Source organism: Bos grunniens, chromosome 16 (genome assembly GCF_055505025.1).
Source record: "Bos grunniens cultivar Pamir isolate PY7600 chromosome 16, Bosgru_T2T1.0, whole genome shotgun sequence".
In the NCBI taxonomy this organism is placed as follows: Eukaryota; Metazoa; Chordata; class Mammalia; order Artiodactyla; family Bovidae; genus Bos; species Bos grunniens.
In genome coordinates, this window is record NC_141180.1 from 71,553,854 (window position 1) to 71,625,942 (window position 72,089).

Consider the following 72,089-nt stretch of genomic DNA (forward strand, 5'->3'; position numbering starts at 1 on the left):
TTTTTGCAACTAATTGTATTGTTACATTGTTACCCAAGTTGATAAGACATTATATTTTCAAGGAAGAAGTACAAAATACTCACAAAATTTTGTAACTGAAAAATTGTGAATAATTTTTGGATTGTATTCAGTAAAGTCTTCAAATTATATTCTTAATTATTGACTAAAACTACAGTTAAGTTAGAATTGTGACCAAAATGACTGTCTCATGACTGAAAGTTCAGAAGGTGTTGTGTTTTGTGCAGAATATACCTGTAAATATACCTGTATGTGAGTATAAAGAAACAATATCTGGAAATAAGTTATAATAACATGAAAGCATTCTGGAAGGGATTTGTTTGCTTGTTTGGTCTAGAATTTAATGCCTTTTTTGTTAAAATTGTACTTTGAAAAGGTTCCAAGTCATATCTCATATCTCTGTTGATTCATGAATATGTCACTGATGTCTGGCATCAAACATGATGTTTACCACTTCTTTGGCATCTTGCAGGGACTTTTCCACTTCTCTGTGGGTATGGGTGTGAGCACCCTGCTTGGTCTGGAACTTGTTCTCATCAACTACAGAAATGTTTCATTTTTTTCTGTCTCATGGTTGGTTATAGTCACTCTTCCTTTGACACCTGCAATCCTAAAATCTTCATTATTGATCCTCTTGTCCTTGTGACTCAGCCTTAACTTCTGTCCTGAAAGAATATATTGGGGGAAAACAGAGAGCCCTTGGTTCACAGAGTTTTGCTTGCTTTCTCCTGACTCCTAATAAATACTGTAACAATGATCATAAATCAAAGTATCCATTTGTATCATGAAACCCACAAAGTAATAAAAGATATTAAATATATATAATATATTTATTTTTAAATGACTATCATTTTCAAATCTTGAATATAACTAAAGATTTTATAAATAATATTCCTTACAGTTTATCACATTTTCAGTATTTTATCATATGAGTTTATTGAAGCTTAGGTGATCCTGTTCCACAGATTAATTTTCAAAATGCAATTTTCTTTGGTTTGGTTTGAAAACTATTTCTGTGGTCTTTTCAAAGGATTATATAAATATATACACTTGTTACCAATGTTTCTCTAAAATAACTAAATGCATTTTTATAATTAACAACCTATTCTAAACAAAAAAACTGAAATTTTTATATGAATTTCTCTGAAAATTGATACTATTCTTCAGCTAGCAATATAGTTATTTTTAAATAGACATACATCCACACCTGTTAAAAGATTTTGAGAGGCAGATTGTAACCGTTAACCCTTATATATACTATTAAAGTGAATAGAAGAATCTGAATTTGATTCATGAAGAAAAAGATACTTTGCTGCTTTGTTTTCCAAAGGTATACTACAAATTTACACTACAAACAGTAATGCATATGAATGCCAGTTGTTCAGTACATACATTGTGTTTTGGTATTTTTGGTCTTTTTCATTTTAGCCATCCTGTTGAATATGTAATAGATCCTAATTTTGCTTTAATACATATTTTTTCCTGATGACTAATGATGATATGCATTAGTAAGTTTTTGGGTCAACTCTTTGTTTTGCCAACTTTTATTGGGTTATTTGTCTTATTCATACATTGGACTTCTTTATATTTGGTAATATGAGTCTTTTCTTGGAAATATATTTATTTCAAATAAATTTATTCATGCTTTGGCCTGTGTATTTACTCTTATAAAATGTGTTTGGTAAGGAGAAGTTCTTATTGATAATATAGTCCATTTTCTTATTTTTTCCTGTGTGGTTATTATTTTCCAAATCCTGGTTAAGAAATAGCTCCTACTCTAAGATTTTGAAAATATTTCCCTATACTCTATCTTCTATGAGACGATTCTATTTTTATTTGAACTTATACCTATAATCTGTCTAGAATACATTTATGTGTTTAGTGTGAGGTTTTTGTTGTTGTTTAGTTGCTAAGTCTGATTCTTTGTGACCCTATGGACTTGCTAGGTTCCTCTGTCCATGGAATTTTCCAGGTAAGAATACTGGAATGGATTGCCATTTCCTCCTTCAAGGGACCTTCACCAGGGACTGAACCCGCATCTCCTGTGTCTCCTGCTTGGCAGGTGGATCTTTACCACTGAGTCACCTGGGAAGCCTTTAGTATGAGGTGTAGGAGGTCACATTATTATTATTATTATTTTTCTGTGTACCAATTTATATAAAACCATAGAATTTCTTTTTTTTTTAATTTATTTATTTTAACTGGAGGCTAATTACTTTACAATATTGTATTGTTTTGCCATACATCAACATGAATCCCCCACGGGTGCACACATGTTCCCCATCCTGAACCCCCCTCCCATCTCCGTCCCCATATTGAAACGTGTATAATATCATATAAGAAACAAATTGCCAGTCCAGGTTCGATACAGGATACAGGATGCTTGGGGCTGGTGCACTGGGATGACCCATAGAATTTCTTAAAAATACTATTATTTCCTCTCACTTCACTGCAGTGGAACATTTGTTAACACATAACGTAACTGTAACGTTATTAATGCACGTTCGTCTGGCTTCTGCTTTATTCTATTTTACTGGCTTTTTTTTTTTCTTCTTCTTCTATTTTTACACTCATGCTTCACTATCTTATTTACCAATACTTTATAATAGGACTTCCTTGGTGGCTCAGATGGTAAAAGCATCTGCCTTCAATGCAGGAGACCCAGGTTTGATCCTCGGGTCGGGAAGATCCCCCCTGGAGAAGAAAATGGCAACCCACTCTGGTACTCTTGCCTGGAAAATACCACGGACGGATGGAAGACTGGTAGGTTACAGTCCATGGGGTTGCAAAGAGTCCACCATGACTGAGCAACTTCACTTTCACTTTCTTTCACTTTATAAGAGCCTTGATATTTGGTGGTAAATGATAACAATACCAGCAATTGCGATACAAAATGTTTTTGCTTTATACTTTTTTTCTTATGTTATTAAGTGGAAGAATTATTTTAGTATTAGTTAGTGTTGATGCTCAGTATTGTCTAACTTTATGACCCCACAGACTCCATCAGGCTCCTCTGTCCATGGAATTCTCCAGGTGAGAATACTGGAATGGGTAGCCTTTCCTTTCTCCAGAGGATCTTCCCTTCCCAGGGATAGAACTTGGGTCTCTTACTTTACAAGCAGATTCTTTACTGTCTCAGCCACCAGGGATTGATCTTCTTGCTAACATTTTACCATTAAATGGAAGCTGTCTATCTCACTAGTAAACTTTTTGCTGTAAAGTTAATTTTACCTTCACTGATTGCTTCGCTATCTGATATTGTTAGGTAGGAAGTTAGATGTGAGCAATGAGGGTTGGCCTAGCTGAAAAAAGATTCAATCTGGTCACTACAAATCCCACCCCAGACAAGCCCCATGTGGCCCAGGAGAGCTCAAAGATATGCTTCAAAATAACCACAGAGACTCTTCCAATTCCACCTATGTGCCCTAGGCATGCAGTGAATGCAGACTATCCACAGGGGCTTCTTCAACTCCTAGACATTTGCCCTTGATGCACAGCTGTGTCCTCAAGTGAACTTAGGCAGCTGGAGCCTATTAAGTTAATAAATATTCTATACATACATACATCTGATTATAACAGACTGAATTTTAGAAAAGACGTGTGCAATACAGCATATTGTTATGTAACTTACAACTGTCAATCAAAACTGCCAGTCCTTGCCCACCTAGAATATGCAAAAGTCCTATCTTGAAACCCTTCTTATCTCTTCATTCCATCACCAGGGCCTCTCTTGGCCTGGCCCACCTCTCCCTTGAGGTGATATTTTGGGTTCTTTCCTTAATAAACTTGTTTTAGTCATGAATAAGGCCTCAGATTCTTCTTTGTGTCCTTACTAAGAACCGAGGCCCACAAGGGAGGATCCTCTTTTACCCTCCCCAAATCTAATAACAATACCAGTAAGTAATAGATCTCAACCTGAGGATGAGTTATTTGAGTGCAAAATTTTATTGAAATTACAGCACCATGGGTCACAATATGAAACCAAGTCATATTCAGGAGTGGTGACCAATTATCCCAGATGTCTGCTTACATCTGACATGTTGTGATGCTGTCTTCAGAACATTTCCTATGGGATTTCTGCAATATCTAATATCTGTAAGAGAACTTGCTACTGCTGTACTGCTTGGTAGAAAAAGGCATCATTATATTTTTTCAGTCCCATCTTTGAGAAATTATTCCTAGGGGAGAAAGGTAAAAGAAGGCTCTGAGTTGTTGTTTTACTTATAGCTGTCATGGATACTAGATGTCTGGGATTCCAGCTCTTTAAATGTATGCTGAAAACCTGTTCAATATGCCATCATTAATAATATGCATACTATATTGGATTTAAAATTATCAGCGTTACTATAAGTCAAGGAGAAATCACGTTAAGGATAAATGGAGAATGTTTTTATATCACTTTTATAGGTAGATAAATTGACAATAAAATATATAATAATAATTCTAAGATGCTCATCTTTCTCATATTAGTCACCAAGTTCTATGAATTTTGCTTATAAATGTACATCTTCCATTCATAAAACTTGATTTACTCTAAATTTTCATCCTCACTTTCACCATGTTTTTGTACATATTGTAAGGAGAAGTTACTTGTACCACATAGCAAACAATTACATTTCAAACACATCATTTATCTTAGACTTGTGTATAAGATGCTTTTTGGTTTGCAATGTCTTTCTCACCACTTTTGCATGGAATTCTTGGTGACACTTCAAGAATCAGCTTGTGTTTCACTCTTCTTATTCTCACATTTATCCTCTACCTTGTCCTCCATGGCACAAAAATAATTTCAACATAAACCAAGTGTGCCTTTCCATGGAATTTTGGATTCTGTTGTCAGATTGTGGGATTGCACTTAGTGCTTATGTTCTATTATTGCTAATGGGGATAAATGTATCATGTGATTAAATTCGGTAATGATTATAATAGGCTTAGGAACAGAAGATCCTATGTCTATTGTGAGTCTATTTAATTTATTGTAATATGATTGTTGATTTTTCTTATCTTGCATTTCTGAGATATTATGAACTCATTAAAGAAGATTCTGACTTTTACATGACTTGTCAGGGACAGGTCAGTTCAGTTCTCTCAGTCATGTCTGACTCTTTGTGACCCTATGGGCTACAGGATGCCAGGTTTCCCTGTCAATCACCAACTCCCAGAGCTTGTTCAAACTCATGTCCATCAAGTTGGTAATGCCATCCAACCATCTCATCCTCTGTCATCCCCTTCTCCTGCCTTCAATCTTTCCCAGCAACAGGGTCTTTTCATCGCATTAGGTGGCCAAAGTATTGGAGCTTCAGCATCAGTCCTTTCAATGAATGGTTTAGTCACTAAGTTGTGTCTGACACTTATGACCCCATGGATTATAGTCTGTCAGGCTCCTCTGTCCATGGGATTCTCCAGGCATTGCCAATGAATATTCAGGAATAATTTCCATTAAGATCAACTGGTTTGATCTCCTTGTACTCCAAGGGACTCTCAGGAGTCTTCTACAATACCACTGTTCAAAAGCATCAATTCTTTGGCACTCAGTTTTCTTTATGTATCAACTCTCATATCCATACATGACTATTGGAAAAACCATAGCTTACGGACAGGTCAGTTTTCATGTAATCTAAACATAAAGCGATGCCTAGTGCTAAAATTGTGTTTATTAATTTTTATAATAAACAGACTCTACCTAATCAGGTGGTGGTATTGAAGGCTAATATAATATATGCTAACATTTTTGCAAACTACAATATTCTATAGAAATGTATATTTGCATACATATATAAAACACCAAAATTTACCTTGCAATTTTCCTCTCTAATCCCTAAAAAGAAGGGAAAAAAAGGGATATTTTTCTTTCTTCATGAAAATTGTATGAGTAATACTGTCAAATTTAAGGCAAATAATGAAAAAGTTCAGAATGAGCTCTCTGAAGAAAATATACAAAAGCCACCATATGTTTTCTTGTTTTTACCTTTCATTATTCATGAGTCCAGAGGCAGTTGTTACAGACAAAAACTCCATACGAAACAGGACAGCTTATTTATTTTCAATAAGGAAAATGGTTGATGCCTCACATTAACAGCTTTTAGTACTTTGAAAAAATGTTTTCTGAACTCTCTTCTCACCAATACACATTCTCACCCGTGATATTATAAGAAAACCATTTTACTAATACCATATTAAATATGGCTATATCATAATTATAAAAGTCACATATATATATTTATTAGGTATCTTAATAATACAGTCAAAATTTTCAAACAGATTTAAGGTATTTACATTTTACCACTTATACAGCATTATCGAGACTTTTACATATCAAGAAAATTATATAAGTAAAAAAATGTAATGACTATATTTGACTAATATATTTGAAGATATCCAAGGCAACACGACTGTCCAAAATACATAAAGTAGATTTTTGTGTTAAATTCTTAATATTTTATGAAACTACTGCTCGAAAAAGAGAAAGAAATTGTGAGCAGGTGATATTTTTACTATTTATTTTATATTATTCTCTGGTTTCTTACCTTTGGTTACCATTTCTACCAGATGTGCTATTTATCTTTTCTTTTAATTAGAAAAAAATAGACTTTAATGTGATCTATATTTTTACTTGACTTCATACCCCTTCATACCCAGAAAAAAAATTATTTTATATATTATTTAATCATCATGATAAGAAAATATTGTAGGATTAAAGAAAGTGATACTAAGTTAATGAAACATGTAGAAAGTAGTTATTTAATAAATATTAGATACATTGGGTATTATTTTAAAAAGAAAAACTTGGGGGTCACAAAATCACTTTTAAATTTCTGGTTATAACATATTTCATAGTTATATATTTCTAATAGTCAATAAAATACAGTTATATCACTATGCCTTCTGATGGTAGATGGAATACATTTTCAGTATTAAAATATTCTCAGGATCTGTGCATGATATAGTTCTAAAATACATAGACTTACTAATTTTATTCTCTTTTGGAATTAGTCATGACAGAATCATAAATTAGCACTTAGTCTTAAATAGTGGAAGACTGAGAAAAAATCTTCTTTAAGAAGTCATAGTCCTTAGTTTAGCAGGGTTCATTTTCTATGTAGGTTAAATGTAGATAACTTAGCCATTATTTTAATCATACTTTTTAAATTTATATATTTGGAAATTAGAATGCCAAATATAAAACATGTAGTGAGTGGAATGGTTGCCAATTCTGTTAGAATCCATAATTACTCAGAAATACACAGTTATTCCTTGGCCACAGGGGACGATGGAGCAGATATAAATGGAGAGAGGGATTTCATACATAAAACTTGAATAGAATGATGATAAATGTTATGCCTGAGTGTTTCTGAACCCTAAATAAAAATGTGACCCAAACTGAAGGAATAAAGTATTCCATAGGAAATAAGAATGGCTTTTCTCTTGATAATTGAGAAAAAATTTCAATATAAATTAATGGAAGGGAATGATTTATGTGGGGGGGCAGTTCTGGGAAGGAGCAGTCATAGAAGTTGAAGGATCTCTTACCATCTAAAGCTGTTTGCATAAACAGGAAACACAGATGCACTTAAAATCGCAATGTGTTTTCTAACTTCCACACACACACACACACACACACACACGCGCGCACATACATACACACATAGACCCATCTCCCCTTTTTTATTCTATGACCAAGATAAATGAACAACTTAGTAGAGATAAGAGAGGAAATCATCCTATGATTTAGAGGTGGGAGTATATAGGGAAATGAACAGGGCTTTAGATGCTTATCTGTTTCCCTGTAATAGTTTCTTTCTTAGACTAAGAACATACACATTCTTCAAAACAATAGTCTAGTTGTTGCACTGGAGATGCCATACTGGTTTCCAAAATGCTCAAAAAGCATGAAAATTAGAGTGAAAAATCACTCTGTCATGGCACAACACTGTTTCAGAGCCTGCAACCCTGTCTTTTTGCATGGGTCTCAACTTCTGTATACACCTTGCCCTTCAGATTTAGAACATCAACTGTCCATAGCCGTCCTACTACTGGAGTGAGGGCACATGAACCCATGGACTCACTGTAGTGCATCCAATTTATAAATTCACTTTATTTTATTTTTCAATATAAATTTATTTATTTTAATTGGAGGTTCATTACTTTAAAATATTGTATTGGTTTTGCCATACATCAACATGAATCCACTTTTTAAAATATCAAAAAAATTTCATGGTGTATACTAACTCTCCCTAGAACAGGATTTATATTCAATGCTATGCATTCCACTGAAATCATGTTCTAGTCATGAGTCTGCAGCTAGAGTCATGAGAGCTAGTGGTTTCTGAAGCGATCAGCATCCTTTTGCAAAGCTCTGCTTCAGGCCAAGGCATTATAGAGACGGAAGTAAGAGTCCTCTAGAGCTTCCCAGGTGGCTCAAAGGTAAAGAATCAGCCTGCAACGCAGGAGACATGGTTCAATCGCTGGTTTGGGAAGATCCCCCGAAGATGGAAATGGCAACCCTCCCCAGTATTCTTGCCTGGAAAATTCCATGGACCGAGCAACCTGGTGGGCTACAGTCCACCAGGTCACAAAGGAATTGGACACGACTGTGCAACTAAGCAACAAAGAGTCCTTTAATTTTCCCAAAAGAGGGAGAAGGAGTGGAAGAGAGGTGGGAGGTAATCAGGTTGATAGGAGTCTACAAATTTACAACTCTTAATTCTCAGGGCCTTCTTCTTTCCCAAAGAAAACTAGAAATTTCAAACTAAAGACCATTCTAAATTACATTATATTGTTGCTACTCCAATGATCAAATTGGAGAATTTGGGTTCAGGTAGATGTATTTTCTGCATTTCCAAGAAATAAGAGACTCACTGTGCCCATAAAAGTATTGTGGTTCTTCGGCCTGCACTGAATTTTTCATTTGCTTCACTATGAGATCTTCAAGTTAGTAAGGAGTGGACATCTGATCTAGAAATTCTGACTGTCTAGTTTCACCAAAATGTTTTGCAATAGCTCTTGTTCTTCAAACTCTGTAGCATCAATAGATACTTTATTCCAGAAGATTACAGGTGATACTTTAAGCTTTTTTTTTTGCAACTGGATTACATTTACTTCCACTCTCACAGTTCCCTGAAGAATAAAGCATTACCATCCTCTAATCTAAGCAAATCAGACAACCAATTCCAGATTCCCAGCTTTAAGGATCTCTTTCCTGGAACCACTTCTATAGCAAATACTTTCTGTTTTGTCTCTTTTTGTCCATGATTACTTTTTCAAGAAAACAAAATGTTATATAATTAATCACATTAATTCTCGTATAACTTAACGTTCATGTATTTGTGTAACTGTTCCTTTCATCACTCCTTTAAATATAGATTTAAATGCAGATATTTTTGTGGTAACTCTTCTGAGGAGGAACGTGTATAAGAAATATATATATATATATATACATACACACATATGTGTATATATAATTCCTATATATATATATATAATTCCTATATATATGTGTATATACACATATATATAGGAATTATCCTCTCATATTTGAAGATGATCTAGTTGATAAAATTTTAATTCCAGCATTCTTTTTTTGTGATTGTTTAAAATTAATTTTTATTGGAGTATAGTTGATTAAAAATGTTGAGTTAGTTTCTAATATATAATAAAATGAATCAGTATATATATATATATATCCCCTCCCTTTTGTATTTCCTTCCAATTCAGATCACCACAGAACATTAAATAGAGTTCCCTGTGCTGCACATTATGTTTTTATTAGTTATGTTTTAAAATACATGAAATATTATATTATATTTCAATATCAAATGTTGTTACTGAGCAGTCTGATGTCTACCCCAATTCTTGTCACAGTCTCAGATGCATGACACCCTTCGGAATATCAGCTTTGTTGTCTAAAATTGTGGATGGGGAAACAGTTGCAGGCAAGGCCCTAACTTGTACATATCTCTTCTAGTTTAAATTTAAATCTAGTTAAATTTTATATCAAATTGCCAACATCCATTGGATCATAGAAAAAACAAGAGAATTCCAGAAAAATATCTACTTCTGCTTCACTGACTACACTAAAACCTTTGACTATGTGAATCAAAACAAACTGTGGAAAATTTTTCAAGAGATGGGAATACCAGACCACCTTACTTGCATCCTGAGAAACCTATATGCAGGTCAGGAAGCAACATTAGAACTGGACATTGAACAACAGACTGGTTCCAAATTGGGAAAGGAGTATGTCAAGGCTGTATATTGTCACCCTGGTTATTTAACTTCTGTGAGGATTATATCATGCAAAATGCCAGGCTGGATGAAGAACAAGCTGGAATCAAGACTGCTGGGAGAAATATCAATAACCTCAGATATGCAAATGACACCACCCTTAGGCAGAAAGCAAAGAGGAACTAAAGAGCCTCTTTTTAAATTTTATTTTTATTTTTTTAATGTTCATTAAAGCCTTTATTGTAAAACCATCTGAAGATATTTAGTAACTGTGAACTCTTGACAGAGTAAATTTCAATTCCACTTGTTTAAAAAAAAGACTGCTCTGTTGTAGCCAACTAGCTTTTTAAAGTTTCACCTAAATAATTGATATAGCTTTTCAGTGATACAAAGGAATGCTTCTCTATCATAGCAAATAAGGTAAACATTATCTTCTACATTGATGACAAAGTTCTTTCATATTTCAGGTTGTAAATCTACTTCTAACAGATTCCCCTCACCTCACACCCCAGCACCAAGGAATCTATACTCAAGCCAAAAAATACTTTGCAAAAAGATTATTTTCAACATGTAGAATGATAGTATGCTCTGTCCAGGTAAAGTCATTTAATTTACTAGGTCTTTGTCTTGGCCACCACATTGAAATTTGCTTCTTTGAAAATTGAAGTTTTATAAGAGTCATATCAAGGTCTTGTTATGTTAGAAGACACTTAAAAAAAAAAAAAAAGATTAGAAACAGTAATGATCTCCATTCTTTAGTAGCTATTCAAAATACTGAATTCATTCCAGATGATTCATTTGGGAGAAATACTGACAAACTAAGATGTAGTCAGAATAAGGTGGTAATGATGATAGTAGTCTTTGAGATGCATCTTTATCAAAGGAATTGGAAAAGAAGAAAGGTATTTGGATGGCAGTCATGGAAGGACTTTCATGTTTTGAAGGACAGTCGTGTTTTGTTGTTGCTTCAGAGAGCTTACCTAGGTGGGATGAATTGAGACTAGCATATATAAACTATTAATATTGTGCATAAAATAGAATACTAATGAGAATCTACTGTGTAGCACAGGGAACTCAACTCAATGCTCTGTGGTAACCTAAATGCAAAAGAAATTTAAAAAAAAAATGGAGGGTATAAATGTATATGTATGGCTGATTCATCTTGTTGTACATTAGAGACTAACACAACATTGTAGAGCAAATTTGGCACTTAGTCATTCAGTCATGTCCTACTCTTTGTGACCCTTTGGACTGTAGCCTGCCAGGTTCCTCTGTCCATGGGATTTTCCAGGCAAGAATGCTGGAGTAGATTGCCATTACATTCTCCTGACTCAGGGATTGAAACTGAGTCCCCTGTCCCCTGCATCTACTGGATTGCAGCTGGATTCTTTACCTGCTGAGCAGCTATGTTGTTTTTCAGTCACTCAGTCATATCCAACTCTTTGCAACCCCATGGACTGCAGCACACCAGGCTTCCCTGCCCCTCACAATCTCCTGGAGTTTGCTCAAAATCATGTCCATTCATGAATCAGTGATGGCATCCAACCATCTCATCCTCTGTCAACCCTTCTCTTGTTTGTATATTTTTTCTTTTTAAATTATTTTTTATTGAAAGATAATTGCTTTACAGAATATTGCTGTTTTCTGTCAAACTTCAACATGAATTAGCCATAGGTTTACATATATTCACTCCCTTTTAAACCTTCCTCCCATCTCCCACCCCATCCCACACTTCTAGGTTGATACAAAGCCCATGTTTGAGTTTCCTGAGCCATACATCAAATTCCCGTCTATTTTAAATATGGTATTAACAGTTTCCATGTTACGCTTTCCATACATCTCACCCTCTCCTCCCCTCTCCCCATGTCCATAAGCCCATTCTCTATGCCTGCTTCTCCATTTCTGTCCTGTAAATAAGCTTCAGTACCATTTTTCTAAATTCCATATATAGGTGTCAGAATACAGTATTTATCTTTCTCTTTCTGACTCGCTTCACTCTGTATAATAGGTTTTATGTTCATCCATCTCATCAGAACTGACTCAAATGTGTTCCATTTTATGGCTGAGTAAAATCCCATTGTGTATATGTACCACACTTCTTTATCCATTCATCTGTTGATGGACATCTATGTTGCTTCCATGTCCTAGTTATCGTAAATAGTGCTGCAATGAACAATGAGATACATGTGTGTTTTTCACTTTTGATTTCCTTAGGGAATATGCCTAAGAGTGGGATTGCTGGGTCCTATGCTGGTTTTATTTCTAGGTATTTTTTATATCTATATAAATTTATTTATTTTAATTGGAAGCTAATAACTTTACAATATTGTATTGGTTTTGCCATACATCAACATGAATCCGCCAAGGGTATACATATGTTAGTTTACTTAAGGAATCTCCATACTGTCTTCCATAGTGGCTGTATCAATTTACATTCCCACCATCAGTGCAAGAAGGTTCCCTTTTCTCCATATCCTCTCCAGTATTTGTTGTTTGTAGACTTTTTGATGATGGCTATTCTGACTCATTTGCCTTGGAAACAAACAGAGATCATTCTGTCTTTTTTGAGATTGCATCCAAGTACTGCATTTCGGATTCTTTTGTTGACCACGATGGCCACTCCATTTCTTCTGAGGGATTCCTGTCCACGGTAGTAGATATAATGGTCATCTGAGTTAAATTCACCCATTCCAGTCCATTTCAGTTCGCTGATTCCTAGAATGTCAACATTCACTCTTGCCATCTCTTGTTTGACCACTTCCAATTTGCCTTGATTCATGGACTTGACAGTTCAGGTTCCTATGCAATATTGCTCTTTACAGCATCGGACCTTGCTTCTATCACCAGTCACATCCACAGCTGGGTATTGTTTTTGCTTTGGCTCCACCCCTTCATTCTTTCTGGAGTTATTTCTTCACTGATCTCCAGTAGCATATTGGGCACCAACTGACCTGGGGACTTTCTCTTTCAGTATCCTATCATTTTGCCTTTTCATACTGTTCATGGGGTTCTCAGGGCAAGAACACTGAAGTGCTTTGCCATTCCCTTCTCCAGTGGACCACATTCTGTCAAATCTCTCCACCATGACCCGCCCGTCTTGGGCTGCCCCATGGGCATGGCTTATTTTCATTGATTTAGACAAGGCTGTGGTCCTAGTGTGACTAGGTTGACTAGTTTTCTGTGAGTATGGTTTCAGTGTGTTTGCCCTCTGATGCCCTGTTGCAACATCTACTGTCTTACTTGGGTTTCTCTTACCTTGGGCGTGGGATATCTCCTCACGGCTGCTCCAGCAAAGCACAGCCATTGCTCCTTACCTTGGACGAGGGGTATCTCCTCACCGCTCCCCTTCCTGACCTTCAGTGTGGGATAGCTCCTCTAGGCCCTCCTGCGCCCGCGCAGCCAATAACCTCAGATATGCAGATGACACCACCCTTATGGCAGAAAGTGAAGAGGAACTCAAAAACCTCTTGATGAAAGTGAAAGAGGAGAGTGAAAAAGTTGGCTTAAAGCTCAACATTCAGAAAACAAAGATCATGGCATCAGGTCCCACCACTTCATGGGAAATAGATGGGGAAACAGTGGAAACAGTGTCAGACTTTATTTTTCTGGGCTCAGAATCACTGCAGATGGTGACTGCAGCCATGAAATTAAAAGATGCTTGCTCCTTGGAGGGAAAGTTATGATCAACATAGATAGCATATTCAAAAGCAGAGAGATTACTTTGCCAACAAAGGTTCGTCTAGTCAAGGCTATGGTTTTTCCTGTGGTCATGTATGGATGTGAGAGTTGGACTGTGAAGAAGGCTGAGTGCCGAAGAATTGATGCTTTTGAACTGTGGTGTTGGAGAATACTTTTGAGAGTCCCTTGGACTGCAAGAAGATCCAACCAGTCCATTCTAAAGGAGATCAGCCCTGGGTGTTCTTTGGAAGGAATGATGCTAAAGCTGAAACTCCAGTACTTTGGCCACCTCATGCGAAGCGTTGACTCATTGGAAAAGACTGATGCTGGGAGGGATTGGAGGCAGGAGGAGAAGGGGACGACAGAGGATGAAATGGCTGGATGGCATCACTGACTTGATGGACGTGAGTCTGAGTGAACTCTGGGAGCTGGTGATGGACAGGGAGGCCTGGCGTGCTGTGATTCATGGGGTCGCAAAGAGTCAGACACGACTGAGTGACTGATCTGATCTGATCTGATCTGATTCTGACTGGTGTGGTGTGATATGTCATTATATTTTTGATTTGCATTTCTCTAATAATGAGAGATGTTGAGCATCTTTTCATGTGTTTGTTAGCCATATGTATGTCTTCTTTGGAGAAATGTCTGTTTATGTCCTTTTCCCACTTTTTGATTGGGCTGTTTGTTTTTCTGACATTGAGTTGTATGAGTTCCTTTTATATTCTGGAAAGTAATCCTTTGTCAGTTGTTTAATTTGCTATTATTTTCTTCCATACTGACGGTTGTCTTTTCACCTTGTTTATAGTTTCCTTTGCTGTGCAAAAGCTTTTAAGTTTAATCAGGCCCCACTTGTTTACTTTTGTTTTATTTCCATTACCCTAGGAGGTGGAGCATAGAGGATCTTGCTTCGATTTATGTCATCGACTGTTCTGCCTATGTTTTCCTCTAAAAGTTATATGGTTTCTGGTCTTACATTTAGGTCTTTAATCCACTTTGAGTTTATCTTTGTGTATTGTGTTAGAAAGTGTTCTAATTTCATTCTTTTACATGTAGCTGTCCCGTTTTCGTAGCTCCATTTATTGAAGAGGCTGTCTTTGCCTCAGTGCGTATTCTTGCCTCCTTTGTTGAAAACAAGGTACCCATAGGCACATGGGTTTATTTCTGGGCTTTCTATCTTGTTCCATTGGCCTATATTTCTGTTTTTGTGCCAATACCATACCATCTTGATGACTGTAGCTTTGCAGTATAATCTGAAGTCAGGAAGGTTGATTCCTCCAGCTCTATCCTTCTTTCTTAAATCTGCTTTGTCTATTCGGGGTCTTTTGTGTTTCCATATGAATTGTGGATTTTTTTTGTTCTAGTTCTGTGAAAACTGCCATTGATAATTTGATAGGGATTGCATTGAATCTGTAGACTGCATTTGTATTATAGTCATTTTCACAGTATTGATTCTTCCTACCCCAAAACTTGGAATATCTCCATCTTTTTATGTTGTCTTTGATTTCTTTCATTAATGTATTATAATTTTCTGTGTACAGTTCTTTTGTCTCCTTAGGTAAGTTTATTCCTAGATATTTAATTATTTTTGTTGCAATGGTGAATGGGATTGATTCTATAGTTTCTCTTTCTTATTTTTCATTGTTAGTATATATAAATGCAGGTGATTTCTGGGTATTGATTTTGTATCCTGCAAATCTGCTAAATTCATTGATTAGCTCTAGTAATGTCCTCATACTATCTTTGGAGTTTTCTATGTACAGTATCATGCCATCTGCAACAGTGAGAGCTTTAGTTAGTCTTTCCGATCTGGATTCATTTTATTTCTTTTTCTTCTCTAATTACTGTAGCTAGGACTTCCAGAACTATGTTGAATAATAGTGGTGAAAGTGGACACCCTTTTCTTTTTCCTGATCTTACAGTGCCAGGGTCTAGCCCCAGCAGGATCCAAGGTTACCCTCGGGATAATGGCATAGGTGACAAGGAAAGTAAAAAGAGAGAGAAAGAGGCTTGATCTTCCTTGGTTTACACAGAAAGCCAATAAAGCTCTTGTGTTCCAAGGAGTCATCCTGAAAGAAGAACAAAGAGAGAAAACGAGAGAAAAGGAAAAAAAGAATGACACGGGGAGACCAAGCTTTGGTGAGGGAGGCCCATAACTTTATTTTCAAAAGGAACTTTTATATCTTGACTTGTACATAGAGGGAAATGAAAGATGCAAAGTCATACAGAGTCAGCCCAAACATTACATCTGTTTTGTCTTTATCAAAACCAGGATTTTTTCTGCATACCTTTCCCATAAACAATGTTGTGTACATTATCTTCTGGCCTTGGAAGCCTCTGGACATTTTATGACTCTTTTTTGATAAAGGCTGATCAGCCAGAAAACTTGTTTTCCCTTAAAGTGTTTCTTTTTTATTTCTCTCAGCCTCAGAAAGTACTAAACAGAGTTACATTCTCAAGGAGCAAAGGTGCAGTGGGTCACAACAAAGAAAGAACCAATTAGCTCAAAGGTCTGATGTGGTTAATTCCAAAGCTGCTACTTGTTTTTCTTACATTTCAACTATGTTAACTAATGCAATCCCAGGTGCACAATGGATAAGGGATATGGGCACTTGGCAGCAAGCATTGGCCCAATAATGAAATCCTTTACCAGTACTATCTATTCTAATAATTTTTTATCCCTTAAAGGACTCTATGTTCATTAGGACTTTTAGAGTGTTTTGGCTTCCCGTGCCTTTCAAGGTTGGGGAGTTGTGAACAATCATGTGTGTTAATTGCAAGAGTAGAGTTTTTCTCTCTATTTTTTATATATAATATAAATATATATTATATAAGAGTTTTTCTCTTGAGTTTTTCTATTTTTTCTTCTGTTTAGCATTTTGAAATTCTTTACTTCATGAAAAATTATAGCCTTAAGATATGCTTGAGTGTGTGAGGCCTCAGTCATTCAGTCATGTCTGGCTCTTTGCATCCCCATGGACTGTAGTCTGCCAAAATTTCAATTTTGTCAATGGAATTTTCCAGGCAAGAATGCTAGAATGGGTTGCCATTTCCTACTCCAGGGGATCTTCCCAACTCAAGGAGTTATGTTGACTTTAATGTATTTGTGTGCTAAGTAGTATTTATTTTTTCTACTTTTATTCACTGATAGAAGTGGAAACACTGACTTCAAGCATTGAGCTTGAATGCTCAGGTCACCATAATCATATCAGTTAAGTTAGGGCACCAACCAAGGTGGAGCAATACTCATGTGATAGACAAAATCCCTGTTCTCAGTATTTATTTCATATATGAACTCAATTGTCTTTCTTAGTTTTCTTCATATTTATAGCTGTTCTGAGTCTGAAGCAAAGGGCAACGGTAAAGCTGGAAATAACTTGCTGTACTGTCCCAGTTGTTTGGCTGAGTTTCAATATTGCTTTAGAATGAGATAGAAAAATCAATTTTTAATAAGCAATTATTGTAAAGAAGTTCAATATATCTTGAGAATATAATAGGTAACTGAAGGCAGTATACAAAGGGACATTCTATGTCATACTGCCTTCAAATCTGTGATTTTGAGGAACCACTGAGAATTTTTATGTAGCATTGATAACATTTTAATCTGTGATAATTTGATTATTTAAATTAGAAAGTTTTATGTTGTCTAGGTTTGTGGATAATTTTCTCAATAATATAGTTTGTATAGTCATGTATACTAGTATGCATATTATATCAGCAAATTTTTTAGTTTGAACTATTTCTGTTATGTATATTTTATTTCTTTTTCCTTCCTGGGGAAAGTTATGGTAAGTGACATAAAAATAAATTTACTTTAAATTACAAAATGCTTCAGCAGTTCAGTTCAGTTCAGTCACTCAATCATGTCTGACTCTTTGTGACCCCAAGAACCGCAGCATGCCAGGCCTCCCTGTCCATCATCAACTCCCGGAATTTACCCAAACCCATGTCCATCGAGTCAATGATGCCATCCAACCATCTCATCCTCTGTTGTCCCGTTCTCTTCCTGCCCTCAATCCTTCCCAGCATCAGGGTCTTTTCCAGTGAGTCTGCTCTTCACATCAGATGGCCAAAGTATTGGAGTTTCAGCTTCAACATCAGTCCTTCCAATTAACACCCAGGACTGATCTCCTTTAGGATGGACTGCTTGGATCTCCTTGGGCATCTCAAGATTCTTCTCCAACACCACAGTTCAAAAACATCAATTCTTCGGTGCTCAGCTTTCTTTATAGTCCAACTCTCACATCCATACATGACCACTGGAAAAAACATAGCCTTGACTAGACGGACCTTTGTTGGCAATCAGAATTTTCCACAGTTTATTGTGATCCACACAGTCAAAGGCTTTGGCATAGTCAATAAAGCAGAAATAGATGTTTTTCTGGAACTCTCTTGCTTTTTCGATGATCCAGCAGATGTTGGCAACTTGATCTCTGGTTCCTCTGCCTTTTCTAAAGAAACACAAAAGTGGTGTCTCATCAAGCATTGAGCTAAACTCAGGTCACCATAATCATACCAGTAAGTTAGGACACCAAACAAGGTGGAGCAATACTCATGTGATAGACAAAATCCCTGTTCTCAGTATTTATTTCATATATGAACTCAATTGTCTTAGTTTTCTTCATATTTATAGCTGTTCTGAGAAATGATGCAAACCACATTAGTGCTGTGAGAGACTGATTGAAATGCTGTGAGAGACTGATATTCTTGGGGAAGACTCTGCTTATGCTTTTAGCTATCATTAGTGTTCATGTGATAAGTGTATTCAATTATTCATGAATTCTGATGTTTGTTTAACAGTAAGAACTACCTAGTCAAATATCTTTCCTTACAACTAAGAAAAACAAGGAGCAGACTTGTGACATTTTTAATTAAATGTCACAGCAAGTTGGAATGCATTATTGAGACAATAAAAATAAGTAAACTGATAAAATTCTTTGACATTAAGCATTGTAGATAAGCTCCAAAACTTCTACAGTAACAATGAAAGCTTATATTCAAATTTAAGAAATGTTATAATTTTAACCTGATTATTTCTTACATAATACAATACCCTATAATTGGATTACTTCCATCAGATAATTCAGTTTTAAGAAAACATAATTTGGTAACAGTCAAATATATAATAGCTGCTTCTATGTACTATTTTATTTGAGTGTGTGCTCAGTTATGTTTGATTCTTTGTTATACCAAGGACTGCAACCTGCCAGACTCCTCTGTCCTAGGAAGTTTCCAGCAAGAAAACTGGAGTATGTTGACATTTCCTCCTCCAGGGGATCTTCCTGAACCAGGAATGGAACTCAAGTCTCCTGTCTCTTGCATTGGCAGACAGATTCTTTACACACTGACCCACCTGGGAAGCCAAATATACTATTTTACTAAGGCATTTTAATGTCTCTGGAAAGAAAACCTACTTTATCAAAATGATAGCTTGATGGTACATAAATTTCTTTATTCTTTGTCTGCAATGTCAGTTATGCTGACTCTGCTATTATCATAATATTTCATTACTTATAACAGTGCTGGTCTATGCAAAACAAATTACATGCCCTCATTATCCTAAACTAATGTCAGCCATGAAGTCCCCTGAATAACAACTTTTACCTTTGTTAGGGAAATCAAGTGGGATAGCAATGAAGAGTCAACTTACCAAGCAATAAATAATAACCTGTTTTATTTTGGTTGGACTATGTGATTTCAAAAAGAAAAGGTTTAAAAACACCCCATAAAATAGTTATTTTCTGTGTTATGTAGATGTTCTTAAATATTTTAGTTAGTTCTTTTCATATCAGAAGACAAAGAGATATGAAATACCTTTTCTTAAAATCTTCTGCTCTTTGATACATGCCTTACTCCCTGGTGGCTCAAACGGTGAAGAGTCTGCCTGCCTTTTGGAAGACCTGGGTTCAATCCCTGGGTCAGGAAGATCCCCTGGAGAAGGAAATGGCAACTCATTTCAGTATTCTTGCCTGGAAAATCCTACGGATGGAGGAGTCTGGCAGTCTACAGTCCATGGGGTTACAAAGAGTCGGACACAACTGAGCGACTTCACTTTCTTTCTTAACTCCTTTTCAGAGAAGTAATGTGGTTTGCATCATTTCTCAATTAGGACTCTTAGTGTCTTTTTCATCTGGGTATGAGTCCTGACCTTTTATAATGTCTGTACAGATACAATTATTTTACAGAAAAATACACTCTTTCTTCTTTGTAGAGAAAAACAAGTGATACTCTGTTCTTCTTGGTCACATTCTTGTCTTATATCAGAAAGTTTTGGTTCATATTCTGATCAACAGAAGTGATATTTATTATGCCTTATCAGTTATTTTATTTTTCACTGTAAAAATGCATTTAATTATACTTATAAAATTGTGGACTTCCCTGGTGGCTTAGAGGGTAAAGAATCTGCCTATAATGCGGGAGACCAGGGTTTGATCCCTGGGTTGGGTCGGGAAGATCCCCTGGAGAAGGAAATGGCAATCCACTCCAATGTTCTTACCCGGAAAATTCCATAGACAGAAGAGCCTCGTGGACTATCGTCTATGGGGTCACAAAGAGTTGGACACGACTATCACTTGCTCAGATATTTTCTGTAATGACATTTAATTCTGTACTATTTCTTTTTTATATTTTCTCTTGTGCATGGGAATAATAATTACCTTTATAGCTGTTAGATGTACCAACTATTTTAAACACAAACACAGAATTTACCTTTACAAGAACTCTATGAAATAGAGATTTTTTTTTGCTTATTTATTTATTTTTTAAATTTATTTATTTTAATTGGAGGGTAATTACTTTACAATATTGTAGTGTTATATCTCAGGTTAGGATGATAAGGCATGAAAAGTATAACTAACCATTCCTAGGTTACAGACCAAGTAAATGGCAAAGTAAGTATTCATACTCAAGCAGTCTAATTTCAGAGTTCATGTTTTTAAATGTATTTTATATCTCACATAGTATTTTTACTACTTTCTTCATTAAAATTGTATACAATATAAAATTTAAAAAGTAAATTTTTTCAAACAGCTGATGTTTCACTTACTTTTTACCTTAAAAGACTTAAATTAAGTGATTTTCACAATATAAAGCAAGTTCAGAAAAATACATTAAATATGTAAAAATTCATAGGAATCATTTTGTTTTGTATTTTACTAACTGTATTTTATGTGCACATAATAACTACTTTTGTACAAATATAGAAAACAAATAAAACATATGGACTTAAAACCTATCAGCAAGTCATATGATTAATAATAAAATGTAAAGTTCACTGAACTACTGAACTACTTATTAATTATAACTGCGAGAGAAAAAGAATGAAGAAATTGATTTTTGCATTAATATACTAATTAAAATTTATGAACTAGACTTCTGCTTCTGGCAATAATCAAGAAAAATGTCCAGAATTAACCTCAACCATGAACAATTAGAGAAGAGGGATAAAAATACAAACAAACAAAAATAGACATTAATGGCATTGGATTGTGATCCCCTGAAGTGGGAAACTGAGTAACGTGAGAAATAAAATTGCCTAGAGACATATTACAAATGACAGTGCAGAGACAGAGATACCAAATAGAGCATAGTAGTATCACTGACCTAAGCATATAGGTAAAGAATCCGCCTGCAATGCAGGAGATGCTGGAGTCATGGGTTCGATCCCTGGTTCAGGCAGATCCCCTGGAGAAGGGCATGGCAACCCACTCCAGGATTCTTGCCTGAAGAATCCCATGGACAAAGTAGCTTGGCAGGCTACAGTCCATAGAGTTGCAAAGAGTGAACAGGACCAGAGTGACTGAGCATGGGCACAAAGCATAGAGAAATTAAAGTGTAGGTACACTGAGGTAGCCGTAAACTGCAAGGCATAGTTCAACCTAAGAGGAACCTATATAGAAAAAGTGCACCAGATCTCTGCATAGCAATTGCACCGAGTCTTCACAGAATACTAAACTACATATGTGTACAATGAAAGTTTATGAGACTAGGAAAAGTGATAGGATGATGATATAAACCAGATAATTCTCAGAGACTGCATGAAGTGAAGAAATTTTCAAGACCCAAACAGCATTATTGGAGAGTCAACTCTCAATAACTTTGGGCATTGAGTAAGGTTCCCAGGAGGTTAATATTTTAGCAGAAAACAATGACAGTAGTAAGCCTAATTTGTCTAGCCTAGATGTAAGATTACTTTGCTAAAGTTACTTTGCCAACTAAGGTCCGTCTAGTCAAGGCTATGATTTTTCCAGTAGTCATGTATGGATGTGAGAGTTGGACTATAAAGAAAGCTGAGTGCCAAAGAATTGATGCTTTTGAACTGTCATGTTGGAGAAGACTATTGAGAGTCCCTTGGACTGCAAAGAGATACAACCAGTCCATCCTAAAGAAAATGAGTCCTGAATATTCATTTGAAGGACTGATGTTGAGGCTGAAACTCCAATACTTTGGCCACCTGATACAAAGAGCTAACTCATTTGAAAAGACCCTGATGATGGGAACGATTGAAAGTACGAGGAGAAGGGGATGACAGAGGATGAGGTGGTTGGATGGCATCACCAACTCAATAGGCATGAGTTTGAGTAAACTCTGGGAGTTGGTGATGGACAGGGAGGCCTGGTGTGCTGCAGTCCATGGAGTCGCAAAGAGTCAGACAGGACTGAGCGACTGAACTAAACTGAGACATAAGATTACTGGTTGTAATATGCCTAAATTTTATTCAGAGAAATATCAATTTTACAATCAAAACATAAATGCTTAAAAATAAGTCTAGAGAAAAATCAACCTGATGTAAGGATAATTTAATTGCTTTCTAGAACTCATCAACAGCATATTGTATTAAAGATTTACTGTGCACATCCTTGCTCACCAGAGCAATACTCAGTTCTCCCCACAGATAGTTCCTGCCAGCAGGAAGCTTCCACAAGCCTCTTTTCCTCATCCATCAGTGGGCAGACATAATTAAAACCACAATCACAGAAAACTAACCAAACTGATCCCATGGATCACAGCCTTGTCTAACTCAATGAAACTATAAGCCATGCAGTGTAGTGCCACCCAACATGGATGAGTCACGGTGGAGAATTCTGACAAAATGTGGTCCACTGCAGAAGGGAATGGCAAGCCACATTAGCATTCTTGCCTTGAGAAACACATGAACAGTATGAAAAGGCAAAAAGAAGACACTGAAAGATGCACTCCCCAGGTCAGTAGGTGCCCAGTATGCTACTGGAGAAAAGCAGATAAATAGCTCCAGAAGGAATGGAGGACCAGAGTAAAAGCAAAAACAACACTCAGTTGTGAATGTATCTGGTGGTGAATGTAAAATCTAATTCTGTAAAGAACAATACTGCATAAGAACCTGGAATATTAGGTCCATGAATGAAAGTAAATTGGAAGTGGTCAAAGAGGAGATGGCAAGAGTAGACATTGACATTTTAGGAATCAGCAAACTAAAATAGACCAGAATAGGCAAATTTAATTCAAATGCCATTATATTTATTATGGTGGTCAAGAATCCCTTAGAAGAAATGAAGTAGCCCTCATAGTCAACAAAAGAGTTCAGAGTGCAGTACTTGGGTGCAATCTCGAAAATGACTGAATGATCTTGGTTCATTTTCAAAGTAAACCATTCAATGTCACAGCAATCCAACTCTGTGCCCTAAGCACTAGTGCCAAAAGCTGAAGTTGAACAGTTTTATGAAAACCTAAAAGACCTTCTAGAACTAACACCCTAGAAATGTGTCCTTTTCATCATAGGAGACTGAAATGCAAAAGTAGAAAGTCAAGAGATAACATGGAGTAACAGGCAAGTTTGGCCTTGGAGTACAAAATGAAGCAGGGTAAAGGCTAACAGAGTTTTGATAAGAGACTACACTGGGTCATTACAAACACCTGTTTCTAAGAACACAAGAGACAAAACTAGACATGGACATCACCAGATGGTCAATATTGAAATCAAATTGATTATATTCTTTGCAGCCAAAGATTGAGAAGCTCTATACTGTCAGCAAAGAAAAAAAAAAAAAAGACACCAGGAGCTGACTGTAGCTCAGATCATGAACTCCTCATTGCAAAACTCAGACTTAAATTGAAGTAGGGAAAACCAATAAGCCTTTCTGGTATGACCTAAGTCAAACCCCTGCTAATTATACAGTGGAAGTGACATATAGATTCAAGGAATTATATCTGATAGACACAGTGTCAAACAATCTATGGACAGAGGTTCATAACATTGTATAGAAGGTGGTGATCAAGCCATCTCAAAGAAAAAGAAAGGCTAAAAAACAAAATGGTCATCTGAGGAGGCCTTACAAGTAGCTGAAAAAATAAGAGAAGCTAAAGGCAAAGGACAAAAGGAAAGATATACCCAACTGAATGCAGAGTTCTAAAGAATAGCAAGTATAGATAAGAAAGCTTTCCTAAGTGAACAATGCAAAGAAATAGAAGAAAGCAATAGGATGGGAAAGACTAGAAAGCTCTTCAAGAAAATTAGAGTTACCAAGACAACATTTCATGCAAAGATGGGTACAAAAAAGGACAGAAACAGTATGGACCTAAAAGAAGCAGAAGATATTAACAAGTGGTGGCGAGCATACGTAGAAGAACTATTAAAAAATGATCTTAATGATCCAGATAGCCACAGTTGTGTGATCACCCAAATAAAGACAGATATCTTGAAGTGTGAAATCAAGTAGGCCTTAGGAACCATCACTACAAACAAAGATAGTGGAGGTGATGGAATTCCATTTGAGATATATCAAATCCTGAGAGGTGATGCAGTTAAAGTGCTTCACTCAATATGCCAGTAAATTTGGAAAGCTCAGCAGTGGCCACAGGACAGGAAATTGTCAGTTTTCATTCCAATCCCAAAGAAAGGCAATGCCAAAGAATGCTCAAACTACTGCATGATTGCACATTTCACATGCTAGCAAAGAAATGTCAAAATTCTCCAAGTCAGGCTTCAGCAATATGTAAACCATGAACTTCCAGATGTTCAAGCTGGTTTTAGAAAAGGCAGAGGAACCAGAGATCAAATTGCCAACATCTGCTGGATCATTGAAAAAGCAAGAGAATTCCAGAAAAACATCTACTTCTGCTTTATTGGCTATGCCAAAGCCTTTGACTGTGTGGATCACAACAAACTGTGGAAAATTCTTCAAGATATGGAAATGCTAGACCACCTGAGAAACCTGTATGCAGGTCAAGAATAAACAGTTAAAAATGGATGTGGAACAACAGACTGGTTCAAAATTGGGAAAGGAATACATCAAGGCTGTATATTGTCTGCTTATTTAACTTCTATGCAGAGTACATCATGTGAAATGCTGGGCTCGATGAAGCACACGCTGGAATCAAGATTGCCAGGGGAAATATCAATAACTTCAGATATGCAGATGACACCACCCTTATGGCAGGAGATGAACAGAAACTATAGAGCTTCTAAATGACAGTGAAACAGAAGAATGAAAAAACTGGCTTAAAACTCAGCGTTTAAAAAATGAAGATCATGGCATCCGGTCTCATCACCTTATGGCAAATAGATGAGAAAACAATGGAAACAATGACAGACATTATTTTCTTGGATTCCAAAATCACTGCAGATGGTGACTGCAACCATAAAATTAAAAGATGTTTGGTCCTTGGAAGAAAAGCTATGGCAAATATAGACAGCATATTTAAAAGCAGAGGCATTACTTTGCTAACAAAAGACCATATAGTCAGATCTATGGTTTTTCCAGTAGTCTTGCCCAGATGTGAGAGTTGGACCATAAAGAAGTCTGAATATTGAAGAATTGATACCTTTGAACTGTGGTGTTGGAGAAGACTCTTGAGAGTCCCTTGGACAGCAAAGACATCAAACCAGTAAATCCTAAAAGAAATCAATCCTGAATATCATTGGAAGGACTGATGCCGAGGCTGAAGCTCCAATACTTTGGCACCTGATGCAAAGAGCCAACTCCTTAGAAAATACCCTGATTCTGGGAAAGATTGAAGGCAGCAGGAGAAGGGGAAGACACAGAGCGAGATGGTTGGCTGGCATCACCAACTCAATGGATATAAGTTTGCCCAAGCTTCAGGAAATGGTGGACAGGGAAGCCTGGAGTGCTGCTGTCCATGAGGTCAAAAAGACTCGGACATGACTCAGCAACCGAACAAGAACTCTTAAAGAAGAAAATAAATTATAGTCATTCAGCAATGTACTAGTTACAATGCCCAACACCTAATTAAGAGCTTCCCTGGTGTCTCTAAGGTAAAGAATCTGCCTGCAATGCAGGAGAGGCAGGTTTGTTCTCTGGGTCAGGCAGATCCCCTGGAGGAGGGCATGGCAACCTATTCCACTGGGTCATAGGAGTCAGACATGATTTAGTAACTAAACCGCCACACCATCCAATTAAGAAAATTTCTAGACATGCCAAGAATCAGGAAAATGTGACTCATTAGCAAAAGAGTAAAGCTCAATAGTAAAACTATTAATAGAACTGGTAGAAAGGATGAAAATACCAAAAATTACTTTGCTTATTTGTGTGTTATAGGATTCAAGGAATTGAAGGAAAAATAGAAAACTGGAAACCTAGCTGTAAAGAGTGAATGAGTGAAAGTTGCTCAATCATGAGCGACCCCATGGACTATACAGTCTACGGAGTTTTCCAGGGCAGAATACTGGAATGGGTGACCATTCCCTTCTCCGTGGTATCTTCCCAACCCAGGGATCAAACCCTAGTGTCCTTCATTGCAGGCAGATTCTTTACCAGCTGAGCCACCAGGGAAGTCCAGCTATAAATAAGACACTATCAAAGAGATGTTATTTGATGATACTGAAAGCAGATTAGATACTGCAGGAAGAGGAACACATTTGAAGAATATCAATAGGGATTATCCAAAGCAGAGTGCAGAGACAGGGCTTCCCTGATTTGATAGTTCAACAGTAAAGAATCCACTTGCAGTGCAGGTGACACAGGAGAGGTGAGCCGGATTCCAGAGTTGTGAAGATCCCCTGGAGTATGAAATGGAAACTCACTCCAGTATTCTTGCCTGGGAAATCTCACGGACAGAGGAGCCTGGAGGGCTACAGTCCAGAGGGTTGCACAGAGTAGGACACAACTGAGCACAAAAGTAGATTAGTGGTTCCTAGTGGGTAGGAGAAGGGATAGTGGGAAGAGACTGCTAGTTCATATTAAGTGTTTAAAAGTAAAATAATGTGTGATGGGCAACATTTAATAAGTATTTGGTTTATAATGTCCATGAGAAGGGCAAGTTACCAATGAGTATTCTACCAAGCATGCACCTGGACCACTAACAATTATTTATATATTGAAGAGATACTTATTATAGCATCAAATTACAATTTCCTGATAAAACATAAAACATAGTGTATGATTATGATTGAGCAATACTTTCTGCAGCTAAATGCCTATTTATATGTTATGAGAATATATTTTAGACTAGGTACAGGTTTAGTTAGATTTAAAGTAACATAGGAATTAATAAAAATCTGTATTACTCACCACCTGGTGAATGAGCTCTGATCATGCACTAGCTCTCACATTATAATTAGCCTACACTTTCATAGTTTCCATTTACTGCATTTAATTCTGTTTGCATCAGTAGATTTATCACAATAAAAGATCATAATGTCAAGGAGACTTCTGTACATTTAAAAAAATAATTAATTAATTAAATGTAAATACAGCTTAGGTAGACTTACTCTGTGGAATAGAAACAATACCAGAAGTTACACATGTATTAATATTATCATATTATCTATTTCATTCAAAGACATGCAAATAGCTCTGAAAGCAACCCTTATTTATCATGCTCCCTAAACATAGAATTGAGCTTCCTAGGTGGCTCTTTGGCAAAGAAACTGCTGACAACAGGAGCCACAGGAGACTCAGGTTCAATCCCTGGGTTGGCAAGATTTCCTTGGTGGAAGAAATGGCAACCCACTCCAGTATTCTTGCATGGGAAATCCCATAAACAGTGGAGCCTGGTCGATTACAGTCCATGGGGTCAAAGAGTTGGACACGACTGAGAAACTGAGCACACAGCAGAGCATACATAGAATTAGGTAAAAATGAAGATTTGGAGGAAATCAGCATTATTTGTCAAGAGCAAAGGAAGTTTGCTCAGAATTCTCTAGGAAATCTCCAGATGACAGAAAACTAAAATTATCATTTAATTTCATGCATTTTTATTCAGTATTTCTAGATTTCCTAAAATTATTCACTTATAACATTCGGACAGTCTCACAGAAGCCTTCTAATATCTAGCCTATATGCAAACAAATGGAAAATATTGATCATTGTTATAAGCATCACTATATATGTAGTGTGTGTATTAAAACAAAAGGAATCAAATACTCAAGAGCAATATATACCCATCAAAGCAATGTGATTATTGAAAATTGATCAGCTAAGTTTTAGCCCTTCACCCAAAGTTTTAGCCCTTTGCCAAAGGCTTGGGTATTAATCAAACCAAGCATAAAAGGTGTGTAGAGATCAGCCAGATAATTGATTAGCTTTTAAATTGAGCCATCAGTCTGTTCAAAGGCTAATTAGACCAATCTGTGACTGTATCAATCCCGTAATTACTCAGACTAATTGTGTTAATCCTCTAAAATATGTTCCTGCGAAACTGCTAATGTCTAACATTATGGTTTTGCAATGACCTTGTTCAAAGAGGAAATGAAATCCATGTATGATCCACTGAATCAGATGGAATAGGACATTTTAAGTACATGTATAGATAAGTAGACCCAATATTGATGAAATTAAATGAGTTTAAAAAAAATTTAATCATCAAGGACTTGGCCCAAAGAAAGAGTATTAGATATACCTTCATTAGGAGGTAATGAATGAAGAGGTTATTATTTGGTAATTTATTTCTTCAGAACCCTATGTATATTGATGTGCACACATGTGCCTGTACAAGTGCATCTTGGAATTTACATATGTACGTGGGTATTTACTTCTATCAGAAAACATACATCAAATTCAGATGAATTCAGTATATTTATTTCAAGTGCCTACTATACCACAGACATTAATATTGTTGTTGTTTAGTTGCTGTTGTGTCCAACTTCTTTGCAACCACATGGACTGTAGTCTACCAGGCTCCTCTGTCCATGGGATTCTCCAGACAATAATACTGGAGGGGGTGGCCATTTTCCTCCTCCAGGGGATCTTTGTGACTCAAGGATCAAACCACATCTCCTGAATTGCCAAGTGGAGTTTTTACTACTGAGTCTCCAGGGAAGCCCAGCATTAATATTAGATGGTGGAAAACTGTGGGTGAAAAAGAAGCAGTTGCTTGAGGACAAGAATAGAAAACTACATAATAATATGCAAATTGATTTCAATATCCTAGGTCTACTCACATATACAAGAAATATTCATTAAGAGTCAGAGAATATTCAACACTGAGCTGAAGGTTAATATCTACAGGCAACAGGAATGGCAAGATTGCAAGCAGACTGGGAGCCCAGGGGCACCAGCTGAAACTGCTCTGCCACTTAAGTCACAAGGGTCAGCAGATCTAATGGTGCTCAAAGCATTATTGGCAGATAGAGATGTTGTTCAGTGCCATTGACAGGTCCCTATAGGTGAATCACATCTCCCACCCTTAGGGTTTTGGAACAAAGCCCAGACATCATCTGTGGAAAACTAGTTTCCTTTTGAACATAGCTTTTGGCTTGTTTCTGGGTCTCATTAAAGACTAAAGCTCAATCGTGGGCCACCAAGTTGCCATGCATTTGGAGCTATCCATCATGAGGCAAGATTTTCTGACCTACTAAGGCACAAAGTCAGGCATGTGTGACAGTGCTCCATTATCAAATGGAAGTGCTATGGAGGAGATGGAGCTTGATCAGGGCTGAGGGAAAAGGTAGCTTGTGGAGGAGGTAGCTCAAATGCTCATGGCTCCTACTCATATATCACATTCTTGAGACCAATAAAGACAGTACTGAGTGATATAGAGACCATCCAAAGCTGACATCTGTGGCCATCTAGTTTCTGTGAATGGAGACTCTCCTAGTAGGTATGTAACAGAACTAAGGCCAAGTGCAGACCTCAGCACAGCTGTACCTGTGAGCTATTACTCTACACCCTGTCACCAGATAACAAGTCCTGTTCAGCCATTTGCAATTGGCTCCTCCCCCAAGGAAGCAACTGTCAATGAGTGACCTTTAGTGGCAACATTCAGGCAAGGTCAGTGGAGTAGGGATCATAAGGAGGACAGTGAGGTAAGAGTCAATCCCAGCCTTTCCCCCAGGGGCTATAGTTCATCCAGCCTCAGACCAGCAGTGATCTGAGGGTCCAGGGGACATATGGGGGGCTGTGTCTTGCTCACCTCCAGAGCCCTCACTGTGGCCCCACTGTCCGGGCCCAGGCCTTGAGGAGGCATTGACCCTCTCCCCACCTCTGTCACCTCCTGGCAGCACCGTCTGCCTGGGATGCCATCTGCAAGACCTGCTCCCACACCCTCCACCAACATGGCCAGCCTGGGGAGCCTGAGCAGCCTGAGGGCCAGTTGAGTTTGGCGCCCGGCTCCCTCAGTGATGATGGCTGAGCAGGGTCTGAGGACCTGGCCCTGAGGGCACTGCCAGCTGAGCTCTGACTCAGCCAGGACTGGACCCTGGAGGGTAAGTAGTGCCTTAGGACCTGCCCTTTCTTGTCAGAACAGAGACTAACACTCATGAGACATTTACGGGAACAGTTATTTGACCTTGACCTGACCCCCAGAACAAGGACTCTGACACCAAGATGTTAACAACTCACCACGCCCCTGCCTCATCTTCCTAGGAAAGGGCTTCCCTGAGAGCTTTCAGGGAGTTTGGGGTTTTTAAGGCATGAGCCACTCCTCTCCTTACAGGACCCTCAGTACATCTTTCTGGGCTCCACACTCTCACCTTTCGTTCTTGTTTAGCCTCCCTGTGCGTTGGGCATAGGGACTTGTTTTTCAGTGAAAGGCAAAGCTTCAGTCAGGGTAATTGTCTGTTTGTTTTTGCCTAGAAGGAGAGGTGCCAAATGACCAGCTTGATACCAGTTCATGAAATGTGGCCAATGGTTTGGTGAAATGATCAGGGGCACAATTGTAAGATTCATGAAAAAAGAGTCTTGAAGATGGTATGTATATAGATGTCTTTGGAAACAGGATAGGAAGATATTTGTGTTCCATGTGAATTAGTGGGGGAAAAAAAAGAGAGAGGGACTTTAGCAATCAAGTGACTAAGACGGCCTCTACTATGAATGTCTGTCAGCATCCTGCTCAGCCACCTCTGTCGTTGCCCAGTGATTCATGAACAAAGAAGCCCTGGTGAAAAAGATGGGGTCAGCATAAGTTTAGCAATGCTGAATTCCACCCCCGAGGCTGGCCTGGCTATAGACACTGTTGAATGTCTATATCTCATCAATGGAGACTGACCCTGAGTTCTCTGAGGTGATCAGCCAGCTACCTGGTGGCAGGCTGACTATATTAAATCCCTTTTTTTCTGGAATTGGGTAACATCTTGCTTTTACTTGAAGATACACTTACTCAGAAAATGAATTTGCTTTCCTTGTCCACAGTGCTTCCCCCCAGATTACCATGACTGCTGTATCCATCGTCATGGTTTCCCACACAGCTTTGCTTCAGAGCTAAATCCTCCAGAATTCCCTTTTTAGTGTTTCTACATTGGGTGGGCTGCAAGAGCTGCACTCCTGTGAAACGTCAAGGAGGCAGTGAAATAACTAGTTTACAGTGCACACACACACCTCCCAATGAGTCAGTTACACACTCATCTATGCACTGTTGTGTAGGAATTTCACAGCTGTAATCAAATTGATTTAATTTATCAGTCCTAAGCAGTCAATTTTATTAAAATATTTATCATCCTGGGTGGGCCTGACTTAATTAATCAAAGGTCTTTAAAAGAGGGTGTGTGCATGCTCAGTTTCTAAGTCATGTCTGAATCTTTTGCAACCCCATGGACTGCAGCCTGCTAGGCTCCTCTGTCTATGGAATTTTCCAGACAAGAATATTGAAGTGGGTTGCTATTTCCTTCTCCAGGGAATCTTCCTGACTCAGGGATCAAACCCATGTCAGCTGCATTGGCAGGTGGTTTCTTTACCATTGAGTTACCTGGGAAAACCTGTTAAAGAGGATAGACCCTTTCTATGTCCAGAGATTCCAAGCTTCAGTTCATATAGTTTCCAGTTATTGTTGTTTCTTCCTGACTGTATGTTGTCAGGTTTGTTTAAGATGCTAAAGAATTTTCCTCTTGTTTCCTCTTGTTTAAGATAGTAAAGAATCCACCTGCAATGCAGGAAAACTGGGTTTGACTCCTGGGTCCAGATGATCCCCTGAAAAATGGAATGTCAACCCACTCCAGTATTCTTCCCTGGAGAATTCCATGGACTGTGGTCACAGAGTCGGACAAGACTGAGTGACTTTCACTTTTTCAGTAACCTTACAGGCTCAGACTTCCTGGTGGCTCAGACAGTAAAGCGTCTGTCTACAATGCGGGAGACCCGGGTTCGAGCCCTGGGTTAGGAAAATCCCCTGGAGAAGGAAGTGGCAATCCACTCCAGTACTACTGCCTGGAAAATCCTATGGACAGAGGAGCCTGGTAGGCTACAGTTTATGGGGTCGCAAAGAGTCAGACACGACTGAGTGACTTCACTTTCACTTTACCTCAGAGAGTTGTTATGATAATTAAGTTAGATTATCAAGGAACATATAAGCCATGCTGTGCTAAGTTGCTTCAGTCATGTCCAACTCTGTGTGACCCTATTGACTGTAGCCCACCAGGCTCCTCTGTCCATGGGATTTTCCAGGCAAGAATACTGGGGTGGGCTGCCATGCCCTCCTCCAGGGAATCTTCCAGACCTGGGGGTCAAACCAGCATCTTCTGCATTGGCAGACAGGTTCTTTACCACTAGCGTCAGCTGGGAAGCCACATCTGGCCTATACTAAACTCTTTTATTCTTTAATTGTATAAAATACATTTTTTATCATGAGAAAGCAATTTAGAATGTAAATCATTCCAAATATTGATAGAGTAATGGTGATTATTTTAATTTTAAATTAAGTTTTAGGAAAACTTATTCACATGATGATAGCATTCCTCCATTGCTGCATCATTACCATATTCAGCTTTCAGTACAATATTTAAATTGAAAATAAGTAACTTCATATTTGTAGGTCTTTTCACAAACATTTAATATTGAGAAAGGCAGCCTAAGGAATTTTTATTTTTAGTTGTTTTTTTTTTTAATGAGAGGGAGAAGGATGTTTTAACCACTGCTATTTTATAATTTGGTTTTGTCATGATTTTGATGTGATGAAACTGAGTTCAGTATAATAAATGAAATTACAAAGTTCAAGATTTGATCCAATATTTATTATTAACTATTCAAATAAACTGAATTCTTAAAATTTCAATTCTCTCTAGAACTTGCAGGTGGATTCTTTACCATCTGAGCTAACAGGGAAACCAAAGAATACTGGAGTGGGTAGCCTATCCCTTCTTCTGACCCAGGAATCATACCAGGGTCTCCTGCAAGTGGATTCTTTGCCAGCTGAGCTACCAGAAAAGCCCAATATTTATGATTAACTATTCAAATAAACTGAATTCTTAAAACTTCAATTATTTCTAGAACATGCCACATGTTAAGATTAAGCATCTTAATCTTATTAAGCATTAAGATTAATGATCTTAATCTCAATATACAAGCAAATTGTTATTGTTCCTCTAATTCATCTACCACAATTGAATTTCCTGTGGCCTGACCCTAGGAGGCAACATAGTTTGTAGACTTAATTATTACAATCAGTATGTCTTCTGTTTTAATATTCTGCTGCTGCTGCTGCTAAGTTACTTCAGTCATGTCTGACTCTGTGCGACCCCATAGACGGCAGCCCACCAGGCTCCGCTGTCCCTGGGATTCTCCAGGCAAGGTTTGATCTCCTTGCAGTCCAGAGGACTCTCAAGAGTCTTCTCCAAAACCATGGTTCAAAAAGCATCATTTCTTCAATGCTCAGCTTTCTTTATGGTCCAATCTCACATTCATACCCCTGATTACTGGAAAAACCATAGTTTTGACTATACAGTCTGTTTTTCATGAAAGTAATGTCTCTACTTTTTAATATGTTGTCTATATTTGTCATAGCTTTTCTTCCAAGGAGCAAGCATCTTTTAATTTTAAGGTTGGAGTCACCATCAGCAATGATTTTGAAATCCAAGAAAATAATGCCTGTCACTGTTTCCATTGTTTCTCCATCTATTTGCCATGAAGTGATGGGACCAGGTGCCATACTCTTCATTTTTTGAATATTGAGTTTTAAACCAGCTTTTTCACTTTCCTGTTTCACCTTTATCCAGAGGCTCTTTAGTTTCTTGTTGCTTTCTGCCATAAGGGTGGTATCATCTGCATATCCCAGATTATTGATATTTCTCCCAGCAATCTTGGTTCCAGCTTGTGCTTCATCCAGCCCAGCATTTTTCATGATGTATTCTGCATAGGAGTTATATAAGCAGGGTGAGAATACACAGTCTTGACGTACTCCTTTCCCAATTTGGAACCAGTCTTTTCCATGTACAGTTCTAACTTGCTTCTTGACTTGCATACAGATTTCTCAGGAGGCAGTTAAGGTGGTCTGGTATTCCCATCTCTTGGAAAATTTTTCACAGTTTGTTGTAATCCACACAATAAAGGCTTTAGTGTAGTCAATGAAGCAGAAGTAGATATTTTTTCTGGAATTCTCTTGCTTTTTGGTGGTCCAACAGTTGTTGTCAATTTGATCTCTGGTTCCTCTGTCTTTTCTAAAGACAGCTTAAACATCTGCAAATATTCAGTTCATGTACTGTTGAAGCCTAACTTGGAGAACTTGGGGCATTATTTTGCTAGTGTGTGAAATGAGTGCAATTGTGTGTTAGTTTGAACATTCTTTGGCATTGCCCTTCTTTGGGATTGGAGTGAAAACTGATCTTTTCCAGTCCTGTGGCCACTGTTGTATTTTCCAAAATTTCTGGCATATTTGCTGAGATATTTATGATATGTGTGTGTGTATATATATATATATATATACCATAAATGTTTTAATTTTTTCATACAATTTGTCCTGTGAATTGTCAGCCTTATCGTCATTATACTGAGTAATGCTGTTTGCCTTTGATAATGCTATTTTTGGTTATGAATTTTCTCCTGCATTGAAGAGAGAATCCCCTAAAAACTCTCCATACCTAAAAAAGTTTTAATCAAGAGGATATTTTTCAATTTCTATGCAATTGGATTTTATAACATAATTATTTATTATACTTTTAATGCTGATGTCTTATAAATCTGGGGAATTTCCAACTATGCTGAGAAATGCCCGTGGCATTTCATTTTTTCCCTGAAAAAAATTAGTGAAATAATAAAATAAAAATTCCCTGTCCTGCTCCATGTGCCTTTCTTGGCAGTGGAAAACACATTTCTAAGAAAAGTGGCAATTTTAACAACTCAAGTATCTTTAAGATAAATATTGCCCTAAAATTTGCTTTATCATATGTCTCACTTCTCACACTGTTTGCTGAACCCAGGGTAGGCAAGGTGGAAGTGGGGAAGCTGAAGAAAACTCAAGGAGCAGTAGGAACTTCAGATATGTTGATTCTCACTGGGAAATAGCAGAAAGGGTTTCCAAAGGTGGGGCTTATATGCTTGTATAGAACAAAAATGGTCCCTGGCCAAGTGGGTACAATGTGATACACATACACCATGCCATACGTGATTTCAACTGTTCCATAACCTGCAAGCTCATTGATTATAGAACATGGGGCTAGACAGCACGAGAGTGTGGGGTGAGAGAGCCTGATTGGCGCCATCTCGTTCATTTCCCCACATCATACAGCCATATAACAATTAATAGATTACAAAATAAGCAGTCAGAATTTTTTATCTAATGGATTAGAGCCAAAGGGCCAGTAATTCTTTTTTCATATTGAACTAATTAATATAAAACAATAGAGTGGAACATACTATTGTATTTTATAAGTCAAAGTCATTCCTTAAATGCTGTTATATTTATCATATTAAATTTTAAGACCGTAGTTTCCAAACTATTGAAAGCATAGAGATTAAAAACAATTACAAACAACTTTTTGAATATTTTCTTTTTAAAATGATAACAAATGGCATTTTATTAGTTTTTTAACAAATTGTGTACAACTTAGAAATACTTGCCATGCACACCATTCTTGGACATTTTCATATAATTGTAAATATATAGATCACTTCAGTATATTCCACAATGCCATTTTGAAAGTTTATTTTACATAAACAACTGTGGAAAAGATCAAACACTATCAATTTTCTGTTTTATTGCTCTCCAAGGCAATCTGTGGAATTAAACAATTGCAGTTTTGACCTCTACTGTCAGTGATCAATCAGCTGAGACTTACACTAAAATCTCTTAATATGACAGACAAAAGAAGATACAATTGGCCCAAGAAATGGCCAGATTTTAAAATCTTTATTTGCACAATAATAGATATAAATATTCAACTATTTCATTAAATTTATCCAATGAATATTTATTTACCAGGTAACAGGTGTTAATCACTAGTCATTTGGAATCTAGAAGTAAATAAAACATAGAGACCCCTTTAATCTCATTCTATGAGAATTTTTTTGAGAAGGCAGATATTATAGGGAAAAAAGTAAACATATTGCATTGTATGCTAGATTCTGATAAAAGGTAGGGAGACAAACTAAATTAGGGTACCAGTGCCTGTGGTGAGACACAGTGAGCTGTTTTAATAGAGTAATGAAAGCTGGCTTGTCTAATCAAGTTACCTTGAGCAGGCATCAGAAGAAAGTAAATGAACAAGTCAAGCCTCGGGGATGAACTTGGCAGGCAGAAAAGAAGCCTAAAGGAAAGGCCCTCACTAGGCAGTGTGTCTGCTAGAAACAGTGGGGAAATCAATGTAGTATACATAAAGTCATGTATTAGGTGGTGAAATTGGAGGGGTCAACAAGAGGACGAGTGGCCCAACCTAATTTACTGGGTGTGTATTTAGACTTGTTTAATGAGTACTCTTGGAGAAGGCAATGGTACCCTACTCCAGTACTGTTGCCTGGAAAATCCCATGGACGGAGGAGCCTGGTAGGCTGCAGACCATGGGGTCGTGAAGTCAGACACGACTGAGCAACTTCACTTTCACTTTTCCCTTTCATGCATTGGAGAAGGAAATGGCAACCCGCTCCAGTGTTCTTGCCTGGAGAATCCCAGGGATGGGGGAGCCTGGTGGGCTGCCATCTAGGGGGTCGCACAGAGTCAGACATGACTGAAGTGACTTAGCAGCAGCAGCAGCAATGAGAAAGAGGGTAAAAGAAGTAGCAAAGTGTGTATCTGTGTTGTTATTCTTTTCTAATAACAGTGCTAAATTATTTATCTGGATTCTTTGATTTAATTAGAGAACTCTCCATATTAGGAATTTTTATTTCTATTTTATATGTAAAATATGGTCTTAAATTCTTTTTTTTTTTTTTCCCCCTGCTTCTGAAACATATCCTGTCACTACCTGCCAAACAGTCATTCTGGGATCCCAGGGAGGCCAGTGAGAAGTGGTAATGCATGACTTCAAGGTAGCATGGTGTAGATAGGGTGTGGAAGTTGGCCCCAGATTTATCTGGGTTTGAATCCCAGTGCTTGTTGGCTAGGTTGACACTTGTTCACAGAGTTATACAAATATTCCAGACATGCACTGGTTTCATTGCCTGTGAAATGAATGTAACAATTTCATGTATGTAAAGATGGGCTTCCCAGGTGGCACAGTGGTAAAGAATCTCCCTTTCAGTGCAGAAGACACAAGAGGCTCAGGTTCAGTGTCTAGGTCTGGAAGATCCCCTGGAGAAAGAAAGGACAGCCCACTCCAATATTCTTGTCTGGAATATTCCATGGACAGAGAAACCTTGTGGACTACAGTCCATGTGGTTGCAAAGAGGTGGCCATAACTGAATGTGCAGGTGAGTGGGTGCACACACTAGTAAAAAGATAGCTAGCCTAGAATTGCCAAATGTAGATAATAAACACCAGTTCCCTTCTTCTCCCCACCTTCAATAAGAGATGATAGAGATCAAGTGCGGATTTAATCTGCATCAGGGAAATTGATGGAGAAAACATGTGCCAGGCCGCCCTGTGAGGCAAAGCTCACTTGCTGGTGGTCTGATCCCTTGAGGGTTCCTGGCTCAAGGGCTGCAAAGAACATAATGTAAGGAAGCGGTGGGAAAGAGTGTAAGGGCGGTAGCAGTTGTGTATCTATTAAAGTAGTTAACAGCTAATGCTATTAAAATAATTCAGGGGAGAATTGAAACAGAATTGGTAGAGGTGGAGGTGGGAAGGGTGGTCACTTTCTGAAGACTGAACTTGTTGTCCAGTTGCTCAGTAGTGTCTGACTCTCAAGCCCTGGGTGGGGAAGGTGCTCTGGAGAAGGAAATGGCAACTGGACCGAGTATTCTTGCCCAGGACACCCCACAGACAGAGGAGCCTGGCAGGGCTGCAGTCCATGGGGTCACAAAGAATTGGACATGACTTAGCAACTAAACACACACACACACATATCTATTAAACACACACACACACACACGCATATTTTTTTTTTTTTTTCAGATTCTTTTCTGTTAAAAGTTGTTACAAAATATTGAGTATAGTTCTCTGTGCTATACTATGGGTCTTTGTCAGTTTTATCTTTTATATATAGTAGTGTGTATATTTTAATCCCAAACTCCTAAATTATCCCCTCCTGATTTTCCCCTTTGGTAACCATAAGTTTGTTTTCCATGTCTGTTGGTATGTTTCTGCTTTGTATATATGTTCACTTGTATTTCTCTTTTTTTTTTAAAGAATCAACATATAAGCAATATCGTATGATATTTGCCTTTCTCTGTCTAGCTTACTTCACTTAGCATGATAGTTTCTAGGTCCATCTATGTCGCTACAAATGACATTATTTCATTCTTTGTTTATAACTGAATAATACACCATTGTATATATGTAACACATCTTTATCCATTCCTCTGTTGATGGACATTTGGGTTGCTTCCATGTTTCAGCTGTCGTAAAAGTGTTTCAGTGAACATCAGGGTGTGTGTATCTTTGTAAATTATGGTTTTATTTGGATTTATGCCCGGGACAGGTACTGCTGCATTGCATGGTAGCTCTTTTAGTTTTTTAAAGAACCTCCATACTGTTCTCCATATGGGTTGTGCCAGTTTAGGAGTGTTCCCTTTTCTTCACACCCTTTCCAGCATTTAGTATTTGTACATTTTTTGATGATGATCATTCTGACTGGTGTGACTTGATATCTCATTGTAGTTTTGATTTGCATTCTCTTTTCATGTGTCTGTTGACTATCTGTATATCTTCCTCAGAGAAACGCCTATGTAGATATTCTGCTCATTTTTAGATTTTCTTTTTTTTATATATGAAACTGTTTGTATATTTGGAGATTAATTCCTGGAGATTAATACATCATTTGCAAATATGTTCTCCCATTCTGTAGGTTGTAATTTCATTTTGTTTATAGTTTCCTTTTCTGGGAAAAAGCTTTTAAGTTTAACTAGGTTCCATTTGTTTATTTTTATTTCCATTACTCTAGGAGTCAAATTCACAAAAATATATTGCTGTGATTTATACCAAACAGTGTTCTGTGTATATTTTCCTCTAGGAGTTTTATAGTATTCAGTCTTACATTTAGGTCTTTAATTCATTTTGAGTTTATTTGTGTGTATATGTGTGTATTGTTATATAATGTTTTAATTTCATTCTTTTACTTGTAGCTATCTAGTTTACCTAGCATCATCTATTGAAGAGACTGTTTTTTGTCCATTGTATATTCTTGACTCCTTTGTCATAGATTAATTGACCATATGCATGTGGGTTTATTTCTGTACTTTCTAACTTGTTCCATTGATCCATATTTCCATTTTTGTACCTGTATGTCATTTAAAAATTATAAGTGCTTCTTGTAGAAACCCCCTGTTACTTTTCTTTGAAAAGGCAAAATATAGCAATAGTGTAAAAGATCACAAAATTGATGGGATAAATACTGGCCTAAGAAAAGGTGTGTATGCATATGTGTATATATGTATTTCTGTATTGATTTAAACCAGACTTTCATTAAATGATTGTAGACCAAAAGGAAAAAATTTGATTTTATCCAGTAGATAAGATTTAGTTTTGATTTTGTCCAGTAGATAAGATTAGTTACTTTGAGAGACAGTAGGCCTTTAGTAACTTAATGATATTATATCAAGTTAAAAATAACTTTTAATGCCTGCATTCAGTAGTCTTTTTCTCTTCAGGAGATACAGGGAAGTAAAAACACAGATTTATATATAGAAATGGTGAGATATACATGAACATCCCAAATTCCAATCTATCTTAAGATCCACAGATATATCTATATATATTTGTATATCTTAAGGGTACTTCTTTGATTAAATTGTAAAATAGAGTTTGTTATCTTTGATCATAGAAACTTCCATGCATAGAAATAAATAATGTGGCCTTAGTGAGAGAATTTTTGCAGTTTCATCACACAGAAAACTCAGTGACATCAGGGATCCATTTAGTAATATAGCACTCCAAAACAGACAAGTAACAAAGCAAATACCCTTAACATAATTATATTATTTTTTTACTGGACAAGAATAACAGTAAAAGAAAAATGTCAGAAGACTTTCCTGAAGGGAATAAAAATCTATGTAATAGCATCTCTCCCATTTTCCTGGGAATTTGTATGTTGTCAGTAGTAAGGTAAGTGTTGTATTCTTTCAGCTGAAGGCCTTGTAAGCTAAACTTTACAAAGAAGATTCAGATCAGGTCATTATTTTTAAATTTTTTAGTAGGGCAGTCTTAAAATCAGTGTTCTGGGTGATTTTTAAAGCTCTTTTCATATTGCTTTTGCTTTTTAATATTAAGGAATTTGTGAAATTTGAAACAGATGTGGTTCATAAGCACTTATTTGATTTGTTTAGATACAGTGCCTACACATATATCTGAGAGAGAAAAAAAAATTCAAACACTCTATGGCAAGGATTTCATTTTATAGAACAAAACTGAAGCAGGAGTCATACTTATGTATTCAAATAAGCATGGGATAGTATTTTCAATGTTTCTGATGTTTACAACTAATTTTATAATTAAATTTTAGCAATTACTCTTAGTTTTAGGGTGTTCCATTTTGCATACCATTTGCTTTATATACTTTTTCCCCCCTTTTTGACCACACTTCACAGCATGTGGGATTTTAGTTTCCCCACTAGGGATCAAACCTGAGTCCTTTGCATTGGAGAACAGAGTCATAACCACTGGACCACTAGGAAAATCCTCATCCTGTCTGTTTCCATAAGAAATGAATTATGCATATGCTTTCTTATTTTCATACATGTCATCATGCTATGCATACTATGGTCATCGTGTTCCCTTTTTAATGGCAATACTGTGAATTATATATTTAATGTTTTCACCTTTATAGGAAAAGGTAAAATTACGTGGTATTGAAGTCAGGATATTCTGATATTTAAAAATTCAGTAAGCTAGTCCATTGGGAAAGCTTTGCTGAATTAAAACATATTCACCTCCTAAAATTTGAGAGTTATGTTTTATTCAGTGGGAAATTTAGGACCTTAAGAGGAGGAGATAGCATCTCAAGTGACCCAGAGAGAAGAGCTTGAAGGATAAGAAGGGAAGAGTCAGGTTACATGGAAGTTTTACAACAAAGGGCATGTACTCTTAACATTGAAAGGTTATTGTTAATTAAAGAAAACCAGATATCTCAAGTCAAAGAATTTAGTGTGTATTATTCTGTGTATGAGAAGATACAGCAGTCTGGACTCACTGAAATTGTTCATTTGATATGCATCGCAGCTATTCTGGGGCCAGTATCCTATCTTTTTCACATCCTGAGCTCCCTTAGGGCTCACTGTAGGGAGTGGCTACAGTCTGATAACTGAATTCTTCCCCTTTCTAAGTGCCTTTAGGGCGCTCCCAGCTCCCAACTGTGATGGCTACAATTGCTGATGACTGTGACATCCTTGCTTACTGACATGGCTGGAAATATTACATCTCTCTTTGCTTTTCTCTCTTGCCTTTCACTTTTCTTTTCTCAGCTAAAGCCTCCTCAGACAACCATTTTGCCTTTTTGCATTTCTTTCTCTTGGTGATGGTCTTGATCACTGCCTCCTGTACAGTGTCATGAACCTCCATTCATAGTTCTTCAGGCACTCTGCTACAAGATCTAATCTTTTAAATCACTTTCAATTTACCTTCATTCATGGACCTAACATTCCAGGTTCCTATGTAATATTGCTCTTACAGCATCAGACTTTACTTCCATCCCCAGTCACATCCACAACTGGGCATTGTTGTCACTTTGGCTCTGTCTCTCCATTGTTTCTGGAGCTATTTCTCCACTCTTCTCCAGCAGCATATTGGGCACATACCAGCCTGGGGAGTTCATCTTTTAGTGTCCGATCTTTTTGCTTTTTCATACTGTTCACAGATTTGTCAAGGCAAGAATACTGAAGTGGTTTGCCATCGCCTGCTCCAGTGGACAATGTTTTATAAGAACTTTCCACCATGACCCGTCCATCTTGAGTGGCTCTACATAGCATGGCTCATAGTTTCATTGAGTTAGACAAGGCTGTGGTCCATCTGATCAGTTTGGTTAGTTTTCTGTGATTGTGGCTTTCATTCTGTCTGCCCTCTGATAGAGAAGGGTAAGAAGTTTACAGAAGTTTCCTGATGGGAGTGACTGACTTGGGGAAACTGGGACTCCTTCTGATGGGCAGGGCCATGAGCAATGAATCTTTGATCCAATTTTCTGTTGATGGGTGGGTCTGTGTTCCCTCCCTGTTGCTTGACCTGAGATCAAACTATGGTGGAGATAATGAAGATAATGGTGACTTTTTTCAAAAGGTCTCATGCACACAATGCATACTCAGTGCCCCCAACCCTGTAGCAGGCCACCACCAACCCATGCCTCTTTTGGATACTCCTGGACATTCACAGACAAGTCTGGGCCAGTATCTTGTGGGGTCATGGTTCCTTTCTCCTGGGTCCTGGTGTGCAAAAGTTTTTTTTTTTGTTTTGTTTTGTATGTGCCCTCCAAGAGTTTGTTTCCCCAGTCCTGTCTAAGTTCTGTAATCAAATAGCTGAGAAAAGAAGAGAAGAAAAAGGCAAAGAAGAAAAGGAAAGATATACCCATTTGAATGCAGAGTTCCAAAGAATAGCATGGAGAGATAAGAAAGCCTTCCTCAGTGATCAGTGCAAAGAAATAGAGGAAAACAACAGAATGAGAAAGACTAGAGATCTCTTCAAGAAAATTAGTGATACCAAAGGAACACTTAATGCAAGGATGGATACAATAAAGAACTGAAATGGTATGGACCTAACAGAAGCAGAAGATCTTAAGAAGAGGTGGCAAGAATACACAGAAGAACTATACAAGAAAGATCTTCATGACCAAGATAACCATGATGATGTGATCAGTCACCTAGAGCCAGACATACTGGAATGTGAAGTCAAGTGGGTCTTAGGAAGCATTGCTACCAACAAAGCTAGTGGAGGTGATGGAATTCGAGTTGAGAGATTTCAAATTAAAAAAAAGATGATGCTATGAAAATGCTGTACTCAATACACCAACAATGTTGGAAAACTCAACAGTGGCCACAGGACTGGAAAAGGTCAGTTTACATTCCAATCCCAAAGAAAGACAATGCCAAAGAATGTTCAAACTAAAACACAATTGGAATCATCTCATATGCTATTAAAGTAATGCTCAAAATTCTCCAAGCCAGGCTTCAACAGTACATGAATCATGAATTCACAGATGTTCAAGCTGGATTTTAAAAAGGCAGAAGAACCAGAAATCAAATTGCCAACATCTGTTGGATCATCAAAAAATGAGGGAGTTCCAGAAAAACATCTACTTCTGCTTTACTGACTCTGCCAAAGCATTTGACTGTGTAGATCACAAGAAACTGTGGAAAACCCTCAAGAGACAGGAATACCAGACCACCTTACCTGTCTCCTGAGAAATCTGTATGCAGGTCAAGAAGCAACTATTAAAGCTGGACATGGAACAACAGACTGGTTCCAGATAAGGAAAGGAGTAAGTCAAGGCTGTATATTGTCACCCTGCTTATTTAATTTCTATGAAGAGTACATCACGCAAAATGTCAGGCTGGATGAAGCATAAGCTGGAATCAAGATTGCCAGGATAAATATCAATAACCTCAGATATGCAGATGACACAACTCTTATGGCAGAAAGTGAAGAAGAGCTAAAGAGACTCTTGATGAAAGTGAAAGAGGACAGTGAAAAATCTGCCTTAAAACTCAACATTCAAAAAGTGAAGATCATGGCATCTGGTCCCATCACTTCATGGCAAATAGATGGGGAAACAATGGAAACAGTGAGAGACTTTGTTATTTTTGGCTCCAAAATCACTGCAGATGGTGACTGCAGCCATGAAATTAAAAGACGCTTGCTCCTTGGAAGAAAAGTTATGACCAACCTAGACAGCATATTGAAAAGCAGAGACATTACTTTGTTATCAAAGGTCGGTGTAGTCAAGGCTATGGTTTTTCTAGTAGTCATGTATGGATGTGAGAGTTGGGCTATAAAGAAAGCTGAGCACCAAAGAATCGATGCTTTTGAACAGTGGTGTTGGAGAAGACTTTTGAGAGTCCCTTAGATTGCAAGGGGATCAAACCAATAAATCCTCAAGGAAATCAGTCCTGAATATTCATTGGAAGGATTGAAGCTGAAGCTGAAGCTCCAATACTTTGGCCACCTGATGTGAAGAACTGACTCATTGGAAAAAACTTTGGTGCTGGGAAAGATTGAAAGCCAGAGGAGAAGTGGCGGATAGAGGATGAGATGGTTGCATGAAATCACTGACTCAATGGACAAGAGTTTGAGCAAGCTTCAGAAGTTGTTGATGTACAAGGAAGCCTGGTGCACTGCAGTCCTTGGGGTCACAAAGAGTCGAACACAACTTAGTGACTGAACTGAACTTAATACATCTCTCTGGTGTGTCAGAAATTCAGAGCTCAGGGCTTGCTTGGAGACTAAGTGTGGTACTGGCCTACCATATCCTGTTGCTGGGAGAACAGAAGTTCTTGTGATTGAAATCAGTGGCAAGGGAATGAAGTTGAACCTCACACCTTTTCAAATTTATTCAATAATTGCTGTCTTTATATATATGGTACCTTGATTTGAAAGCCTTTTTTGAGGTTCTAGAAACTGAGTTCTTATTGTTTTTGCTTATGTGGTTACTTTTCTGTTTTTCCAAATTATATCAAGAAAGTAGTGTATAAGAATAAGCAGAGGATGCTAAAGTTTGTTCTTCTTCCCAGCCATGTTTCCTCCCATTTAAGAATATCATTACATAATTTCTACAAGATTCACTTGAGTTGAAAGCACATCCTGGGTATTATATGCACTTTCATTTATAATCCTTTAAGCTATTTCTGATTAAGGTAATTCACTCCATTTTCAACACTGTTTTTCTAAATTATCATCATGAATTAGGTGACAATGACTTAAAAAAAAGAATTAGGAGAAAGGCCTGAATATACAGCTGGGCACACTAGCTACTTCTATTGGTCTGAGGTTTAAGCAGGGACCCCAAAATTAAGCAGTTATTCCTAGGAATGTGATGATGAATTTCAAACACACTTTTCCCATCCCATGCTGTGGGAAATTCTCCAATCCTGGTCCAGTGTGAATATTCTACTAGGACATTTTATATCAGATGAGTTCTGAAATATTGATATATAAATATTCTGAGCATATATAGTGGGATATAATCCCAAATTTTACCATACATAAAATTCTTCCTGCCTTTAAAATTCTCAAGTGGGTATGATTTGTCTTTCTACAATAAAAATTCTGTTTTATTGTTTAACTCACACTTCAAAATCTTGCTGTCTATAGTAAATTATAAATCTTCTTTTTGAATATGAAAACTTGCATTCACACCAGAAACATACCTTACTGAGATCTTTGAAGACATAGAAAGCTTTGGAAATTAATAAATATCTCTGGAGAAATGACCTGACAAATCAAGAATGAAAAGGTCACACCACTTTTCATGCAGCATTTGTCTTATTTAATAAGAGCTACATCCAAAAATTTGTTTTAATTACTGATAATGAGAAACATTATATCTAAAGAGGAAATCAAGACTATCTTAATACTAGATTAAGCACACTGGTATAAAATTTTTATCGAAATGTCATCCCTTTGATACTGGCATTCAGATTTATTCTCAAAGCTTCTTAACTTTTCTGAAAGATCAAGGGCAAAGTGTTTTGCAGTTCCTATTTTATTATAACTTGAGGCCAGTTTTTAACAATTATTACTTTAAGAATCATGGCTTATGTCTGAAGGCTGAAATAAGAACAGGTCATAAGCATACCAGAACATGAATTTAAATGGATACATGGAGAATATAAGAAGCATAGAGCTTACCATAAAATCAGTGGCATATTTATTAAAATATTTTACCACGCTTCTTTCAAGAGTAAAATATTTAAATCTTAAGTTGTATGAAAGAGAAAAAGAGAAAGAAAATGCCTTCCTGTGCTGTTCATTGAACTTTCTTGTAAGAGTTCATTTAAATACCATCACATGCAGCTGAAAGACAGCTGATACGGCAAGGAAATTCTTAGTCCTGCTGAGAACTTATTTTGAATAATATTCTAGTCAGTTTAAAACAACTTGAAACAATCAAGCTGATACAATGTCAAACTCAAAAGTACAGCTGGATAAACGTCTCAGCAATGCTATTTGTGATTGCTTATCAAAGGCAGGCTCTCTAATGTCTTTTAATTCACAGTTCTTAATCTCTAAAACTGGGAAAATCCTGTCTACTTTTAGGGCTACTGTGATGTGTCACTAAGGCAATAGGGTGCACTAGGACACCTTTTCAGTAAATGCTGTCTCATCCTGTCACTAGAGATTATGGAAATGTCTATCCATTGTTTCAGGGGCCTCAATGTCTTTGATGACTACAAATATACTTTGAATGAATCTAATGCAAACTATTGAATAATAAGATATCTTATACATGTTACCAGTTTGTTTACTATAATGACTGACTCCGAGACTGGAACAAAGAATAACATCAGTGTGCAACCATCTATAGAAGTGAAAGGATGTTTGTGTCAAAAATATTGAACATCCTCTGGCTAAAACGATGGATACTTCGATCTAGAAGATGACTTACATATAAAATTGCCTGATTCACATGTCGAAAGAGAGAGGAAATGGAAGACACTGTTAGAGAAGAAATTGATTTTCCAGTGTTTAGCGTTCTATCAGTTGATTCAATTAATTAATGGTTCCTAGACGGGGGAGCCTGGTGGGCTGTCGTCTATGGGGTCGCACAGAGTAGGACACAACTAAAGCGACTTAGCAGCAGCAGCAGCAGCAGCAGCCTATGTATCGGAGAAGGCACTGGCACTCCACTCCAGTACTCTTGCCTGAAAAATCCCACGGACAGAGGAGCCTGGTGGGCTGCAGTCCATGGGGTCGCTAAGAGTCGGACATGACTGAACGACTTCACTTTCACTTTTCACTTTCATGCATTGGAGAAGGCAATGGCAACCCACTCCAGTGTTCTTGCCTGGAGAATCCCAGGGATGGGGGAGCCTGGTGGGCTGCCGTCTATGGGGTCGCACAGAGTCAGACAGGACTGAAGCGACTTAGCAGCAGCAGCAGCAGCAACCTATGTATGTACATATATATACATATACACATGGTAAGAATATATAAATACATATTTTATAATATATACTAAATATATGCAATGAAATATAACATTTTCTTATTGAAAAGGGGGGAATTAGTAAAGAACAATTATTGTACAGTTAAACTTATGTAAGTGATCAATGCAAAGAAATAGAGGAAGACAACAAAATGGGAAAGACTAGAGATCTCTTCAAGAAAATTAGAGATAACAAGGAAACATTTCATGTGAAGATGGTCTTAATAAAAGGACAGAAATGACATGGACAAAGCAGAAGATATTAAAAAGAGGTGGCAAGAATACACAGAGAACTATACAAAAAAAAAAAAAAATCGTCATGATACAGATAACCATGAAGGTGTGATCACTCTCCTATTGCTAGACAACCTTGAATGTGAAATCAAATGGGCCTTAGGAAGCATCACTCTGAGAAGTTAGTAGAGGTGATGGAATTCCAGTTGAGCTATTTCAGATTCTAAAAGATGATGCTGTGAAAGTGGTGCACTCAAAATGTTAGCAAATTTGGAAAACTTATCAGCGGCCACAAGACTAGAAAAGTTCAGTTTTCATTCCAATCCCAAAGAAATGCAATGCCAAAGACTGTTCAAACTGCTGTACAATTGCATTCATTTTACAGGCTAGCAAAGTAATGCTCAAAATTCTCCAAGCTAGGCTTCAACAGTATGGGAACTGAGAACATCCCAATGTCCAAGCTGGATTTATAAAAGGCAGAGGAACCAGAGATCGAATTGCCAGCATCCTTTGGATCATTGAAAAAGCAAGAGACTTCCAGAAAAACAACTACTTCTGCTTTATTGACTATGTCAAAGCCTTTGACTGTGTGGATCACAACAAACTATGGAAAATTCTTCAAGAGATGGGAATAGCAGACCACCTTACCTGTCTCCTAAGAAATCTGTATGCAGGTCAAGAAACCACAGTTAGAACTGTAGATGGAACAATGGACTGGTTCCAACTTGGGAAATGAGTACACCAAGGCTGTATAATATCACTTTGCTTATTTAACTTCTATCAGAGTACATCATGTGAAATGCTGGGCTGGATGAAGCACAATCTGGAATCAAGATTTCCAGGAGAAATATCTTTAACCTCAGATACGCAAATGACACCACCCTTATGAAAGAAAGCAAAGAGGAACTAAAGAGCCTCTTGATGAAAGTAAAATAGGAGAATGAAAAATCTGGCTTAAAACTCAACATTCAAAAAGCAAAGATCATTGCATCCAGTTCCATCGTTTCATGGCAAATAGATGGGAAAGCAGTGAAAAGAGTGACAAACTATGTTCATGGATTCCAAAATCACTGCAGATGGTGACTGCAGCCATGAAATCAAAAGACATTTGCTCCTTGAAAGAAAAGCTATGACAAACCTAGACAGCATATTAAAAAACAGACAGAAAACAGCAAAATTCTGTAAAGCTATTATCCTTCAATAAAAAAAAAAAAATTAAAAGAAAAAAAAAAGCAGAGATATATAACTTTGCTGTCAAAGGTCCATATAGTCAAAGCTATGGTTTTTCCAATAGTTATATATGGATGTGATAGTTGGACCATAAAGTAATCTGAGCACTGAAGAAGTGATGCTTTTGAACTGTAGTGTTGGAGAAGACTCCTGAGAGTCCTTTGGACCGTAAGGAGATCAAACGACTCAATCCTAAAGGAAAGACTGATGCTAAAGCTGAAGTTCAGTTCCAATACTTTAGCCACCTGATGTGAAGAACTGACTCATTGGAAAAGACCCTGATGCTTTGAAGGATTGACAACAGGAGTAGAAGGGGACGACAAAGGATGAGATGGTTGGATGGCATCACTGACTCAATGGACAGGAGTTCGAGTAGACTCCAGGAGTTGGTGATGGACAGAGAGGCCTGGCGTGCTGCAGTCTATGGGGTCACAAAGAGTCGGACACGACTGAGCTAGTGAACTGAACTGAACTTGTTCTAGTTCTGTGAAAAATTCTGTTGGTTGCTTGCGAGTGATTGCATTGAATCTGTAGATTGTTTTGTGTAGTATACTCATTTTCACTCTATTGATTCTTCCAATCCATGAACATGGTATATTTCTCCATCTATTTGTGTCATCTTTGATTTCTTTCATCAGTGTTTTATAATTTTCTATATATAGGTCTTTTGTTTCTTTACGTAGATTTTTTCCCTAAGTATTTTATTATTTTTGTAGCAATGGTGAATGCAATTGTTTCCTTAATTTCTCTTTCTTTATTCTCATTGTTAGTGTATAGGAATGCAAGGGATTTCTGTGCATTAATTTTGTATCCTGAAAATGTACTGTATTCATTGATTAGCTCTAGTAATTTTCTGGTGGTGTCTTTAGGGTTTTCTGTGTAAAGGATCATGTCATTTGCAAACAATGAGAATTTTACTTCTTCTTTTCCAATCTGGATCCCTTTTATTTCTTTTTCTTCTCTGATTGCTGGAACAAGACAAGGGTGCCCACTCTTACCACTTCTGTTCAACATAGTTTTGGAAGTTTTAACCACAACAATCAGAGAAGAAAAAGTAATGAAAGGAATCCACATTATCTTTTTAAGGCTCACCACTAAGTCTAAGAATAGAATATGATGCTTACCTTGCTATCATTTGCTTGACTCAGATGACTATTCCTCTTTTCTGATCCTCTCAGGGGTAACCACTAGGTTGAATTTTGCATTGAAAATTTGTTTAGTATTAATTTAAACTTTACCAAATATATTGAGATATTTTATATGCTTTTTCACTTTTTTACTCATATCTCCTACTGTTGTATGTGTGTGCTAAGTCACTTCAGTCATGTCCAACTCTTGGCAACCCTGTGGACTGTTGCCTGCCAGGCTCCTCTGTCCATGGGATTCTTTAGATAAGAGTACTGGAGTGGGTTGCTGTGCCCTCGTCTAGAGGATATTCCTGACCCAGGGACTGAACCCACATCTCTTATGTTTCCTGCTTTGGCAGGTGGGTTCTTTACCACTAGTGCCACCTGGGAAGCCCTGTGTTACATGTGTAAAACCAATTTGGCAAATAACTGATAACTTAATATCTGCATCATAGAGTGATGTTTTCAGTTTTATAAAACTGGATTGGGCCAAATTTTCTTCCTAATCACTTAGACCACCATACGCACCCAACAGAACACTAATGGGTGGAACATTAGTGCTCTATTTCTCTGCCATCACTTAGTGGTGTCTGACTTGATTTGTTTCACCAATTTGTTAAGTGTAAAATGATATTTCTCTATACTTTTGGTCTGTATTTTCCTTATCATTAGTAATGCTAATAACTTTTTCATATGGTCATGATCATTTAAAATTTTCTTCTCTAAATCCTGGACCAAGTTTTTCCCCACATTTTTCTATTTTTAATTTTTATTTTCTAATTTAAAACCTTTGTTCCTATATGCTACTACTAAGCCTTTGTTTGGGCTTCCCTTTGTGCTGAGTGGTAAAGAATCTACCTGGTATGCAGGAGATGCAGGTTTGACCCCTGGGTTGGGAAGATCCCATGGAAAAGGGAATGGCAGCACATTCCAGTATTTTTGCTTGGGAAATCCTATGGATGGAGAAACCTGTTGGGCTACAGTCCATGGGGTTGTAAAAGAGTTATACATGACTTAGTGACTAAAGAACAAAAGGCTTTGCTAGTTATGTGAATTCCAAATAATTCTCCCACTTTAGGGGTTGTCTTTCTCTTTTATAGAAGTTTTTATTGCTACTAAATAAAATGTTTTATTTTAATTAGTCATGTGTCATTATCTATCATCTTTATGATTGGCATGTCTGTTATCTAATATGTTTGGATATGTTTCCAATATGTTTCCCTCATATCCAAAGATAATAAATATATTCCCTATATGGTTTCCAAAAGCATTTTTATATGTAAACTTTTTTCACCTAAGTTCACTATATATAATATATGGTTTGTTATATATGTATATGTATATGCATACACACACACACACACACACACACACACACCACGTTCAAAGGCAAAGAAGCCCCACCAAGAGAGTAGGAGGGGCAAAATCTTGTTTAGAACCATACTCCACACCCGCCAGAGATGCTCAGAGAGCTTAAACATACCTTGTGCACACCAGGACCCAGAGACCCCACAGAGACTGAGACAGAACTGTGTTTGAGTGTCTCCTGAGGAGGTACTGGTTAACAGTGGGTGGCTGTTGGGGCAGGGGTTCTGGGTGCGTAGACCTGCATATGGCATAAGCCCTCTCAGAGGAGATCAACAGTAACCCCATCAGAGAGCCAAAGAACTTACACAGGACTGGGGAAACAGTCTCTTGGAAGGCACAAATGAAACCTTGTGTGCACCAGGACCCAGGAGAAAGGAGAAGTGACCCCACAGAAGACTGACCCAGACTTCCCCATGAGTATCCAGGAGTCTCTGTTAGAGGCATGGGTCAGCGGTGGCCTGCTGCAGGTGGGGGCACTGAGTGTAGGAATGTGTGCTTGGGATCTTCTGAAGAAGGTCGCCCTTATATTTATTACCTCCACCATAGTTTGGCCTTAGTTAAAATAACAGGGAAAGGAACGCAGCCCCGCCTATCAACAGAAAGTTGAATTAAAGATTTACTGAGCATGGCCCTGCCCATTAGAAAAAGACCCAGTTGCCTCCACAGTCAGTCTCTGCCATCAGAAAGTGTCCATAAGCCTCTTGTCTTTCTCCATCAGAGGGCAGACAGAATGAAAACCACAATCACAGAAAACTGATGAAAATGATCACATGGACCACTCAGTGAAAATATGAGCCATGCTGTGTAGGGCTGCCAAAGATGGACAGGTCATGGTGAAGAGTTCTGACAAAACGTGGTCCAATGGAGAAAAGAATGGCAAACCACTTCAATATTCTTGCCTTGAGAACCCCATGAACAGTATCAAAAGGCAGACAGATAGGACACTGAAAGATGAACTCCCCAGGTTGGTAGGTGCCCAATATGCTACTGGAGATCAGTGGAGAAGTAACTCCAGAAAGAATGAAGAGACAGAGCCAAAGAAAAACAACACCCAGCTGTGGCTGTGACAGCTGATGGAAACAAGGTACAATGCTGTAAAGAGCAATATTGCATAGAAACCTGGAATGTTAAGTCCATGAATCAAGGCAACTTGCTGCTGCTGCTGCTGCTGCTAAGTCTCTTCAGTCGTGTCCGACTCTGCGACCCCATAGACACCAGCCCACCAGGCTCCGCCATCCCTGGGATTCTCCAGACAAGAACACTGGAGTGGGTTGCCATTTCTTTCTCCAATGCATGAAAGTGAAAAGTGAAAGTGAAGTCGCTCAGTTGTGTCCAACTCTTGGCGACCCCATGGACTGCAGCCTACCTGGCTCCTCTGTCCATGGGATTTTCCAGGCAAGAGTACTGAAGTGGGGTGCCATTGCCGAAATGGTCAAACAGGAGATGGCAAGAGTGAACATTGACATTTTAGGAATCCGGGAACTAAAATGGACTGGAATGGGTAAATTTAACTCAAATGACCATTATATCTACTACTATGGACAAGAATCCCGTAGAATAAATGGAGCATCCATCATAGTCAACAAAAGAGTCCAAAATGCAGTACTTGGATGCTATCTCAAAAACAACAGAATGATCTCTGTTCATTTCCAAGGAAAATCATTTGATATCACAGTAACCCAAGTCTATGCCCCGAACAGTAATGCTGAAGAAGCTGAAGTTGAATGATTCTATGAAGACCGATAATGCCTTCTAGAACTAACACCCAAGAAAGATGCCCTTTTCTTTATAGGGGACTGGAATGAAAAAATAGGAAGCCAAGAAACACCTGGAGTAAGAGGCTAATTTGGCCTTGGCATATAGAATGAAGCAGGGAAAAGGCTAATAGAGCTTTGCCAAGAGAACCCACGGGTCATAGCAAACACCCTCTTCCAACAACACAAGAGAAGACTCTACACATGGACATCACCAGATGGTCAACACCAAAATCAGGTTGATTATATTCTTTGCAGCCAAAGATGGAGAAGCTCTATACAGTCAGTAAAAACAAGACTGTTAGCTGACTGTGGCTCAGATCATAAACTTCTTATTACCAAATTCAGACTTAAATTGCAGAAAGTAGGGAAATCCGCTAGACCATTCGGGTATGACCTAAATTAAATCCCTTATAATTTTACAGTGGAAGTGACAAATATATTCAAGGGATTAGATCTGATAGACAGCCTGAAGAACTATGGCCAGAGGTTCATGATATTGTACAGGAGGCAGTGATCAAGACCATCCCAAAGAAAAAGAAATGCAAAAAAGCAAATGGCTGTCTAAAGAGGCCTTACAAATAGCTGTGAAAAGAAGAGAAGCAAAACGCAAAAGAGAAAACAGATGGGGAAACAATGGAAACTTTATTTTGGGGGGCTCCAAAATCACTGCAAATGATGACTGCAGCCATGAAATTGAAAAATGGTTGCTCCATGGAAGGCAAGCTATGATCAACATAGACAGTATATTAAAAAGCAGAGACATTACTTTGCCAACAAATTCCATCTAATCAAAGCTATGTTTTTTCTAGTAGTTATGTATGGATGTGAGAGTTCAACTATAATGAAATCTGAGCACCAAATAATTGATGCTTTTGATCTGTGGTGTTGGAGAAGAATCTTGAGACTCCCTTGGACTGCAAGGAGATGCAACTAGTCTACCCTAAAGGAAATCATTCCTGAATATTCATTGGAAGGACTGATGCTGAAGCTGAAACTCTGATACTTTGGCCATGTGATGCGAAGAACTGACTCATTGGAAAAGACCTTGATGCTGGGAAAGATTGAAGGCGGGAGGAGAATGGGCCAACAGAGGATGAGATTGTTGGATGGCTTCACTGACTAGATGGACTTGAGTTTGAGTAAACTCCAGGAATTGGCAATGGACAGGGAATCATGGCATGCTGCAGTCCATGGGATCACAAAGAGTCAGACAAAACTGGGTGACTGAACTGAACTAATGCTAAGTAGTTAATACACAAGTATGAAAACGATTGTTTCATTTTTTGTGTTCCACCACTGACCTCTTATAACACCTACTATTTATTTTCTGTAATGGCTTCCCTGGTGGCTCAGTGCTAGAGAAGCCACTTGCCAATGCAGCAGACACAGATTTGATCCCTGGGTCAGGAATATACCCTGGAGTAGTACGTGGTAACTCACTGAAGTATTCTTGCCTCAAAAATTCCATGGACATAGGAGCCTGGCGGACAATAGTCCGTGGTGTTACAAAGAATGATACACAAACTGAGAGACTGAGCATGCAATGTGAAAATGAAAATGACACAAGAATGCAAGAGAGTTGATAATCAGAGCATACATATCACAGTGTATAATTTGTGACTATTATTGGCACAGATATTTTTCATTTTTAGATGCCTCTTCTCTACACTTAGGAAAAAAGTCCAGCACTATCCAAAGATGTCTTTTTGCAAGAAATTGTCTTCCCCAGGGGTTTACTTCTCTTCCTGGTCAAGAATTGAAATGACACTGAGGTAGACAAAAACAGGGTGTTCCTGTTGTATTTGTAAACATTTTTAAACCTAGGGTTAAACTCCACCAGTTTTATATCTATATGCTGTGCTTGATAGATGCTACTTACTCTCCAAAGTACATGAACTGAGAATTTCCAGATGCACAGGCTGGATTAGAAAAGGCAGAGGAACCAGTGATCAAATTGCCAACATCCTTTGGAACACAGAAAAAAAAACAAGAGAATCCCAGAAAATCTTCTACTTTATTGACTACTCTAAAGCCTTTGACTATGTTGATTACAACAGACTGTGGAAAGTTCATAAAGTGATGGGAATACCAGACCACCTTACCTGGCTCCTGAGAAATCTGTATGTAGCACAAGAAGCAAGTTAGAACTGGACATGGAACAATGAACTCATCCAAAATTGGCAAAGAAGGATGTCAAGGCTATATATTGTCACCCTGCTTATTTAGCTTATATGCAGAGAGAGTACATCATGTGAAATGCTGGGCTGGATGAATCACAAGATGGAATCAAGATTACTGGAAGAAAGATCAGCAAACACAGATATGCTGTTTGATACCACTTTAAAGGTGGAAAGCAAAGAGGAACTAAAGAGCCTCTTGATTAAGGTGAAAGAGGATAGTGAAAAAAACTGACTTAAAACTCAACATTCAAAAAACGAAGATCATGGCATCTGGTCCCATCACTTCATGGCAAATAGATGGGGAAAAAGTGGAAACAGTGACAGATTTTATTTTCTTGGGCTCCAAAATCACTGTGGACAGTGACTGCAGCCACAAAATTAAAGGGTGCCTTCTCCTTGGCAGAAAAGCTATTCAGAGTATAAAAAGCAGAAATATCACATTGCCAACCAAGGTTCATCTAGTCAAGGCTATCATTTTCCAAGTAGTCGTGTATGGATATGAGAGCTGGACCATAAAGAATGCTGAATGCAGAAGAATTGATGCTTTCAAACTGTGGTACTGGAGAAGACTCTTGCGAGTCCCTTGGACAGCAATATCAAACCAGTCAATTCTAAATAAAATTAACCCTGAATATTCATTGGAATACTGATGCTGAAGCTGAAGCTCCAATACTTTGGTCACCTGATGGGAAGAGCCAACTCATTGGAAAAGATCCTGATGCTGGGAAAAACTGAGGGCAAAAGGAGAAAGGAGCGACAGAGAATGAGATGATTGTATGGCCTCATTGAGTTAATGGACATGACTTTGAGCAATGCAGGGAAATAGTGAAGACAGGGAAGCCTGCTGTGCTGCGGTTCATGGGGTCATAAAGAGTTGGATCCAACTGAGCAACAACAAATTCTCTACAGAATCACTGAAGGATTTCAGTTGGGAAGTGAAGAGGAAACTCTTACAGAATGAATATTCTAATCACCTGATCACTCAAACTTGTACAGTGAAGAAACAAACAAACAAAAAAACCAAAGCTGAAATATTCTGGGTCAGTGCTCTTCAAAGTGTGGGTCATGAGTCATGTTTTGTTGTTCAGTCACCCAGTAGTGTCCTCCTCTTTGCCACCCCATGCACTGCAGCACTGCCAGTCCTCTCTGTCCTTCACCATCTCACAAGGTTTGCCCAAGTTCATGTTCATTGCATCGGTGATGCCATCCAGGCATCTCATCCTCTGACATCCTCCTTTCCTTCTGTCCTCAATCTTTCCCAGAATCAGGGACTTTTCCAATAAATCAATCATTCGCATCAGATAACCAAAATACTGGAGTTTCGATTTCAGCAGCAGTCCTTCCAACGAGTATTCAGGGTTGATTTCCCTTAAGCTTGACTGGTTTGATCTCCTTGTTGTCCAAGGTACTCTCAGGAGTATTCTCAGAACCATAGTTCAGAGGCATCAATTCTTCATTACTCCTCCTTCTTTTTGGTCCAGCTTTCACAATCATGCTTGATCATGGGGAAGACCATAACCTTGACTATATGGACCTTTGTTGGTTGAGCAATGCCTCTACTTTTCAGCACAGTGTCTAGGTTTCTGATTTCTTGGCGATAGGCACCATCTGCAGTGATTTTAGAGCCCAGGAGGAAATCTGTCGCTACTTCCATATTTTCCCTCTCTATTTGCCAAGATGTAATGGGGCTGGATGCCATGATCTTAGTTTTTTTAATACTTAGTTTTAAGCTGGCACTTTTACTCTCCTCCTCCCACCTCATCAAGAAGCTCTTTAGTTCCTCTTCACTTTTTGCCACTAGAGTGGCATCATCCTCATATCTGAGGTTGTTGATGTTTCTCCCACCTATCTTGATTCCAGCTTGTAACTCATCCAGCCATGCATTTTCATAATGTGCTCAATGTATAGATTAAACAAACAGGGTGACAGCAGACAGCCCTGTCATACTTCTTTCTCAATCTTGAACCAATCAGTTGTTCCATACAGAGTTCTAATTCTTGCTTCTTGACCCACATACATGTTTCTCAGGAGACAGGCAAGATGGTCTGGTATTCCCCTCTCTTCAAGAGCTTTCCATGGTTTATTATGATCCACACAGTCAAAGGCTTTGTGGTAGTCAATGAAACAGAGGTAGTTTTTTTTTTTTTTTTTTTTTTGAGGGGGGATTCCCTAGCTTTCTCTATGATCCAATGAATGTTGTCAATTTGATCTCTGGCTCTTCTTCATTTTCTAAATCCAGCTTGGACATCTAGAAATTTTTCATCCACACAATGCTGAAGCCTAGCATGCAAGATTTTATGCATTACCTTACAAGCATGGGAAATGAGTGCAATTGTCTGATAATTAGCACATTCTTAATACTACCCTTCTTCGGAATTGAGATAAGGTTTGACCCATGGGTCATGGGTTATTATTGCTAGTCCACAAATGATTTTTTTTTTTAACAACATAAGCATGGAAACTCAGAGTAACCATTTGGAAACTTCTATTGATATTTGACATTTGCATCTGCTGAGATACTCTTGACAGTTACTAGAAGTAGAACCATGTTTTAATTTTTAATAGTCAAAGCTCAGTTCAGTAAGTATAACTCAAAAACATATGAACTAGTGTTTATTTCTTGTAGAGAAAGATACTTCAGTTATAGTCATGTAAGAAACATAATTGAAGCTGGAGAAAATTTTAAAGATGAACTTTGAAAATACAACACTTCCTTCATTTTGCATAAAAGTTAAAAATAGGCTTCCCAGGTAGTGATAGTAGTTAGGAATCTGCCTGCCAATGCAGGAGAAATAGATTCAATCCTTGGGTCGGGAAAAACCCCTAGAAAAGGAAATGGCAACCCACTCCAATATTCTTACCTGGAAAATCCAATGGACAGAGGAGCCTGGCAGAGTCAAACAGACTCTTTGCATATAGCATTAAAAATGAGTATCAGAAGCTCACTAAAGGTGCTTTAAAGCCACTTTCATGACTCATCAATACATTTCTGAGAGACTGATTGCTATAATATGAGTTACTAAAATAAAACATAGCTAGCAGATGAATAGGCATCTTTTTCCAGAAATAATGTCTTCAACCTAACATAGAACTTAACAAGCAAGGCTTTATACATTTTTGAGTTAGAGTTGTCAAACTATTTGCACACATTGGATGAATACTGTGTATATCTTTGAGTTTTATTATGACAAATGGGCTTGTTTAATGTTTGCATGTAGGTGTTTAATATGAGGAATCACTGTTTTCTTAATTTATGACTACAGGAGGAAAAATATATCAATTGTAAAAGCAATTATCTATATTAGTTCCCTTGTGTATTTTCCATAAACAATGTACAAAATGTTTATACTTTGTTCTTATAATATTTATTCTGAATATATTTATTGTAATGTTATTTTCTCTCTCTTGCATCTAATAAAAATAGAATTTGCATTTTATATGTCTTCATTGCTTATGTTTTTCTAGTACTTTATCTCTTTCATTTTACAAAGTTATTTTTCCACACTGAATTGTGCAAGGGGTGGAGGAGGGGGAGTGACTGATCCTAGATGGTTTGGAAAGTACTGAGCTTGGTGAAAATTTCAGAATTCAAATAGAATATTTTTAAAAGTATAATAAGATATTTGGAGTAGTATTAGTATATAGAAACTTAACCAGTGGCTTAATCAATGTTTGACTTAAAAAAGAAAAGAAAAGTATAAAGCTCAAGTTTTGAGTTCCCGTAATTGAGTGAATAGTGGGGTACTCAATTTTCTGGGACATTCAGGAGAAGATACGATTTGGAAAAGGGATGAGGAGGTAGCAAAATAGTTTTTAAGCATTTTAAATGTTTGATAGATCGTTCCTGTATTTACACATCATTAAATTTTTCAAAGATAACAGAAATCATCGCATCCTTTTCTCCCCCTGAGTTTGTATGACATGAGATCATAAATGTCAATTAGTCTGAAGTGTTTCATTAGTTATCAATAAGAGTATTTCTTTCTGTTTCTCATACTCCACTGCCTCCCAACAGGCCTCTGTATACTTTTAAAGATTTAGCCTGAAGATAAATTTGAATTGTTGAATCCAGAGTCTCAAAACACACCTTGGAGACACTCAAGACAGTGGAGTACAGTTTATTACGCCAGTGGGTCCAAGGGGAATCAGTTCCCAACAAGGACTCTGATGTTTCTAAGAGGCCCAGTTTTATACCCTCCACTAAAATGGCAACCCACTCCAGTATTCTTGCCTGGAAAATCCCATGGATGGAAGAACCTGGTAGGCTACAGTCCATGGGGTCGCAAAGAGTCGGACACGACCGAGAGACATTTACTTTACTATGTGACATGTTAGCAACCTCTTTGTTGTATATGATTGAGTTTTACAACAAGTAGGTGCTAGGAGAACAAACAATTAATGTTAAAGGGAGGGGGACAATGATTACACATCAAGGTGGGATGTCTCCATAGTTAATCTAACAGGGGCAGCCTGACCAATCTCCGTTTGCCATCTGTAGGGAGGGAAGTCTCCAGGAGACCTGGTTTTCCCTAGCAGCGGTTTCCTCACTCTTGGGCAAGGTTCAGGCCCAGTTCACATTCTGTCTTTAAGATGGATGGCAGGCTTCAAGGTGGAGTCTCTCCTGCTTTCTTCACACTGGTCCCAACAGAATGACATTGCATTTAAAATCATCATTATTTTGAAAAATGCAAAATACTTTTTTGGGGATCAAATTTGTTTCATGAATATAGGTTTCTACCAAGACAGTAGTTTGCAGTGAGTACTCACATGTCTGAACTCCAGCAATGAAGTTACATCTAGTGTGATACTTGATGCACTGTGTATATTTCAAATTATCTTTGATTCTCACATGTACTTGGAGTGGTGAATAATTAACAAATTAACAGGCACATAAGCATAGCTAATACCATATTTAAGAAATAAAACATACTCTGCTATCAGGTTTTACAAGGATAGTTCTGACACCTTTGACTAAGTAAGCCATATAATATGGTTCATTTGTTAAATTTTTGTGATGGCTTATTACTGTCATCTGTCACATCGTTCTGATATTTATTTTGCATTCATTTGTATAATTATTTATATGTATTTGTTTTCTCACCATACTGTATATCTCTGTATTTATCCATTTTAGAAAGTAGCATGCTAAGATTTGGGGTTAAATAAATGTGAGTAAATGAAAGATGGACTTTATTAAAAATACAGATTGACCAGAACAATATGCTAATTAATTACAGAGTTCCATTTGCTTGTTAGTAGCCATCTGCCTCGGAGAAGGCAATGGCAACCCACTCCGGTACTCTTGCCTGGAAAATCCCATGGACGGAAGAGCCTGGTGGGCTGCAGTCCACGGGGTCGCTAAGAGTCGGATACGACTGAGCGTCTTCACTCTCACTTTTCACTTTCATGCATTGGAGAAGGAAATGGCAACCCACTCCAGTGTTCTTGCCTGGAGAATCCCAGGGACGGGGGAACCTGGTGGGCTGCTGTCTATGGGGTCGCACAGAGTTGGACATAATTGAAGCGACTTAGCCGCAGCAGCAGCAGCCATCTGCCTAGGGATACTAAAAAGATTTGAAATGCTGGTTGTTATCTTTAGGCACTGCTGTTCAGTGATTCTGCTATTAAAGGAAAATTAATTTTTTTCTCATGCAAAAGTGAACTAGCCCATTTTTAGAAAAAATGCATTTTGAATTTCTTAGAAGAAAATGCACTTTGAAATGCTTGTTTCTTCTTTCTAAAGTTATTTGAAATATGGCAGAGAAGAGTTCTCTCACTGAGCAGTCTCTTAATGATTTCACTCCAATAATTCTAGTAACCCAGGTCTCTAAAATAATTTTCCCTGAGGGGCTCCTTCAGTGCCACTAATCTGAGAATATCTGCTTTCCAGCAAATATTTGTATTTTAGAGAACGGTGAGAATTATCATTGTGATTTGTTTTCCTCCCTATTAAACTAATCAAAAGCATTATTTTTATTCAATATGTTATAAATAATTTTGTATAATGCTCATATTGTTTTAACACATCCACGCAAAATTATATTTGAGAGCATTTTACAATTCTGGAAAACAAGAGCTCTGCTTACATTTTTTTTATTAATGAGGTTTGAGAATTGTTTATTCAGCCATAAACATCATTGGCCATCCACTAGGGGCTACACTTTCAGCTTGCAGATTTAAAAAATGCATACTCTTTGCTTTCAAGCAGGTAAAACCCCGTAACATCAGAAATGGAAATGTGCATTTTTATAAACATTTATGAATGGTTTAAATGTGTACTGACATTTCATGCATAATTATACTGCAAAAATGTTCCTGAATGTTTAGAATTTGAATCAATATAGTGAAAATGAGTATGCTACCCAAAGCAATTTGTAGATTCAACGCAATCCCTATCAAGCTACCAACAGTATTCTTCACAGAGCTAGAACAAATAATTTCACAATTTGTATGGAAATACAAAAAACCTCAAATAGCCAAAGCTATCTTGAGAAAGAAAAATGGAACTGGAGGAATCAACCTACCTGACTTCAGGCTCTACTACAAAGCCACAGTCATCAAGACAGTATGGTACTGGCACAAAGACAGAAATATAGATCAATGGAACAAAATAGAAAGCCCAGAGATAAATCCACACACATATGGACACCTTGTCTTTGACAAAGGAAGTAAGAATATACAATGGATTAAAGACAATCTGTTTAACAAGTGGTGCTGGGAAATCTGGTCAACCACTTGTAAACGAATGAAACGAGAACACTTTCTAATACCATACACAAAAATAAACTGAAAATGGATTAAAGATTTAAACGTAAGACCAGAAACTATAAAACTCCTAGAGGAGAACATAGGCAAAACACTCTCCGACATACGTCACAGCAGGATCCTCTAAGACCCACCTCCCAGAATATTGGAAATAAAAGCAAAAATAAACAAATGGGACCTAATTAAACTTAAAAGCTTCTGCACAACAAAGGAAACTATTAGCAAGGTGAAAAGGCAGCCTTCAGAATGGGAGAAAATAATAGCAAATGAAGCAACGGACAAACAACTAATCTCAAAAATATACAAGCAACTCCTACAGCTCAATTCCAGAAAAATAAATGACCCAATCAAAAAATGAGCCAAAGAACTAAATAGACATTTCTCCAAAGAAGACATACAGATGGCTAACAAACACATGAAAAGATGCTCAACATCACTCATTATCAGAGAAATGCAAATCAAAACCACCATGAGGTACCATTTCATGCCAGTCAGAATGGCTGTGATCCAAAAGTCTACAAGCAATAAATGCTGGACAGGGTGTGGAGAAAAGGGAACCCTCTTACACTGTTGGTGGGAATGCAAACTAGTACAGCCACTATGGAGAACAGTGTGGAGATTCCTTAAAAAACTGGAAATAGAACTGCCTTATGACCCAGCAATCCCACTGCTGGGCATACACACTGAGGAAACCAGAAGGGAAAGGGACACGTGTACCCCAATGTTCATCGCAGCACTGTTTATAATAGCCAGGACATGGAAGCAACCTAGATGTCCATCAGCAGATGAATGGATAAGAAAGCAGTGGTACATATACACAATGGAGTATTACTCAGCCATTAAAAAGAATACATTTGAATCAGTTCTAATGAGGTGGATGAAACTGGAGCCTATTATACAGAGTGAAGTAAGCCAGAAAGAAAAACACCAATACAGTATACTCACACATATATATGGAATTTAGAAAGATGGTAACGATAACCCTGTATGCAAGACAGCAAAAGAGACACAGATGTATAGAGCAGTCTTTTGGACTCTGTGAAGAAGGAGAGGGTGGGATGATTTCGGAGAATGGCATTGAAACATGTATAATATTATGTATGAAACGAGTTGCCAGTCCAGGTTTGATGCATGATACTGGATGCTTGGGGCTGGTGCACTGGGACAACCCAGAGGGATGGTATGGGGAGGGAGGAGAGAGGAGCGTTCAGGATGGGGAACAAATGTATACCTGTGGCGGATTCATTTCGATATTTGGCAAAACTAATACAATATTGTAAAGTTTAAAAATAAAATAAAATTTAAAATAAATAAATAAATAAAAATCATTTAAGGAGTTTATATCACCAAAGTACAAAGTAAAATAAATATGATACGGTATAATTTAAAATTACATAAGACAATATTGATTTTAGTGTGATTCATTATACTCTATTCATATTAAAATTTTTCATTATATATATGTGAATTTAATATTTATAGTGAAAACCTATGGTGATATTAAAGATTCAATTCATTATTCTACATTTTACAATAGGAAAGTATTAATATAAGATTTGATGTTTTAAGAAAATGTAACCTTGCTAAGGATTATAAAGAATAAATAATTTCCTAAAAAATGAAAATAAACATAGCAATCAAGGATACATTTTAGAAATGATGTTATTAAAGTGCAGATATATTTGTTGAAAAAGCGTCTTCCTCATTTGTTAGTTTAAACTTGTAGGGAGCAGACTTTGTCACAAAGTCCATTAAAATAGTTTAGTTCTTTTTCCAGGATTTATATTCCACTATCTATTAGTTATGATCATGGAAAACAAATTTTCTAATGCAATACTTTTAAAGCTATAGGTCTCTTTACCACAAGTGTGATGGCATGTCCTTTTTTTTTTTTTTTTTTTTGCTGAAAACACCCACCTGATGCTCTTAAGTCTGCATTTCAACAAGACTTTGAAATAGTTCAACCTCGCTACCAGTCTATGCCATCTTCCTTTCTTCCCAATGCCATCACAAAGGAATTGCACAAATCTATTGGTATAAGTAGAGAAATGATTTTTATATAAGAAATAATGAATTCATGCATTCCACTTACATGTGTGCCCACCTCAAACTATGTTTTGTTCAAACCCTGGTTTCAAATACACTTGTTCATGTCCAAGGAGTTTAAAGAATTAAAATGTGATGACTTTAAAGGACAAAGCTTGGAAAACATATATCATAATTTTTCTCTGCTGCTGCTGCTAAGTCGCTTCAGTCCTGTCTGACTCTGTGCGACCCCAGAGACTGCAGCCCACCAGACTTCCTTGTCCCTGGGATTCTCAAGTGGGTTGCCATTTCCTTCTCCAATGCATGAAAGTGAAAAGTGAAAGTGAAGTCATTCAGTTGTATCTGACTCTTCGCGACCCCATGGACTGCAGCCCACCAGGCTTCTCCATCCATGGGATTTTCCAAGCAGGAGTACTGGAGTAGGTTGCCATTGCCTTCTCCAATTTTTCTCTAATTAAATGCAATTCTTCAGTTAATTAAGGCCTAGATAAGAGGTTGGACTAGAAAAATAATCATCGTAGGGGAAATTATGTCACATTCTAACACAGAAAAATATGGGGAAAGGGGGATAAAAAGGTAATAGACATTCAACTTCTTAATCTTGGATTGAGCTTCCCTGGTACCTCAGATGGTAAAGAATCTGCTTGCAATGCGGGAGGCCCACGTTCAATCCCTGGCTTGGGTAGATCTCCTTGAGAAGGGAATGGCTACTGACTCCATTGTTCTTGTCTGGAGAATTCCATAGACAGAGTAGTCTGGTGTAGAGTCTATGGGGTCGCAGAGTTGGATGTGCATAAGTGATTATTAATTATCAAATGTATAAAGTCTAAACTGGATGGATCAAGATCTAGAGGGTTAGCATAACTGATAAACTTGTAAGATTAAAGCACAGAAAATATAAATATAATAAAGGCATAGCTTGTGTGTCTGGGAAAGAAGATGGTGATATTTATATGTATGTAATAATATCTTAGTGTGTATATATATATACATTTTCAGACATATTTTACATATATCTTTATTTATATATGCATGTCATTCAATATTGAATTATTTGAATCTGTTATTCAGAATGCTTATGAATTTGGAACTGTCATTGGAAATTTTATTCCAAATATAGAGAATAAGCTAGTTTTTCCTATATTTAAGCTGGAAGAGACTATTTGAAAAATAGTTCAAGCTAATTAGCAGTGACATAAAAATTAGAGGACAAAATCACCCATGGACCATGGTGGTTACTGCAGTACCCCTGAAGAGTCCAGAGACAAACAAAATATTTAGAACTGGAATTGTTGTTTTGTTGTTGTTAGATTGTTTTAATGTCTCAGATCCCTTTAACACAAGGTAACTTATACAGTTGTCATCAACTTTTGAAGGTGAGGGATGATCAGTATTTTATTCCCAGATAACTTCACATCTTCCACTTGGTTTGCCATACCAGATAATGGGGGTTGAGGGATCAATTAACTGCTCTAAGATTCAGAAAACTTCTCAGAATGCACTATGCTCAGGTGCAGTATATAAAAGACATAGCAAAGATTATACCTATTGGTTTACTTTCTTCTTTAATGAAATCTAAAATATATTTTTATTATTGAAAATAATATAAATTACTGAGATATAAAATATATTTTATAGCTTAAAGAGTCTCTAATTATATATAAAAAGGAATAAAGTTTTAGCTGTAAGAAGAATGAAATAAAGCCATTTGCAACAACAAGGATGGACATAGAGATTATCATATTATGTCAGATATATGATGTGATATTGTCAATATTATATGATATCACTTATGTGTGGAATCTAAAATAATGATACAAATGAACTTGCTTACAAACAAAAATAGACTCACAGACACAGGAAACAAATTTATGGTTATCAAAGGGGATAGCACAGACAGGGGGATAAATTAGGAATTTTGGATTGACAGATACACACTACTCTAAATAAAATACATAAACAGGAACTTCCCTAATGGCCCAGTGGTTAAAAATCTGTGCTTCCAATGCAGAGGGCATGGGTTCAATCTCTGGTCCAGAAAGCTAAGATCCTGCAAGGGTGTGTAGTATAGCCAAAACAACAACAAAAAAGGCAAGTTCCAGAATGGTATATGTCCATCAGCAGATGAATGGATAAGAATTCATTGGTACATATACCTGTGGTACATATACACAATGGAGTACTACTCAGCCATTAAAAAGAATACATTTGAATCAGTTCTAATGAGGTGGATGAAACTGGAGCCTATTATACAGAGTGAAGTAAGCCAGAAAGAAAAACACGAATACAGTATACTAACGCATATATATGGAATTTAGAAAGATGGTAACGATAACCCTGTATGCAAGACAGCAAAAGAGACACAGATGTATAGAACAGTCTTTTGGACTCTGTGAAGAGGAAGAGGGTGGGATGATTTGAGAGAATGGAATTGAAACATGTATAATATCATATATGAAACGAATCGCCAGTCCAGGTTCAATGCATGATACAGGATGCTTGGGGCTGGTGCACTGGGATGACCCAGAAGGATGGTATGGAGAGGGAGGTGGGAGGGGGGTTCAGGATTGGGAACACATGTATACGTGTGGCAGATTCATGTTGATGTATGGCAAAATCGAAACAATATTGTAAAGTAAAAAAAAAAAGTAGGAATGGATTAAAATAAACTTGCTTTTCTTTTATCATTTATATTCAGTTGAGGGCAACAAGATGTGGCTTATAAAAAATGCAGACATTTATGAAAGGAAAATCTAAGATGAAAGTAAAGACACAAAAGAAGAGACTTGATAAGAATATAGTGCCATAGGAAAACCCAAATTTCAAAACAAAATTAAAATTCACTTTGGAGTGAATAGAAAAAGAATTGAGCTGAAAATCAGACCAGTGAAATGCTTAGTCATTAAAATTCTCCAAGATTCAATAAATAATGAGAGAAGATAGGAGGAAAAATATTAAAAGAGAACAAATGTAAAAGCTGTCATTCTTCACACGATTAAAAATAAAGCTTAAATAATAGAACAGAATCAACAATAACATATTAGAAAAAAATAACATGGGGCTGAATAAATATTGAAGTAAATCAATGCATATAGAGAAATATTAACACTTACTCATCAATATTAATTTTAGATAAAGTAGAATTTGTGGGGAGAGCACTATTTTATGAGACAAAGAAAGACTGCTATATAGATAGGTTAAAAAATCACCATAATAGCACCATAACATATATCTGTGAAATAATTTTGGATTAAAATGAAAATAAAATAAATTAGGTCTCAAAAAAAAATGTAGTATGATATCATTTATTTAAAAATAAAGAAAAAAAAAAAAAGAAAGGACCTACTGTATAGCATACGGAACTATATTCAGTATCTTGCTATAACACAATGGAAAATAATCTGAAAAGAAACATCTATATTCAGGTATCTATGCACATATATCTAATCTCTTTATTGTATACCTGAAACTAACACAATACTAAAAATTAACTGTGTCAATGTTTTAAAATTTATTTAAGTGGAGCTTAATTACTTTGCAATATTATTGTGGTTTTTACATACATTGATATGAATCAGTCACAGGTTTATATGTGTCCCCCTGTCCAAAACTCTCTCCTGCCTCCCTCCCCATCTCATCCCTCTGGATTGTCCCAGTGCACCAGCTTTGAGTGCCCTGTTTCATGCATCAAACTTGGACTGGTGATATATTTTACACATGGTAATATACATATTTCAATGCTGTTCTCTCAAATCATCTGACCCTCGCCTTCTCCCACAGTCCAAAAGTCTGTTCTTATATCTGTGTCTCTTTTGTTCTCTTGCATGTAGGGTCATCGTTACCATCTTTCTAAATTATATATATATATATATATATATATATATATATATGTTAAAATACTTTATTGGTGTTTTTCTATCTGACTTATTTCACTCTGTGTAATAGGCTCCAGTTTCAACCACCTCATCAGAACTGCCTAAAATGTGTTCTTCTTAATAGCTGAGTAATATTCCATTGTGTATATGTACTACAGCTTTCTTATCCATTCATCTGCTGATGGACATCTAGGTTGTTTCCATGTTCTGGCTATTATAAACAGTGCTATGATGAACATTGGGGTACATGTGTCTCTTTCAACTCTGGTTTCCTCAATGTGTATGTCCAGCAGTGGGATTGCTAGGTCATATGGCGATTCTGTTTCCAGTTTTTTAAGGAATCCCCACACTCTTCTCCATAGTGGCTGTGCTAGTTTGCATTCCCACCAACAGTGTAAGAGGGTTCCCTTTTCTCCACACCCTCTCCAACAATCACTTACTCTTTGTAAACTTTTTGACAGTAGCCATTCTGACCGGTGTGAGATAGTACCTCATTGTGGTTTTGATTTGCATTTTTCTGACAATGAGTGATGTTGAGCATCTTTTCATGTATTTGTTAGCCATCTGTATGTCTTCTTTGGAGAAATGTCTGTTTAGTTCTTTGGCTCATTTTTTGATTGGGTTATTTATTTTTCTGGTACTGAGCTAAATAAGCTGGTTATATATTTTTGGGATTGATTCTTTGCCAGTTGCTTCATTTGCTATTATTTTCTCCTATTCTGAACCCTGTCTTTTCACCTTGCTTATAGTTTCCTTCACTGTGCAAAAGATTTTAATTTTAATTAGGTCCCAATTTTTAATTTTTGCTTTTATTTTCATTACTCTGGGAAGTGAGTCACAGAAGATCTTGCTGTGATTTATGTCAGCATGTGTTCTGCCTATGTTTTCCTCTAGGAGTTTTATAGTTTCTTATCTTACATTTAGATCATTAATCCATTTTGAGTTTATTTTTGTGTATGGTGTTATAAAAGGTGATTCACCAGTTTTCCCAGCACCGCTTGCTAAAGGGATTGTCTTTTTTCCATTCTATATTTTTGCTTCCTTTGCCAACGTTAAGGTGTCCATAGGTGTATGGATTTATCTCTGGGCTTTCTATTTTGTTCCATTGATCTATATTTCTGTCTTTTTGCCAGTACTATACTGTCTTGATGACTATAGCTTTGTAGTACAGTCTAAAGTCAGGCAGGTTGATTCCTCCAGTTCTATTCTTCTTTCTTAACATTGATTTGGCTATTCGAGGTTTTTTGTATTTCCATACAAATTTTAAAGTGATTTGTTCTAGTTCTGTGAAAAATACCATTGGTTGCTTAACAGGGATTGCATTGAATCTATAGATTGCTTTGGGTAGTATACTCATTTTCACTATACTGATTCTTCTGTACCATTAACATGTTATATTTCTCCATCTATTTGTACCATCTTTGATTTCTTTCATCAGTGATTTATAGTTTTCTATATATAGGTCTTCTGTTTCTTTAGGTAAATTTATTCCTATTTTTTCTTTCTTTTGTTGTTTTTTCTCTTTCTTTTGTATTTTTTATTTTTGTTGCAGTGGTGAATGGGACTGTATCCTTAATTTCTTTCTGTCTTCTCATTGTTCATGTATAGGAATGCAAGGAACTCATTACCTTGTTATAACATATAATTAAAAAATCAGAAAATAAATATCTGTATTCAGATATCTATGCATATATATCTACTCACTTTATTGTATACCTGAAACTAACACAATATTGTAATTAACTATATGTCAATTTTTTTAATAATGGTTTAAAAAGAAAAAAAATGAGTAATTTGTCAACTAACACATTCTTTTGAGAGATAGAAGTAAAACTAAAACTGCTAATTAGTTAATAATTAAATAATGATCTTAAATGTAAGATATGATTCATTTTAGTGTTTTAAGTTATTTTCCTCTTTTTCTCCTCTTTCCTCTTTGTCTTTCTTTTCACAGAAACAAGTACTTACAATAAACACTACCTAGACTTACAATGAAATAAAAGTATCAAAACATCTGAGTTTAAAATGTTCAAGCCAGAAGGTTAGTAAGTTACTACCATTTTGGCCCCTCTTTCTTCTCTACTAGTGTTATTTTGAGGGCCAGAAAACAACTCTGAGGGGAAAAAAAAAAAAAAGACTGAATTTGTGATTTAGTTAAGATCTTTATCTATTTGCATAAGAAAACGGAGGCAAAGAATGACTAAAACTCCCTTAGCCATAGATAATAGAACTTTAGAAGAACTGCAATCAGGTTATTAAAAGATTGATTGCAATCATTTTCTTAAAACTTTCTGCAGTGAAAGTCTGAAGAGAAAATGATGTACTAGTAGTAATAACAGTGTGTTGAACAATAGACTGTAGATTTGTGCTTTTTAATACATTGAATACACTTTTAGCCTTCATCCTGAAGTCAAATCAATTTAAATTTTGTAATGGATAGAGTATAATTATTAAAAATTTCCTTCTTATCCCCTGCCTTTTAGTATGAATACACATAATGGTTTAAAATTATATTTATCCAATCTATATTCATATGACCCCTAGAATTTTATTGCAAATAAGGCAGCAATAAAACAACTGGTTTAAATTATTGTCATGCTTCATGTGAAAAAAATTAATCTGAAGAAGTACTACAGAAACGGTATTGAATATGTACTCCATATAATGTAAGTTAAGTAATTACACTGTTTGAACCTGTTTACAGAGAGTTGTTTTGATAATTTAAAAATCTATAGTTAAAAACATTTTTCAAAATAGCACTAACAAATCTTATTAAATCATCGATGAAACAAGTGTTATTTTGCTTTTGTAAAGATACATTTTATATTGAGTATATATTATAATTCACTTTTTGTTAAATGATTAATTATAAATGTATTATGAAGTAGTGTATATAAGCAGGACCCTCTGGGTGCTTCTGGAGACAGACCCTGCCCCATATCCTCTGCTTTAGTTTCTCTCTGAAGTACCCAGATAATGGCATGTGATACATACTTTCAGAGTTGTTTTACAGTGGTTAAAACTATCACCAGATGGAAGAAATTAACTACTTGATCACAAGCCCCCAGACTTAGTGGCACCTCCTAAGTACTGATACAGTTAACACCTATGACAACAACCTTATCTCCTCACCATCAACCAACCAGAGAACTGTGCATGAGCTGATGATGTGCTCTGGGACATTCCTCTCCTACGTGGCCTTTATAAGTGCTTTGCTGAGCTGCTTAGGAAAGTTTTTTTTTTTTTTTTTTTTTTTTTTCTGGTGTTAGCTGCCTTGTGCTTCTTGCTTGGTGCCACAAAATAGATCTGCACTCTCCTTCACTGCAACCCAGTGTCATTAGAGTGGCTTTGCTGTGCATAGGTTTGGTCTGGTAACAGTTTACCATTATTCTAAAAGCACTGTTTAGGACTTTTTTTTTTTTTCAAACAAGGTGTAAGGTGAGTCAAGCCCTTAGTAATGTACTCAAGGGAAGTGTCTAATCTTCTCTAGGAAAATAAAGACCTGTTTGAAAATGACTTTGGTGCAAGCGAGAGTGTGAGAAATGTCTTACGGAGAGTGGGAATGAAACCCACACAGACTCGAGGGTGGAAAGATTAAAGCAGACTTTGGGATCATGGAGAGTATCGCAAAGAAAGCTTTCTTTTCTTTTATATATATATATATATTTTTTTTTTTTTTTTTCAGAAACTGAGAGGTGAATGCAGAACCAGGAGACTTTCATTATAGTTGTGTCTGGTTATCTAAGGTCAAGATAGAGGCTAAAATTAATTTCATTAGCCCAATGTGACCAAAC